General features: G+C 39.7%; 1 protein-coding gene and 2 non-coding genes across 3 annotated transcripts; all 3 read right to left on the reverse strand.

Annotated features, from left to right (window-relative positions):
• Positions 1 to 30,417: 30,417 nt before the first annotated feature.
• Positions 30,418 to 30,524, reverse strand: LOC120269533. The gene has a single exon (XR_005539184.1). It is a non-coding gene; the product is annotated as a small nucleolar RNA R71 (small nucleolar RNA).
• Positions 30,525 to 39,231: 8,707 nt separating this feature from the next.
• On the reverse strand, positions 39,232 to 47,344 carry LOC120268460. The gene is made up of 5 exons (XM_039275862.1): positions 47,070 to 47,344; positions 46,725 to 46,944; positions 46,393 to 46,446; positions 45,295 to 45,357; positions 39,232 to 39,411 (listed from the first exon to the last, which is right to left on the reverse strand). Exons 1-5 carry the CDS (start codon positions 47,342 to 47,344, stop codon positions 39,232 to 39,234), a joined length of 792 nt encoding a protein of 263 aa, XP_039131796.1.
• Positions 47,345 to 50,313: 2,969 nt separating this feature from the next.
• Positions 50,314 to 50,420, reverse strand: LOC120269884. Its single transcript, XR_005539512.1, has one exon. It is a non-coding gene; the product is annotated as a small nucleolar RNA R71 (small nucleolar RNA).
• Between the last annotated feature and the right edge of the window lie 14,874 nt (positions 50,421 to 65,294).

Below are 65,294 nucleotides of genomic sequence, written 5' to 3' on the forward strand. Positions count from 1 at the left end.
AATTGTCATCTCTCCCACCATCCAAAAGAATTTGCACTGAGTAAATTTTTTGGAGGGGTTCCAAACTTTGGTTTGGTTTCATTTTGGATTCCCAACTTTAATTTATTTCAAAATGGATATCAAACTTTAAAATCTATTTTACCAGTTGGGTACCCTGGTATCTCCGGCCACTTTTTAATTACGTGGCTGCCGTGAAAACCTTGTCAGCAACCTGGTGAATGCCACATCAGCTATTAAGGCCACATCAGCAGCCCCCTCACGTGAGCACTAAACCTCTCACCCGTCACCCACGTGTCGAGAAACCCCTGCAACGGTCACCATCAACAATCCATGTTCTCTCTTCTTCTGGGTTCTTCCCCTTTTGAAGAAACACAGTGAAAGGAGAGGTTCTTCAGTTCGGCAAAGCTTTAGGTCTCACCCATTGCCGGCGGCGATGAAGTAGAAGAGGGTGCACACCTTGAAGATGGCTGTCAATTGGGAGAGGCGGCAGGAGGGTGACAAAGCGCCAGATTACTGTGAGTAGACCGAAACCCTAAAACCCCATTGTTCTGGACCTTTTGGAATGGATGTATATATGAAGATATGCAAGTTAATTTCAGTTGTTAGATGGATGTATATGTGACTGATTTTGTTATTTTTCAGATTAGTTGATAGATTTCTCATTTGGTTCCATCCAAGGTTGATTAGATGCATTGTTATCTAGATTTTTGAAAACAAATGAACATTTCAATAGATTTGGTGTTGGTGAAGATGAAATCTTTGACTATAGAATTGGTTTATTGGTGGAAATTTTCAGTAAATGAACCAAAATATATAGTTTTCCCTACTAATTTAGATGAGTTATATATATTGGAAGACTAGCTAACATATACAGCTTCAAGATCTAACATAGATATTGAACAACCTTTTTCCCAAGTGGGTATCACCCAAGGCTTAGAAGAACCCTTTTCAATGGTTAGTGGTTGTTTAAATGTTCTGACATATTTTTTTCTTGGAATGGTTGATTTAAGTTATCACCCTGGTATATCAGGTTATTGAAATCCCTATTGAAGGAGTCGAAGAAGGTGCATTGGTAACAGACTACACAACAACTCAAGGATCACAAGATCCTTTGTCACAGGTGAGTCTATGTTTCTAGCCAAGTTTATTCATAGTTGTATATATTTTTGTTGGCATAAAAAATGTTCTGCTATCTTCTATTTATTTTTATCTTGTTCTATTGTCTACTGCAGGTGGTTATAGACCCACTTTCAACATATACTATGGATCAAACCTTAGGAGGAACTCAATCTAGAATTACAAAATTAACTAGAAGGGGTGGTAAAAAATCAAGCAACATTCAAAAGGAAGATGCATCACATGACATACATCCACAAAGCAAACACAAGAATGCTGCAGAAGGGACAAGAGCAAGGGATCCTGAGAAAAGGAAGAGAGTGTGGCTACCACCAGGAGCTGGAGCTTTTTTTGGTTAAAATGAATCAATTTCAAAATGGAATGGTTATGTAACCTTTTTTTTTTTTGTGAGCATGGGGTACTAGAATACTTACAAGTTTTTGTCAGTTGGGTACCATGCACTAAACATTATATCCCAAGGTGATTATTTGGTGCATTGTTTACCATGCCAATTTTGGCTTTGTAATTTTTTGTTCAGGTCTAGCTTGAAAACATCTTGTACCCACTGTTATAGTCAATGAAAAATCTGCAGTCTTGCTTTTTAAGTTTATGATGGGATATTTAAACACTTTTCTAGGTATACAATTGCCAACTTGCACAATGAAAAACTGCAAAATTTTAGTTTTATAGTGGCCATTTCAGTCAGTGTACACTGATATTTCTCATCTGGTTGGTGCTGTTTTTTTTCTGAAAAAAACTGTTCTGAGCTCAAGTGGACGATTACTGATAAGCAGAGTTGGATAACACACATGGAATCATATAGCTGATAGCATAGTGGTTTGCTTATTGATCATGATTACTATGAGTATATGTTACATTGCTTAAGCCTATTCCAATTTTATCATAATGTGTTTCCACTCTCTGATGAAATAATCAGTTGTGATGGGTTGATCCAAGTTAATTATCTCATCCAAGTACATTGTTTAAGTTTTATGTTTTAAAACAAGAAGGCAATCAACCCAATCAAAGGCCTAAATAGGTTCCATCACATCAATTTCGAATACTAAGATAGGAATTTTTCAAACCGAAGAAGTAACCATGAATTTCATTAGTAATATGTTCAAATGCAAGTTACATTTTTCCCTCCAAAGATATGTAATATACCACTTGGCATTTTAACAAACATCTGATATGCCAGGACCATTTGTAAACTTCTAACAAACTCCCTAACCAAATCTTACTTGTTAATTACAACCATTCAACATAACTAATTAATCATCTCATCACTTCTAATTATTATCTATTACATACACACTAGTTAGTGAAATTTTCAAATTTGGTGGCCTCTGTCCCTTGGCTGGTTCGTGCTCGTGTCAATGACACCCTACGCATCCCTTCAACCCGACAAGAGAGCGCAACATGATAGAGGTTCATGATAAAGGTGCATTGACGAATGCTATCTTCAAGAAGCTGACAGGGACCATCACCAAACCCACGTCAAGATCTGAGATGTTTTTGCTCATGCCTTCTCCCGATCTTTCTCCCTCAGCTTTCCAAAACCATTTTGAAGGGGTGAAAGGTTTAGTGCTCACGTGAGGGGGCTGCTGATGTGGCCTTAATAGCTGATGTGGCATTCATCAGGTTGCTGACAAGGTTTTCACGGCAGCCACGTAATTAAAAAGTGGCCGGAGATACCAGGGTACCCAACTGGTGAAATAGATTTTATAGTTTGGTACTCATTTTGAAATAAATTAAAGTTGGGAATCCAAAATGAAACCAAACCAAAGTTTGGAACCTCTCCAAAAAATGTACCCAATTTGCACTATATATCCTTTAATAGACCCAGTAAACCTTAGGGTTCTTGACAATACTGAAGTGTTCATAGCATTGAGAGCCAACTTGGAAGGTTCTTCTTCTATTGCTTGTGAATTTTCCATTTCCATAACATAATCAGCTGTGTCTTGATCTAAGTCTTCAGAAGGGTCAGCATCCCATTGTAACTGTAATAACTTTCTTGAAGCAAACCTCGTCATGTGCTTCGCCCTCCCCTTATTAGACATAGTGCAATTCAAACCACGAATATGGAGAGGCGTGTGCTCGCCAGACACTCGCACCTAGTCTTTCGTCCTGTCAGCACGTTATCTCGTTTCTCATTGGTTGCAACTTCATTTAAATCCTCATGTCCCGTGTGCAACACGTGAGGTTGGTTAACTTCAACTATTTTTGGTGCATGAAATGCAGAGCTATTAACAGAATTCATCAAAGATTGTCACGATGGTGATGGCGGAGAACAAGACTGCATTGAGAAACCCCATAGCAGAGTTCAATCCCATCCAGTTTTCGATCACCATAAAAATTGTGTCATAGTAGAGATAGATAATAACAAGGAAAATAATTACCACCGGGACCATCACATGCTTAGGCTGTAATTTAATTTGAGAGGCATGTTTTGTGAAAAAGTTCTTTGAGACAAAATGTGTTGCAAGTCTCAATAATACTAATAATAATAATAATACTAATAATAATTTCTTGTAACTAAAAAGGTATGTTATGATTTGGGGATAAATATAATAAAACATGAGATGTAAAACGTATTTAGTTCAAAGTTTAATGGTGGGATTTATTTTGTATCAGTCTTACCCTTATAAATGAGAACAAGATTGTTCGTATTGCAAACGTCGTTACAAAATGTGTCACATATTGCAACACTTTAGGACACATTACAGTGGTGTCTTTTTGAAATTATTTTAATCAATGATACCTTTTTTATATTTTCCCAAGTAAGAAAAATGTAAAACTTTAGAGCACATTGCAACGCTTTGTGTTGTGTAGAAAATTTTTATTTTTAAGAAGTGTCAGCCCTTCTTTTTTCCCTTGTCTCTCTATTTCTCTTCTATTACATAGCTCCAAAAATACCTAAATTCGTAAACCCAAGCCTTCAGTCAACCTTATTTGGCATCTCTTTCTCGAATGGTAATGATTTCTTCTTCTTCTTCTTCTTCTTCTTCTTCTTCTTCTTCTTCTTCTTCTTCTTCTACTTCTTCTTCTTCATCTGTTTAGGGCTCTCTCTAGTTCCTAAACACAAGCCAAGAAATTTTAATTCACTTCTTTTTTTTTATTTGTTTAATGTAACTTTAAATCCCTAAATGAACTTTAATTATCATGGGGATAGAATGGTAAGCTATTTGTTTTCTATAACTCATTTAGGACGAGGTAAGGCTTTAATTATATATTTTTTTCCTTTAATTTTTCTTGATATTCATTGTTTACTTTAGCCAAAGCAAAAGTTTTTTTTTTGTTGAATTGATATATATATATATATATATATTGATGATATAATTATCTCAGGAAATGATCCAGCTCGAATAAATGCCTTGAAAGCCTATTTACATACAGCCTTTTCCATTAAGGACCTTGGTCCTTTAAAGTACTTCCTTGGGCTAGAAGTGGTAAGAGCACCAGGGGCTTTGTATAAAGTCAGTGTAAGTACACACTAGATGTCTTGACTGAAACCAGATTACTTGCCTCATGACCCAGTCTTTTACCAATGGAACAACAACACTGAATTAGATCAGATGATCGAAAGTTGATTAACAGTCCAACCTAGTACCTGGCATTAGTAGGGCAGTTGTTATAGTTGACAATAACAATACCTAAGATTTCTTATTCAGTTCATATTGTCACAATTCATGCAAAATCCACAAGACACATGGAGGCAGCTTTGCGAGTCATTAGATACCTCAAAGGCACTCCTAGGCAGGGAATTATGTTATCTAATTTCATAAAACCTCTGTTAATGGCATACTGTGATGGCAATTGGCCATGATGGCCTACCATTAGATGATTGACAACTGTGTTCTATGTTAAGCACCATCTTCTAAATAAATGCTACAATAGATGTCAATTATGAATAGAAAATAATACGAAAATATGTTCAATTATGCACTTATCAAATTTCCCCAAACTCAAGCTTTTGTTTGTTCTCAAGAAAAAAAGAAACATTATTAACCAAGAGGGATAAGTGCATGATATCAAGTAAATGAAATTGGGAAGTTCCAAAAGTAATCGGAAGAGTTCAATGTACAATTGCCAAAAATTCCTTAGTTCCACAAATAGTTCAACTCTATTCAAAATCATTGCTTATGTGTGTTACAACTTTCTACTTCGCTTCTTTCGACTCACAAGGCCTATGTAGTAAAAATTCTATAATTTCAAGGTTTTTTTTTCTCCATAGTGTTAGCTTTACACAACTTTTAAGGTTTTAATGCTGACAACTCTCCTTGCGTGTTACTTGCAAGTACATAGGTAGGTCGAAGTAATAAATCCCAGGTGAGTGGCGTATTGTATCCACAGGGAGTAGAGAATAAAAATACTAAGATTGCTACTTAACCAAGTGAAGATGGACAATGATTATGTTGATGAAATGTAATGTAAACAGAAATAAAAGAAACAAGAACGAGAGGCACAAATAAGTGAGAGGAAAGGCAATCGATAAAAGTGGGGTACTCGGATAATGCTCCCCCTAGGACCAATGTTTCAAGTGCAATACTAACTATTATGTCTCCTAATTGATGCTTAATGAGTCGTGGACATCCTTGAATACACGGTCCCAAACCTAAGGTCAACCGTGACTAACTCTGCACTATGCCTTGGCGGAGAAATCAAATAATCTCAACACCTCACACCGTGTAAAGTTGCAAGACGCTCTAGGGATTCCATGTGATAAACCCTATTCCTATGTGTAGATCTAACCCTTTGGTCCAGGCGAAAGATCCCTAGTCACAATTAAGCCCCAGGTGCTAAAGTCAATTCAACGCTTCACTCTGTTGCTCACACAACTAAGCCCCAGCGGAGTGCATCCCTTAGCCCTTCACTCTACTATGACCGCAAAGAACTCTTGGAATGTGGAGGTAGGATAAATCACATCGGAAGGGAAAGGGGACGGTCTGCTACCTCTTGACTCACCCTCTTGACCCTCTCCAACCTTACTTTGTCTAACCCTCATCGTGTGTCACACATCCACAAAGGTTACCAAGATGGTCTCTCAACCCTAGTGTCAATCTAAGGGAGAAATCATTCAACAAATATTCAAGATTAGAACTCAATTAGAGACATCAATTATGGAAAGCATAATAAAAGGTCAATGAAACAAAAACATCCTAGGGTTTACAAAATCAAAGTACCCACTAGGGGGTTTAGCTCTCCATCAAAAGTAAAAAAAAGTAATCCATAGGAAAACCCCCTCGGTATTTGTATCGATGGTCTTGTGGAGTAGCCTCTTCTTCTCCAAAGGTCCCCATGTCCGGCCTAGGGCACACGTCGCAGGATTAATACCGATGAAATCTCCCCCAATAACCTTCTTTCAAGAGAAGCGCGGTGTCGAATCCGTAGGACCACTCCAAAGACTTGTCAAAAGCCTCTCTAAACCCTAACCGACGGCCTCGCAAAAGATGGAGAAAAGTTGGAGAGAAGGATGAAAGATGACCCCCAAAATCGGGCTGAATCGCGGCTTAAATAGGGCTGGAATGGGGCATTCACACGGGCCGGTGGATGTTCCACATGCCCCTGTGGAATTTTCACACGCCCGCGTGGATTCTCTGGAATTCTGATTTTCGGCCAATTACGAACAGTAATTGCTACAGTAATTGCTATAGTGATTTTCGGCCAAGGGGATGGCTCACGTGGTTGCTTGTCAGCTTGCTTCTTCGATCGGGGTACCATATCTGAAAAAAAATTGAAAAAAATTCTATCAAAGAAACTCACAAAGTAACACTGCAGAAATCCACACAGTCATGTGGAAAATCCACACGCCTGTGTGGATCAACGGGTTTTGAAAATCGCATAACCACATGTCAAAATTCCAAACAAATACATTTTAAAATCGTCTCTAAACTATTTCTAAGCATGCATAAATCATTTATTTGTAGAAACGAAGCAACATTCACGATTCTAATTGATTAAAATCAAATATGATAAAGAAAATAAGAATTGAGGGTTTACTGACAAGATGAATATGAAAACTTCAAAAACGGCCGGAAAATGGAGTACAACCCTTCTAAATCAGTAGTGCGAGGTCGGGAGAGCGATCAAGAGTGTTCTCTGAGAGATTGAGAATAGAACGATGAAGAAACGTGAAGAGATTTTAAAGAAAACTCGCGTCTCTTGGAATTCTGCACATCCACACGAGGGTGTGGAAATTACCCACACCCATGTGACTCCACAGGAGATACCCACAGGGGCAGACACACGCCTGTGTGTGCTATCTGGAAAAACACTCAATGCTTCTGAACACAACCACACGGCCGTGTGGAAATTCTACATGTCCGTGTGCCTGACCCACAGGGGCTGACGTATGCCCCTGTGGCTCTTTTGTCCAACCCGAGAAAAACTCTAAGTGTTTCACATGCCCGTGTGGAAATTCCCCACGGGCGTGGATATTCACAGGGCCAGTTTTCTGGGGCACCCACCCGCCCCTGTGTATTCTTGGGGTGGAGGAGAGCTCTTCTGCAGAGATCCACACGGGCATGTGGAAATTATCCACACCCGTGTGGTTATCAAAGGGTTATCCACAGGGGCGAGTCCACGCCCCTGTGTCTTCTCAGGAAAAATCTTTAAGTCTCTACAGGAAGACACACGCCGGTGTGGAAATTATCCACGGGCGTGTGATCGTAACGAGGTCTCTCACAGGGGTGAGTCCACACCACTATGTCTTCTTGGGATGAGCTCACAGTAGAGATCCGCGGGCTGTGGAAATTCCTCACGGGTGTGTGTTTTCTCTGGATGACTTAGAAAAATCTACAAGCTCTGCAGAAAATTCCTGAACATGTAAATACACTCAGAGCCTGCCTCTATGATGCAAAATATACTACAGAAACATACACAACATGCTCAAACAACTAGAAACTTTGCCAAACACATTTAAGCACATGACAACACCAAATAAACCACAACAAAAATTCACCAATAGCATCTACACATCAAGACACCAACACTAATAGCCTTATTCATGCAAACACTAGACTAAACACTAGAAAACATTAAAGACTTGGGTTGCCTCCCAAGAAATGCTTGTTTTACGTCACTTAGCTCGACGTACCTTGTCTTACCTCGTGGGGGCTCATAGATGAATGTTTCCCTCTTACCCATGACTTGGAAGCATGATGAACATAGTCTTTTGAAGGTAGAGGGAAAGTTGTCGAGGTTGTTACCACTTGAGAGATCGTTACCTGGTTCCATTCTTGCGCATCCCCAACAGCCTTGGGGCGTTTCTTGTGGCGTCTCCTTGGCCTCTTCATTTTCCGGAGCATCTTCTTCATGATCCCCGGAGTAGATGGTACCTTCTCGTACGGGTCCAGATTCATCATTTTCTGCACATATTCATCGATTAGTTCATCGGTAGTGTCAAGAAAATACAGAGTATCATCAAAGTCAAGAGAATGTCGCATGGCTTCGGCAAGGCTGTATGTAAGCTTGTCATCTCCAACCCTTAGTGTTAACTCCCAGCTGTCCATGTCGATAACTGCCTTGGAAGTGCGCAAGAATGGCCTCCCAAGTATCAAAGGAACATCTACATCTTCATCGACATCCAACACTACAAAGTCTACAGGAAATATGTACTTGTCCACGTTGACAAGCACGTCTTCAATGATGTCCCTCGGATATCTCACCGTACAGTCCACCAATTGGAATGTCATCCGAGTAAGCCTAGGCTCTCCCAAGACTAGCTTATGAAAGAAAGAGTATGGCATGACTTTGATACTAGCCCCTGAATCTGCCAATGCCATCTCCTCACCCAAATTGCCAATGTTGCACGGAATCACAAAGCTTCCGGGGTCTTTCCTCTTGTTCAGTATATTCTTTTGCAACACCGCCAAACAAGAGACATCTAAGATCACCGATGCACTCTCCCCCAACTTCATCTTGTTGGTCAAAAGGTCCTTCAAGAACTTTGCATAGCGAGGCATTTGAGACAACGCCTCCACAAAAGGAATGTTGATATGCAATTGTTTGAATAGACCCAAGAACTTCTTGTATTGCTCATCATTTTGGTCGTTCTTCAATCTTGAAGGATAGGGATTCTTGGCTTGTAAGGTGGGGATGCCACCTCTTTCTCTTTGTTAGTTCTCTCCTCAACCTCCATGACCTCGGGTGCTTAAACATTGGTCTTCTCACTTGGAAGCCTACTCTCGACCTCATGACCACTTCTCAAAGTGATCGCCATCTCATGTTCTCTCAAGTTAGTCTCGGTGTTACTCGGTAGCTTCCTTGTTGTCTCTCTGATATAGACTTTGCAATTTACACCACTTGATTTTCTAAATTGTGTAATGAAGCGGTGTGGTTGCGAAGTGTAGCCTCGACCGATTGAAACTGTGTATCCGATGTTTGCACAAATCTAGTCAAGGTTTTCTCTAAGTCGGTCATTCGGTTTTCCAAGCCTGAAACTCGGTTTTCCATGTTCGGGGCTTGTTGTTGGAAACTCGGTGGTGCTGTGGCCTTTTGTTGCCCTTGGTTGTTCTAGGAAAAATTTGGGTGATTCCTTCAACCCGGATTGTAGGTGTTGCTATAAGGATTGCCTTGGTTTCTCATTCCATTACCCACAAAGTCAACTTGCGTAACGGAGGATGTACCACCAATGGCTATCAGGCAATCAGATGGGGCATGTCCTTCTCCACATCCATCACAACTCATTACGGCCGCCAATCTAGGAGAAGTTAGAGTGTCTAACTTCTTACTCAATACCTCCACTTGGGTCGCCAAATGTGAAAACCCTCAATCTGATAGCATTATCCGTAACTCCATTGATCTTGAGCATGTTGCACACCTCCAAAATGTCCTCTATATGGTTGTTTGGATCCACGTCGGCCAAACCATTAAACTGTGCTGACTGCTATATCATCTGGATGAATGCTGGCTTTAGCTCAAAATTTTGAGCTATAATCGGGGGCCATACAATGCTAGATTGTGTGCCCAAAACTGAGGGTCTGGCATAATCGGAAAGCGTTCTGTGTTTCTCATTCTGTTCTGCCATGTTTTCTGACCCTTCACCTTCAACGTCAGCTAGATTTGATAGTTCTTGCATAGGTTCTTTTCCCTTTCTTCTGAGTGTATGCTTAAGTTCAGGATCTCCTTCAACAATTGTCGAGGGGTTCCCTCGGGTCATAACCTGGAACTGCACCAAAAACAGAAGAAAACAAAATTTGAATGATGATAGAATAAGAAGATATGGAATAGAATGAATGAAGAATAGATAAGATAACAAAGTACAAAGTATCTCTAAACGCCTACTTCCCGGTAACGGCACCAAAAACTTGACAACGCCCTTTGTGTGTTACCCGCAAGTGCACGGGTTTGCCGAAGTAATAAATCCCAGGTGAGTGGGGTATCGTATAGGAGTGGGGCAGAGATAGAGACATCAAAGTCCATCAAAATCTAACGGAACCAAGTAACCTCTTTAGTAGTAAAGGACATAGCACCATACTCAGTCTCAGTAGTGGCAAGAGCAATAGTAGATTGTTTCTTGCTTTTCCAAAAGATAAGAGAATATCCAAGGAAAATGTAGAAACCAATAGTAGATTATCGATCAAAAGCATCACCTTCCCAATAAGCATCACAATAGGCACGCAACACAAGAGAAGACATGATAGAGAAAAGTAGAGATCGAGATATAGTGCCATGAAGATAACTAATAACTCGTAAGAGGGCAGCATAATGAGTAGAGCGAGGAGCGCTCATAAACTGACTAAGAACATGAACATCATATGCAATATCAGGTCGAGTATGGTCAGGTGGATGAGAGCATCAACAAGTGCACGATAGCAAGTGGGATCAAGCAGAAACTCACTATCAGAAGAGGAGAGCCAATGATGCTACTCAATAAGAGTAGAGGTATTACGAAGATTAGTGATATCAGGTCATTGAAAAATATTAGAAATATACTTCTATTGAGACAATAAGTAACCTCAACGAGAATAGGCAACCTCAAGACCTGGAAAATAATAAAGAGGGCCAAGATCTTTCATCTGAAACTTAGTATGTAACTATTGTTTCAAAGAAAAAATAGTATCATCATTATCACCAATATAACCATATCATCAACATAAATAAGAAGAATAGTAAGGCCTCGAGAAGTCTGCCTATTGAAGAATGCATAATCATGAGTGGTCTTGGTGAAACTAAGAGCAAGAACCATATTGCGAAAACGCTCAAACTAGGCATGAGAAGCCTATTTGAGTCCATAGATAGCTTGGTGAAGATGACTTACATGCTGAGAAGGATGAGAGAAACCAAGAAGAGGGGTCATATAAACATCCTCAGAATGATCCCCATGTAAGAAGGCTTGGTCACATCTAACTAATGAAGTGGCCAGTGATGAGCAGAAGCAATAGCGAAAAGAAGATGACCAGTAATCAACTTGGCCACAGGAGCAAATGTGTCCTTATAATCAATGCCATATAAATGTCTCCTCATAATCAATACTACTATCAGCTCAGGTCTTGACTCGATAGACCACCGATAACTGATAGGAGTAACACCAGATGGAAACAGAACAATATCCCATGTATGCATGCGCTGAAGAGCATCAAGTTCCTCTATTATAGCTTGTTGCCATTGGGGATGTTTTACAACCTCATGATAAGACTATGGCTCAAAATGAGAGTAAATAGTAGCAATAAAGGCATAGAAATTAGGAGAGTAGGTAGAGGAGAGAGAAAGTGCATAACGAGCAGGAGGACGGTGAAGACTGTCTGAGTAATGATGGAAGGCAACAGGAATATCTTCAATAGAGGGTGGGTCAGCAGAGAGAGGAGCCGAATCACTAGATTCATCAATGCACCAAAAGGAAGAGGAAGAAGGAACATAGGAAGTCTTTGTGGAGTTGGCAGGAGAAGATATAGAATTTACAGTGGTAGTGGAACTCAAAAAGAACTACGAGAGGGAGAGAGAGAGGATGCACTAGCGGAACATCGAAGAAAGGAAAAGATTTGGGAAGTTGAAGAAAAGTAAGGGATATCTTCAAGAAAAGTCATATGACAGGAAATGCGGAGACAGTGAGAAAGAGGATCATAGTAGCGATAAGCCTTGTGTTCAAAGCTATAGCCGAGAAAAATGCACATGGTAGAATTTGCAGAGAGTTTGTTTCGCTCGACAGTAGGCAAAAGAATGAAGTAGGTATAACCAAAAGTGTGAAGATGGCTATAAGATGGAGAAAGTGAGTAAAGACATTCATAAGGTGTGATGCCAGAGAGGGTGGAGGTATGATTGCGATTGATGAGACAGACGGAAGTAAGAATGGTGTGAACCCAGAAGGATTGAGGGACAAAAGTGGCAAAAACAAGTGCATGTGCAGTGTCTAAGATATGATGATGCTTGGGCTCAATGACACCATTCTGAGTAGGTGTGTAAGGGCAAGATTGTTAAGGAATAGTGCTTTGAATGGAGAGTAATATTCAAAAGGATGTAGAGAGATACTTGAGTGCCCAATTAGAGTGAAACAAGTTAATGCGTTTACCAAACTGAGTGTATACCATTTGCACAAATTGAGAGTAAATGGCAAAAACTTCATAGATTAAATAAAGTCAAGTATAGCGTGAGAAATCATCAATGAAAGATATGTAATAGAAGAAACCACCAAGCGAAATCAAAGTTGTGGTTTGGGAAACAAAACTCCCTATGGCATTGGGTCTGCTCCTTGAATGGCTATTTATGCACCAACCACTCTAGTGTAAGTGGGAAGCATCAGTGTGAGAGAGAGAGAGAGAGAGAGAGAGAGAGAGAGAGAGAGAGAGAGAGAGAGAGAGAGAGAGAGAGAGAGATAGAAGAGTTCAAGACTCTAGGGCATATTAGCTTCTCTATATAACCAAAAATGAAATTTCCAAGTTCCATATTTCGCTCATTTTAGCGATCCTCACCATATCACACATCTCCAACCATGCTACTGTAAGACTTCTTGAATAGCCCCTATTCCTCCAAAAAGCTACAATCGCCAGAAAGCCATAAGGTTTCCGGAATAGCCTAGCATTCCTCCAAAAGGATATAACGGCGAGAAAGCCATAAGGCTTCTAGAATGGCTTGGCATCCCTCGAAAGGCTACTAACACACCCATTTGTGTATGTGTGTGTGTGTGTACCGCAAGTGCACGGGTTTGTCGAAGTAATAATAACCCGGTGAGTGGGTAATCGAATCCATAGAGAAGAGTGATTAAAAACATAAAGATTGCTATTTAACTAGAAAGAAGATGAGTCAAAAGTGTTATGAAAACAAATTAATATAAATAAAAATAAGAAAACAAGAAAGAGGCGCAAATAAAAGGTAGGAGAGGCAATCGACAATAAATAAGGTACCCGGATATTGCTCACCCTAGGACTATTGTTTCCAATGCAAGACCAATCATTATGTTCCCTAACTGCTGTCTAATAAGTCGTGGAGATCCTTAAACACACGGTCCAAAAACTTAAGGTCAACCGTTAGGAACCCTACACTATGCCCCGGTGGAGAAATCTCTCAATCTCGACACCTCACACTGTGCTAGGTTGCTTTAGACTCTAGGGATTCCAAGTGATAAACCCTATTCTTAACATAGATCTAACCCTTTGGTCCAGGCAAAAGATCCCTAGTCACAATGAAGCCCCAGATACTAAGGATTACTTTAACTCTTCACTCTATTGCACGTGCAACTAAGCCCCAGCGGAGTTTGTCTCTTAGTACTTTTTTTTATTGTGACTGTAAAGAACTCTTAGAATGTGGAGGCAGAATAAATCACACCGGAGGGGAAAGGGGACGCTCCTCTACCTCTCGACTCACACTCTCAACCCTTTCCAATCTAACATTGTCTAACCCTCATGGTGTGTCACTAATCCACAAGAATTTCTAAAATGGATTCTCAACCCTAGTGTCACTCTATGGGAAAATCAACTCAACAAGTATTCAAGATTGGAACTCAATTAAAACATTAATTAATGAAAGTATAATAAAAGGTCAAAGAAACTGTAACATCCTGGGGTTTACAAGTCCAAGTACCCATTAGGGGCTTAGCTCTCCATGGAGCACAATACAATCAATAATGAAATCAAAAGTAAAGATTTGCAATCCATGAATAAAACCCCCTTGGTTTTCATGTTGATGGTCATGTGGAGTGGTTGTGTCTTCGCCAAAGGTCCCCTCATCAAGCCTAGGGCACACCTCGCCGGATTGGTGCCGACAAAAGCTCTCCCAATAACTCTCTTCATAAGAAAATGTGGTGTCGAAGGCCGTGAACCTCTCCAAAAGCCTTGCCAAAGCCTCTCAAAACCCTAGCCACAAGCGCCTCTAAAGGTGGAGAAAAGATAGCCAAAAGATGGGGTAAAAGATTCTGAAATCGGGCTAAAATCATGAATTAAATAGGGCTGAAATTGGGCATTCACACGGGCGTGTGAAATTTTCACACGCCCATGTGAATCTGCAGGAAATGGATTTTCGGCGGCTTATGAACAGTAAAAGCTACAGTAATTTAATACATTGATTTGCTACCGTAACTTGCTATAGTACTCCGTCAAAATACTCATGATTCCATACTTTTCATTGAGCCAACATAAACGGGCACACGTCTATGCCGTAGATTGCGTTGCATCTTCAAATAACCACACATTTGACGACAACCTTGCTAGCTTTGCACAAGTCGGAACATATGAGTGTGACTGCCTTTGTGCCCCTCCAATTGTCATATTCACTTGAGCACAATGGAGGTTGGCACACACTCACATACCTTTGAGCACGACTTGTGTCTTCTCGTGTGTTCACTTCAAAATTTCATCAACAAATTACAATCCTAAACTACTTTAGCTTCTATCTTCTAAACTTGTCTCCACAACCCTACATGCGCTAAAGAACACAAATACACATGTATTAGCAATAAAGTCTGAGAAAAGTAATGCTCATCGTCAGAAAAGAATACTTTGTATTACTAATACACAAGCACTTATTAAAATCTCCACACTTAAGCTTTTGCTTGCCCTCAAGAAAAAATAACACATTGAAGCATAGAAGAAGGAAATATTGAAAGTTCTTGGCCTTAGGTTCACCAAAACATGTAAGGGAAGCATTCTACAAGTAAGCGGAATTTCAACACTTAATACGAAAAATCAATGCTCTAGCTAAAAACTCGAATCAAAAAGGACATGAAACTTGAAATCGTGTAAGTGTGTATAGACTCACTCAAGTCAACCCAACATATACTCCTCAAAGTTCTAAGCATAAGGGACTTATTTATATAAAACAAACCAAAGAGACGGTAGTAGCTTCACACATCCTCTAAGGTAGCCCTTTCCGAAGCGGCCGCTAAGGTGGCTTTCACACTTTTGAGGTGGTAACTCTTGCTACCGGGGTAGTAGCTTTCACTCATCCCATGAGATAGCTCTTTCTCTCATTAGGGCATAACTAGTATCCGACTTATGAGAGTAGCTTCATACTTCATAGATGGTAGCTCTTTCCATCCCAAATGCATAACCGAAACAATCATATATTTTTTCTTTTTTTTTTCTTTTCATTCAACCATTTTTTTTCACAAAATTAACACAGGAAACAAAACTAACGATTCCCTTAAACATCAAACTTGAGTTTCCACAAGGTTTTATGAGCGAGTAGTGCAATAAGTGTCGATCAGGCAAAAATTCCTAGAAATTCAAGTAAAAACTAAAGCATGAGAACATTCAATGTTAAAAATTCTTCTAAACTTAAGAATACAACCATTGCAACTAAGGTGAACTGCCATTGGCTATGTGAGCATTTTTAACAAAACTTGTGTAAAGAACATGTATAATGTGAACTCCCCTCACACTTAAGATGTACATTGCCCTCAATGTACGCATGCAAGCACAATAAAAATTATAACATTCAAAATCATATGTGAAGGTGAGCAATTGAAACAATGCTCCCCTGAACTCCTAATGGTATGTTTGATGGAGCTATATTGCTTAAGAGTTGAGTTCCAATGGGTTGTGGAGCACACACGGCCATGTAAAAATCACATTGACTGTGTCTATGACTAGTCATCAAATTATATACTCACAAGACCATTTGCACATATACACAAGGGGGATTCAGTGAAGCTAAAAAATAAAATAAAATAAACTCGAGTATATAAAGATAAAGCAATGAAATACAACTCGAGACAACAAAAATAAAAGATAGACTTAGAAGGAAGATCCTTTCTGAGTAGTTTAAGTCCAAAATAAAATACTGAAATGAAATGCGCAAACACAAAAACAAATAAAGTAAAGACGCCTCAAGCGTCGGTGTTATGCTCGAGCTCATTGCTTCGCTGTCGGTGAAGTAGTCTATCTTTCGGTGGATCAATCGGCATTGCGGGAACTGGTGATGATGGTGCTGGTGAAGCCTGAGGGGTCGGTGGATCTCTTGGCCTCATGATAAATGGTGAAGTTGTATCTCGCTCTAATAACTGCTGTAAAATGTCGAGATGAGACATCACCTCAAAATGGTTCGTGGCCTATATCACGCGAACCTCAGCCAGGTCACTCTCTAACACACCCACAACACTCTTAAACCTCTCAAAATGATCATGGCTCGAGGTGGAGAGAAAATGTGCACCGGAGGTGCCTCTTGTGCTGGGAGAGGTGTCTTTATATCCATCTGCTCCTCCTATGGCTCGGGAACAGGCTAAGACCCCTCTAGAGCATTACTACCTCACTCGGCTATCTCTAGAGCGGGTGTAATCAGTACATAAACTCCCAGCGGATACCTACGTACCATCTCCATCAGTCACATCGTCTCTATACCCAGGAGAGCAAGTACGATCATCTTCTCGGTCCATCTAATAGTGTCTAGTAGACCCATCTTGATGATGAGCCTGGTGATGTAGGGACCGGAGAAGAGGACACTGATCCTGGCATACTGTCCCTGATGTTGTAAATACTCTGCCAAGATGTGTCCAAGGTGGATCAATGTGATCTGTACCATAGAATATAAATATAACAACTCCTGTTGGCTTAGCACACTGGTGCTGTCACCACGACCGTTCGTTGATCTGCTCAGAATGGCTTGAATATATCTATAACTCGGCCAGGAGACACATGTGGACTTAGACACCCCAGGCTCATACTGTGATATTGTCCGAAGGGTCTAAACTAAATGGCATCGATGCTATCGAAACTTGAATAGGAGCGGTTAAATTCAAATGAGGCGAGCACCTCTAATGTCAGCATACGGATGGCAGGATCACGAATAGTCAATAATCTGTACCAACTGCCCACTAATAATAACTCCTCAACCTTATCAGCTATATCCTCTGCTAACTAAATCTCTCAGAGTGCGCTAATGTCAGGAACATGGGATTGGCTGAACTTCAGCTTTGAAAGGCGTCCAAACTGAGCTTGGTGCTTGGGAATAGCAAATTCCATGTGATCCGGCTCAGGGGAATGCTCTCTGGGATGCTTACTAGCTTGCTTCTTTGTCCTGGGGGCCATGTCTACAAGATTTGAAAAGAAAATTGATCAAAAACACTCACAAAATAATGTTGCAGAAATCTACACGGTCGTGTGGAAATTTCACAAGCCCGTGTGGATCACGGGGCGTGAAAACCGCACAGCCACTATGCAAAAATCCACGAAAAGTGCAACAAATTCATTTCTAAACTTACTCCAAGGCATGAACCAACCCATTAACATGTAAATGAAGCACATTTACTAGTTTAATCGCATAAAATCAAGTATGTCAAAAGAAAATAGAGAAAGAGGGCTTACCGACGAAATGAGGATGAAAAACCTTGGATAATGCCGGTAAACAACCCTAGAACACTATAAATGGACGGTGAGGGGTCGGGAGAGTGAAGAGAGGCGTCATTTGAGTGTTTGGGAGTTAAAGAATGAACGAATGCGAGTGTTTTATAAAGAAAACATCGCACCTGTTCACTATCTGTGTATTCACACAGGTGTGTGGAAATTACCCACGCCCGTGTAACTCCCCAGCAGAGCTCACAGGGACAGACACATACCCTGTGTGCTCTCGGGATAGTATCTCTCACTTCTGAATGTATCTACACAGGCGTGTGGAAATTACCCATACCTGTGTGCCCGACCCACAAGGACATCCAAACGTCCCTGTGGTCTCTCTGTCCACACAAGAAATTCTTCTAAGTGTTTCACACGCCCGTGTGGAAATTCCACACGGGCGTGGATCTTCACAGGGCTTTTCATAGGGGCATTCACACGCCACGCGTGTCTTCTCAAAAATGAAGGAGAACTCTCTCAGAAATCCTGCAGGCGTGTGGAAATTACCCATGCCCATGTCTAGTTCCAAGGTCGGGACACGAGGCGGACACATGCCCCTGTGTCTTCTCGGGATAGAGCTCTAAACGAAAACATACGCCCGTGTGGAATTTTTCTGGAAAACTTAGAAAAAATTATAGACTTCGTAGAAAATTTTGGCACATTTACGCGTATTCAAAGCCTGCCTATATTATGCAAAAGTAACCAGAGAAACATGAAAAACACACTCAAAAAACCAAGATACCTCGCCACACACAATTAAGAACACATAAACATCAATAATCCACAAGGAAATCACAACGATAGAATGTAAAAAGATCAAGACACCACCACTTAAGCTCTTATACATGCAAACACTAACCAAAACCTAGAAAAACAGTAAAGACTTGGGTTGCCTCCCAAGAAGAGCTTGTTTAACGTCACCTAGCTTGACGTACCTGACCTTATCTCATGGGGGCTCACGGAGAAAGAATACTTTCTTGTCATCATTACTGACCTCTACACCATGATATGGTTTAAGTCGATGTCTGTTTAACTTGAAAATGCCCTTCTCTGGATGAGTAATTTCAATAGCCCCATGGGATGATACTTCAGCTATGGTGTGTGGTCTAAACCATCGGGACTTAAGCTTCCCCGAGAATAGTCTTAAGTGAGAATTAAACAATAAAACTTTATCGCCAACCTTGAATTCTTTCGGATTTTTGATATGCTTATCATGCCACTTCCAAATTCTTTCCTTGTAAATCCTTGCATTCTCATATTCTTTTATCCTCCATTTATCCAACTTAATGAGCTGGAGCATTCTTTGTTCCCCCAATTTTCTCAAGTCAAAGTTCATGGCCTTGATGGCCCAATAGACTTTATGCTCAAGCTCTATGGCAAATGACATGACTTACCATACACTAAGTTATAGGGAGTAGTCCCTATTGGAGTTTTATATGCAGTTCTATGAGCCCAAAGTGTGTCATCCAAGCGTTCTGACCAATCTCCCTTTCCTTGTTCCACAGACTTTGTTAGGATTTTCTTAAGCTCTCTATTAGTGACCTGCACTTGGCCACTTGTCTGCAGATGGTAAAGGGTAGCAAGGCGATGATGCACTCCATAGCGCTTCAACACTTTGTCAAGTTGAGTGTTATAGAAATGGGTTCCTCGATCACTGATGATAATTCGTAGGGTTCCAGATTAAGTGAACAACCTCTTAAGAAATTTAACCACAGTTCTAGCATCATTAGTAGACAGAGCTTGAGCCTTCACCCATTTAGAGACATAGTCAACTACTACCAGGATGTATTGATTCCCATTAGATTTTGGAAATGGTCCCATGAAATTAATACCCCATACATCAAACACCTCACAAAATTGCATCGGATTCTAAGGCATCTCATCCCTTCGCGATAGGTTTCCTGCCATCTGACAATTATCACATCGAAGAACAAACTGATGTGTATTATGAAATAAAGTCGGCCAATAGAATCTGGCGGCCAAAACTTTTTCAGCAGTTCTACTTGAAGCATAGTGCCCCCCAACTGGCCCGGAGTAACAATGTGCAAGAATGTTCTAACCTTCCTCCCTTGATACACATCTTCGAACCACATGATATGCACAAATACGAAACAAATATGGATCATCCCAAAAGTAATTTTTTAGGTCACTAAAGAACTTATTTTGTTAGAAAGTGAGGCTCTGTTTAAGTACTCTCCCCGATTGAAATTGTTTGCCTTTCCTCTGTCTCAACATTGCTCCAACAGCATATGTGTGATGCAAGTGATTATGGCCTGAACTTGTCGAAAGCAAACACCACTGCTAAAAATTCTTTTTCTATAGTTGTATAGTTTTCTTGAGCACTCGTGAGAGTTTTGCTAGCATAATAAATCGATTGAAATTGTTTGCCTTTCCTCTGTCTCAACATTGCTCCAACAGCATAATCACTTGCATCACACATAAGCTCGAAAGGTTCATTCCAATCTGGTGTGACCAAGATGGGTGCTTGCACTAATTTTTCCTTTAACAAATTGAATGCGATGAAGCACTCATCTCCGAAATCAAAGGGATCATCTTTTTCAAGGAGTTTTGTCAATAGTTGGGTAATTTTTGAAAAGTCCTTGATAAAACTCCTGTAAAAATCCGCGTGCCCCAAGAAACTACGAACTCCTTTCACAGTTGTGGGTGGGGAAAATTTTTCTATAACTTCAATCTTTGCCTTGTCTATCTCCATGTCCACTTGGGAAATCTTATGCCCAAGGACAATACCTTCTAGGACCATAAAGAAGCACTTCTCCCAATTATGAACAAGATTTGTGTCTTCACATCTAACTAACAATCTCTCCAAATTCTTCAGGAAAATGTCGAAGGAGTCCCCAAATACCGAAAAATCATCAATGAATACCTCCATGATGTCCTCTAGGAGATCATCAAAGATGGCAGTCATGCAATGCTGGAATGTTGCTGGTGCGTTACACAACCCAAAAGGCATTACTTTTGTCGGCAAAAGTCCCGTAGGGACAAGTAAACGTTGTCTTCTCTTGATCTTCTAGAGCTATGAAAATTTGGAAATACCCTGACATACCATCAAGGAAACAATAAAACTGATGTTCTGCCAAATGCTCCAACATCTGATCAATAAATGACAATAGAAAATGATCCTTTTGAGTTGCATCATTCAGCCTTCTGTAGACAATGCAGATGCGCCAACCTGTAACCGTTCTGGTTGGAATTAATTCATTCCTCTCATTTCTCACAACTGTTATTCTTCCCTTCTTCGGAACTACTTGAGTTGGGCTTACCCATGCACTGTCAGAGATAGGATAAATGATTCCCGCATCCAAAAGTTTCACCACCTCTGCCTTGACGACTTCCTTCATGTTTGAGTTCAATCTTCTTTGAGGTTGAATCACAGATTTATAATTGTCCTCCACTAAAATTTTATGAGTGCAAAAGGATGGATTTATGCCTTTTATGTCAGAGATCTTCCAAGCAATGGTAGATTTATGCTCCTCTAGAATGCTTACAAGCTTGTCCTACGGCTCTGAGAGAGATTTGAAGCTACAATCACCGGGAGCTTTGATCCTTCCATTAGAAAAGTATATTCCAAATGTCTTTGGAAAATGTTTTTAAGCTCTAACTCTGGTGGTTCCTTAATAGATGGTCGCAATCTGCTTTCCTTCAATCTATCAATTTCCTCAAACTTTGCAGAACCTTGCTCAAGATCATTCTCTTCCCCTGCTCGATTACGCGATCCGACTTCTCTTCCACAATAACCACATCCTCTATCTCACAAACTCCCTGTACCAAGTTTGACACGCCCAATGAGAAAAGTTTACAACTTTGTTCTTGATAGGAAGAGTCGAACTTGGTAAGGACCCTCTCCAAACTTTCTTCCAAATAATAGCTCATAGAGGTCAGTGCCGACTTTTCAAACTGATCCAGCACATTATCTAATTCACAACTCTGATCCTGAATTTCATCAATGTAATCAACAACGGCTCCTTCCAGAGGGTGGTTGATAGTGAATTGCTCTTGTACAAAACAACAGGAAGTGGACTGTATTGCAAACAAATAAACTTTCTGTTTTATATCTTCAACCATTCCTATGATTGTATAAACTAATTCGTGTATGTTGATCATTTTCCTAGAATCAAAGAAAGAAAAGCAAATTAGAACAATGGAAGAATAAGAAAGTGTAAAATAGAATGAATGATGAATAGCTAAAATAGCAAAGAGAAAAGTGTTTTCAAAATGCCTACTCCCTGGCAACGGCGCCAAAAACTTGACACACCCCTTTGTGTGTGTGTACCACAAGTGTACGGGTTTGTCGAAGTAATAATACCCCGGTGAGTGGGTAGTCGAATCCACAGGGAATAGTGATTAGAAACACAAAGATTACTACTTAACTAGAAAGAAGATGAGTCGAAAGTGATGTGAAAACAAATTAATGCAAATAAAAATAAGAAAACAAGAAGGAGGCACAAATAAAAGGTAGGAGAGGCAATCGACAATAAATGGGGTACCCCGGACATTGCTCACCCTAGTTCTATTGTTTCAAATGCAAGACCAATCATTATGTTCCCTAACTAATGTCTAATGTTTGTGGAGATCCTTAAACACACGGTCTCAAAACTTAAGGTCAACCATGACTAACCCTACACTATACCCCGGTGGAGAAATCTCTCATTATCGACATCTCACACTATGCTAGGTTGCTTTAGGCTCTTGGGATTCCAAGTGATAAACCCTATTCCGTAATATAGATCTAACCCTTTGATACAGGCGAAAGACCCCTAGTCACAATTAAGCCCCAGATATTAAGGATTACTTCAATGCTTCACTCTATTGCTCGTGCAACTAAGCCCCATCGCAGTTCGTCTCTTGGCACTTCACTCTATTATAACCACAAAGAACTCTTGGAACGTGGATGTAGGATAAATTACACCAGAGGGGAAAGGGGATGCTCCGCTACCTCTCGACTCACCCTCTCAACCCTCTTCAATCTAGCATTGTCTAACCCTCATGGTGTGTCACTCATCCACAAGGATTACAAAAATGGATTCTCAATCCTAGTGCCACTCTAAGGGAAAATCAACTCAACAAGCATTCAAGATTGGAACTCAATTAAAACATCAATTAATGAAGTATAATAAAAGGTCAAAGAAACAATGACATCCTAGGGTTTACAAGTCTAGGTACCCACTAGGGGTTTAGCTCTCCATGGAGCACAATATAATCAATAATGAAATCAAAAGTAAAGATATTCAATCCATGAATAAAACCCCCTTGGTCTTCATGTCGATGGTCTTGTGGAGTGGTTGCGTTTCCTCCAAAGGTCCCCTCATCAAGCCAAGGGCACAACTCGCCGGATTGGTGCCGACGAAAGCTCCCCCAATAACTCTCTTTTGAAGGAAATGTGGTGTCGAAGGCTGTGAACCTCTCCAAAAGCCTTGCCAAAGCCTCTCCAAACCCTACCCACTAGCGCCTTTAAAGGTGGAGAAAATATAGCCAAAAGATGGGGAAAAAATTTTGAAATTTAGCTAAAATCGTGACTTAAATAGGTCTGGAATCAAGCATCCACATGGGCGTGTGGAATTTCGACACGCCCCTGTGAATCCGCAGGAAATGGATTTTAGGCGGCCTGTGAATAGTAATTTGCTATATTAATTTACTACAGTACTCTACCAAAATACTCACTATTCCACACTTTTCATCGAGGCAATATAAATGATCACATGTCTATGTCGTAGATCGCGTTGCATCTTCAAATAATCACACATTTGAAGACAATCTTGCTAGCTTTGCACAAGTCAGAACACATGAGTGTGACTACCTTTGTGCTTCTCCGATTGGATATTCACTTGAGCACAATGGAGATTAGCACACACTCACATGCCTTTGAGCATGACTTGTGTCTTCTCATGTGTTTACTTCAAGATTTCATCAACAAATTGCAACCACAAACTACTTTGGTTTCTATCTTCTATACTTGTCTCTACAACCCTACATGCACAAAAAAACATAAATAAAAATGTATTAGCGATAAAATCTGAGAAAAGTAATGCTCATCGTAAGAAAAGAATACTTCGTATTACTAATACACAAGCACTTATTTGCTACAATGGCCAGAAAGCTATAAGGTTTCTTAATGGCCTGGCATCGCTCGAAAGGGCTACAACGGTCAACTAACAAATATAGAAATTACATCTAGACCTGTCGATGAGGTTACTGATGTTCCTATAGAGATGGGGTGTGACCAGAGGTAAGCACTCCGGAGAGTGCAGTCCTGTCCTAGTGAGATATGTTTGCTATTATCCTAGATTGACGATGTCCACAAGAATAAATCTCCATTGAAGAGGAAGGAGGACGGAATTTCACAAAGTTGAGCATCAATTATGTCCATTGCATATTGAGGGTAACATGAATTGTAATAATGTGTTGCGACATGTGTGGCACAACCTTAACAAAATAAAAACTATTCTCATTTTTTTCACACATCCATTTATTTCTTAGTCTGAGCCAGTATGGGCAAGAAGTATTTTCAGATCTAAACAACAACCAAACACAACACTAAATGACATTATGTGTTATGTTCTACTTGTAAAAAAATAGAGATCCACTTCACCCGGCTTATAGCAATTTCCCATATAGATGGTTAAGGAGGCTGTTCACCTTGGGGATGTGCTCTTGACATTAACTAGTAAGCGCTTATGGTTTTGTTGCCCCACAATTGATAATCTTCTTTAGGAAAATGTTCTTATAAACAACTATACAGGTCTCCATGCACATGGGTTGAAAAAAAAACATAATGTTAACCTAACCGTATAAATTTTAGTAATTTGGTAAGTGGAATTCAACTTCCATTTGGTTAATATTATTCTTTCAAGTCACATTCCTATCATCACATGTACGGTGTTTTAAAAAACATATCTACATCATAGTGTCCTTGAAAGTAAAGGGATGTGCACTCATGCAGATGGCGAAGGATTCCCCTTGACGAGTTGCTCTCAATTTTTATTAAAAAAATTGGGATGTGCTCACATGTAGATGGTCAAGTGTTACTATAAAATCCATGAGTTAATCCCTCTGTTGTAGTCACTGCACCCTTTTGGTCCCTCTATTACAAACGTTACTAATTTAATGCTTCTATTTTTTTCAATTAGGCAAGTCAAGTTGCCCTACCAAGTGGCCATCAGTTTCTCCATTATATCCTGTTGACATGGCTTAATATATTAAAAAAATTAATAAATTACAAAAAAATAAATTGTAATATTTTATTAAAATCATACAAAAAAAAATTTAAATATAAAAATGAGAAATTGTTTAAATGATCCCCCTACCTTTTCCACCTGAGCAAAAGATCCCTTGAGTTTTACATATCCCTATAAAATCTCTGCTTTTTGAAAAGTGGAATTTTGAGTCCAACGGCTTGTTCACGGGGTTAAATTTGATGGGAATTAACAACAATACCCTTATAAGAATTCAAACAACATTAAAAATTAATGAAATAATAGATGATGTCAAATCAGTTCGTCATTCGAGAATAGAAAGAGATATCGCTCCTCTTCTCTTTAACTGAGTTCCTTCTTGCTAGCCAGAGATGGTTTGCACGCCGGTGTGGTCAATCTCGTGAGAAGATATAAGGCGAAAAGAAGAGAAGATGAGTGACGTTGGTGTTGTTTGTTCTGTGGGTGCTCGAAGATTTTAAGCGTGGAAGAAGGGGCCGGAGCAGAAGTAAGGGCCAGAGCGAAGAAAGGAAAGGCAAGGAAGAAGCAATTCACAGGTATGAAGGCCTTGTGACATCTAGGGCCGGTCGACACCCACTTTTTCCCCAAAGCATGTCCAATCTGTGCAAAATGGTGTTGTTGTGCCCTAATTCCAGTAAAAGTTAAGAAAAGATAATAATGTACTTTTCATGTTCATGTAGTTTGTGTTCAAATTCTGCAAGAATTAGTCAAAATGACAATGTTGTTGTTATTTTCTTTTTTAGTCATGAGGAGTCAAAATGGCAATGTTGTACACATCTAAGATCATTGTGCAAAGTTCAATTGTTTCATTGTTTAATATATTTTAGTATAACACCAAGGCTCAAAGGAATTCATATTGTGCTTGAAGTGATATTCGAAATTTTCCCTAGAAAACATATACTTGAAATGATGTAATTCATAATCCTGTTCAGTTTCACATGAGTATATGTAGTTATAACATATGAAGCAAATATTATTGTGTTGTTGTATGGTATCAACAAAATTTGAAGGCTTACTTAGTATATTAGTATATGTACAAGAGTTTTTGTTTACTTTTAGTATTTTATTGGAACCTTTTGTAGAATTGTTCATCTCCTGACTATAAGGAAATCCTTTGTTTGTGCAGTTAAGAGGACTATGGCAAGAGATTCTGGAAATTTGTTGAATGGCCGATGTTACTTAGCACCACTCATGTCAACCCTCACAGAACTAAGGGAGAAGATGCCCCACAAACATTGGGATATCCTTCAAATGACTCCATTTAGTCATTTTATGGACTTGGAGCCTATAACACAAGAGCGAATTATATTGGACGGGTTAATGCAAGTATTCGATGAAAGAACGAAAATGTTCAAGCTAGGAGAAAGTCATTGCAATTCAGGCCAGAGGATGTAGCATTGATATTGTGCCTACGTTGTGATGGTGAGGCCATAGAGTTCAAACGTAAAAAGGAGCGATGCACACTTGAGGAGCAGTTCTTCACAAAAGGAGTAGACAGAAACAAGGACTGTCTAATATGTACTTTAGGGGGAGTTTGGTTAGATGTAGTTGAAAATGCAGTGGATTTGTATTTACAAATCCTTGTATTTTAAAATTTAGAAGAGTCAAATCCAGTGTTTGGTTTGATGCATTTGTAATGATGAATCACAAAATTTTGTATTTGACCGATGTAGCAGATGGTCTTGTCTTCTTGGAAATTGAAACTTAGTCATGGGTACGACTAAGGTGCTTTGGCACTTGGCCGTGCGAGCTTCACAACCCGTTGGAACACTACTCCCAATGAATTAGCTTCATCAAACGCAACACTAGGAGTCAGGGGAGTATTATTTTGATTGCTTCTCCCACATCTATTTTTGGAATGATATATTTTGAGTGAGCTTGCATGTGTACATTGAGGACAATGTACAACTTAAGTGTGGGGGGGAGTTTCATAATGCGCACATCTTTTCTATTGTTCTTGATTGATATATGCTCACATAGCCAATGGCGGTTCACCGTAGTTGCAATGATTGTATTCTTAAGTCTAGGAGAATTGTTAACATTGAATGTTTTCATACTCTAGTTCTTGCTTGAATTTTTAGGAATTTTTGCCCGATTTACACTTAGTGCACTACTCACTCTTTCAACTCTATTGGAAACTCATGTTCGATGTTAAAGGGACTAGTTAGGTTTATTTTTCTTGTGCTAAACTCAAAAAAAAAAAATTTGAAAATGAAAAGAAGGAACAAAATAGTTTTATTGTTTATTTGTGTTTCTTGGGTGGAAAGAGCTACCACCTATGAAGTATGAAGCTACTCTCACAAGTCGGATACGAGTTATGCCCTAATGAGAGAAAGAGCTATCTCATAGGATGAGTGAAAGCTACCACTCGGGTAGAAAGAGCTACCACCTCGAAAGTGTGAAAGCCACCTTAGCGGCCTCTTTGGAAAGGGCTACCTTAGAGGATGTGTGAAGATACTACCATCTTTTAAATTTTTGTCACTTTTGTAGATAAATAAGTCCCTTGTACTTAGAACTTTGAGGAGTATACCTTGGGTTGTTTTGAGTGAGTTCACACACATACACGAAATTCGGGTTTGTTGTCCTTTTTGATTCAAGTTTTTAGCTAGAGCATTGATTTTTCGTATTTAGTGTTGAAATTTTCCTTACTTGTAGAATAATTTCTTTGTATACCTTGGTGAACCTAAGGCCAAGCACTTTCAATATTATCTTCATCAATGCACAGAATGTTTTAATGTTTGCTTGAGGACAAGCAAAAGCTTAAGTGTGGGGGAGTTTGATAAGTGCTTGTGCGATATGAATGCGAAGCGTTCATTCCTTATGTTGAGCATTACTTTTCTCAGGTTTTTACATTAATATGTGTTTTTTATGTTACTTTTTATACGGGTAGGGTTGTGAGGCCGAGTATGAAGGAAATAGGCCAATGTGGATCATAATGCACCTATTTTGGAGGAGATCTTGCTACGGTTCAAAGCGCGAAGACATAGGTCGGTGTGAGATGCTAGAGTGTGTGCCAACCTCCTCGTATTTGAGTGAGCACATTCATTTGGAGGGGCACAAAAGGCGGTCACACTCGAACATTCGATTTATGCATATAAGAACAAGAGATCCACCAGCGTGCACATCATTGAAGAGGCAAGTGATTCACGATGTAAACGTGTGCCCGTTTGTGTTACCCCAATGGAAGTATGGAATTCGAGAGTATTTCCGGCATAATCATGTAGCGAGTTACTACTGACAAAAACATTGTAGCAAATCATGGCAGCCCCGGCGAAATCGGAGAAGCGAGAATCCACACGGGCATGTGGAAATTATCCACGCCCGTGTGGAAATTCCACAGGGGCGTGTGACATCATACACGCCCGTGCAGTCGCCCGATTCCAGCCCTATTTAAAGCCGATTTCAGCCCCGATTTTGGTATTCTTTTCTCCATCTTTTCCCCAACTTGTGAGAGGACTTCGGCTAGGGTTTCGAGGGGTATTGGCCAAGGTTTTGGAGAAGTTCTACGGCTCCGACATCGTGATTCCATTAGGAAGAAGGTTGGTAGGGGAGCTTCGATCGAGGCGTATCCTATACCGGACGAAGGAATCTTTGGACGATGAGTAGAGGACTCTCCACAAGACCATCGACACGACCATCGAGGGGGTTTCTTTATGGATTCATTGCTTTTACATTCGATTTCTTTGATTGTATTAAGCTCCATGGAGAGCTAAACCCCTAGTGGGTACTTGGATGATTGTGAACCCTAGGATGTATTCGTTTCATTGAACTTCTTTATTATGCTTTCAATAAATTGATGTTTATTGTGAGTTCCAACCTTGAATGCTTGATTGTATGAACATTTTCCCTAGAGTGACACTAGGGTTGAGAGTTCTTGTTGGTAACCTTGTGAGTGAGTGACACACCACGAGCGTTAGACAAAGCTAGGTTGGAGAGGGTTGAGAGGGTGAGTCGAGAGGTACAGGAGCGTCCCCTTTCTCCTCCGGCGTGATAGATTCTACCTCCGTTCCTTGAGTTCTTTGCGACCATAATAGAGTGAGTGGTCTAAGGGATGAACCTCCGCTGGGGCCTAGTTGCGCGTGCAATGGAGTGAAGCGTTGAGAGGATCTTAGTATCTACGGCTTAATTGTGGCTAGGGACCTTCCGCCTGGACCAAACGGTTAGATCTATATTTAGGAAGAGATTTATCACTTGGAATCTCTAGAGTTCATTGCAACTCTATGCGAGTGCGAGGTGTTGAGATTGTTCGATTTCTCCTCCGGGACATGTATAGAGTTAGGCATAGTTGACCTTAGATTTGGGACTATGTATGTAAGGATTTCCACGACTCACCATTGCATTGATTAGGAAGTATAATAGAGGGTTCTTGCACTTGAAGCGATTATCCTAGGTGAAGCATTATCCGAGTACCCCATCTTTATCGATTGCCTTATCCTCTTCTTACTTTTGCTCTTTCACTTGTTGATTTTATTGTTGAGAATTGAATCAATTTCACACCTATAACAATTGATCTTCCACATAGCTAAGAATCAAATTAAGTAATTTCACTCCCTACTCCCTGTGGATTCGACCCCACTCACCCGGGATTATTACTTCGACAAGCCCGTGCACTTGCGGGATATAAGCAAGGGGAACTTGTCAAGTTTTTGGCGCCGTTGCCGGGGAGTAGGCGTTTAGAGATACTTTGCACTTTGTTTTCTTAGATATTTACCCTTCATTCTATTTCATATCTTCTTATTCTATCATCATTCTGATTTTCTTTTTCTTTACTTTTGGTATAGCTCCAGGTTATGACCTGAGGGAATCCATCAATATTGATTGAATGAGACCTTGAGCTTGAACGTACACTTCGAAGGAAAGGGAAAGAACCTGTACAAGAACAGCCTAATCCAACTGATTTGGAAGTAGAAGGATCTGACAACATGGCAGAATAAAATGAGCAACAACGGACACTATCCGATTATGCCAGACCTTCAGTGTTGGGGGCACAATCGAGTATTGTGCATCCCCCAATTACAACTCAGAATTTTGAGCTAAAGCCGGCATTCATCCATATGCTGCAGCAGTCCGCACAATTCAACGGTTTGGCCGATGAGGATCCAAATAGTCACATAGAGAGCTTCCTGGAGGTGTGTGACATGCTTAAGATAAATGGTGTGACGGATGATGCCATCAAATTGAGAGCCTTCCCATTTTCCTTAAAGGGGAAAGCAAAGCAGTGGCTACACTCATTACCTAGGGCATCAATCACTACATGGGAGGAGATGGTAGAAGCTTTTCTAGCCCGTTATTTCCCTCCCGGAAAATCAACAAAGCTTAGGAATGAGATCTCATCCTTTATGCAGTTGGAATTGGAGTCTCTATTTGAGACATGGGAAAGGTTCAAGGAACTCCTGCGCAAGTGTCCGCAACACGGATTCCCGTAGTGGATGATTGTTCAAACCTTCTACAATGGTTTGAATCCGAGTACAAGGCAACTCTTGGATGTGGCGGCAGGAGGTACCTTAGGTAGCAAGACCCCCGACGAGGCTCGTCAATTGAATGAGGAAATGGGGTTAAATAGCTACCAGTGGAACACTAGAGAGAAGAAAAAGGTGGTCGGTCTCCATGAAATTGATGCGGTAAGTTCATTGGCAGCCCAAGTGGAGAGTTTGAGTAAGAAGCTAGATCTTATAGCTTCGAATAGAGTTGCGGCCGTGACAAATTGTGCCTGTTGTGGTGGAGGACATGCTCCTTCCAATTGCCCAACGGTCATAGGTGATGTTTCTTCAGTTGAGAATGTTGACATTGTAGGTAATGGAATGAGACCTCAAGGGAATCCATACAGCAACACCTACAATTCAGGTTGGAAGAATCATCCCAACTTTTCATGGAGCAATCAAGGACCACAGAAGACCATGGGGCCATCGGGGTTCCAACAACAACAACAACAAGCCCCTCAAGTGGAAAACAGAATTTCAGGCTTGGAAACCCAAATGACGGATTTGGAGAAGCACTTGGCTAGATTTGTTCAATCGGCAAATACAAGGTTTGAATCAATCGAGGCTACACTTCGCAATCAGACCGCCTCCTTGCACAACCTTGAAAATCAAGTGGGGCAAATTGCGAAATCTCTTTCCGAAAGGCCACATGGAAGTTTACCAAGCAACATGGAAACCAACCCGAGAGAACATGTGAAGGCGATCGCTTTGAGAAGCGGTCTTGAGGTGGAAGGGAGGCTTCCAAGTGAGAAGCCGAAAGAACATGCACCCGAGGTCGTCGAGGTTGAGAAAGGAGCAAATAAAGAGAAAGAGGTGGCACCCCCACCTTTCAAGCCAAGAATCCCTTATCCCTCTAGATTGAAGAACGACCAAGGGGATGACCAGTATAAGAAGTTCCTGAGTTTGTTCAAGCAACTCCACATCAACATTTATTTTGTTGAGGCTTTGGCTCAAATGCCTAAGTATGCAAAGTTCCTGAAAGACCTATTGACCAACAAGAGAAAATTGGAGGAGAGTGCTTCAGCAGTACTTGATGCTTCATGCTCGGCTGTGTTACAAAAGAACATGCCGAATAAGAAGAAAGACCCGGGAAGCTTCATTATTCCGTGTAACATCGGCAACTTAGGTGAGGAAATGGCATTGGCAGATTCAGGGGCAAGTATCAACGTCATGCCATATACTTTCTTCCAAAAGCTAGGCTTGGGTGAGCCTAGGCCTACTCAGATGACTTTACAATTGGCGGACCGAACGGTACGACATCCGAGAGGCATCATTGAAGACGTACTTGTCAAGGTGGACAAGTATATTTTTCCTGTTGACTTTGTAGTGCTAGATGTTGATGAGGATGCGGATGTACCATTGATACTTGGGAGACCATTCTTGCGGACTTCCAAAGCATTAATTGACATGGACGGCGGAGAGCTCACATTGAGAGTCGGAGATGATAAACTCACTTACCGCCTTGCTGAAGCCATGCGGCATTCTCTCGATTTTGATGACACTTTGTATTTTCTAGACACTACTGATGAAATTGTTGCCACAAACAAACCAAATAAAGCAAGAAGAAATGGAGAAAATAAACTAAGTTATCTAAGTTCTTACTGACAAAAACTTGAGAAAACTAGAGTGAAGCTCTGATGAAATCATTAGATCGACTTCTAAAAGGGGTTAGGAGATGATCTAGAACAAGAGAGGATGAAATTTGGCCAAGGTTTGATGTTGAATAAAAGGAAGAACTCGGTTGGAGAAGAAGAATAGTGAAGAGATAGAGAAAAGGTGGCAAGAAAAAACATAAGAGACCTGACTTCATATAGCCTCAGTGAGGGCCTCATTAAGGCCATATGAAGTAGCTCATTTTCTTAGTTTAGGGCAGACGGCCTCAATGAGGCCGTCATTAAGGCCGCATGCCCTAAGTGTTTCTCTTTGGATGGTGCAGACGGCCTCAATGAAGGCCTCATTGAGGCCGTATGCCCCATGAATTCAATTTCAAGGTTTTAAACACTTCTCAAAGTGCATGTGAATGGCCATAAGGTGTTCTAAAACATCTCCAACATGAAATAATGGCTTGAAAGTTTGATCTAATGCATGAAATGACAACCAAAACACATGTTTCTCATTAAGAAAAAACGAGTAAACACAACTTAGACGATAATAATGATACACAAAGCAATGTGAGCATGGACTTATTCAAATTCAAAACTCTAAGAAAATACGAAAAGAACATTAAAATGAACACAAAGAACATGAAAACATGAACATAAACCACCAAATGCTTGGGTTGCCTCCCAAAAAGCATTTGTTTAACGTCACGAGCCTGACGTACCTTGTCGATTACCTTACGTGGGTTCGAATAGTGAGAAATTACCCCCAGTCACCTATGAATTGTTGTTGTTTCTTTCCGGTAAATTCAATGACATCAATGAATGAACTTCAGATTTTTCATGAGTAAAGAGAGGTGAAAATTGTACCTTCTTTCCTTGAGGTGTTGGATGAGGAGGAGTGATACCTTTCTTCTTTCTTCCACGGACCTCCCTCCAAATTTTTTTCAACATTGAATCCTTTTTCTCTTTTTCTTTGGCATTGTGACTTTGGTTGCTTCAAATTGTGACTTGGAAGAGGAGCGTGAGGTTCTTCTTGATCTTCATTTTCTTGCTCTCCCAAGTACTCATCGAATGGGTTTAGGGTCCTTCGTTGAGCTTTGATTTAGTGTTCGAGTCGAGTTTTCGTGAGTTGGTGATCAATTTCGATTTTGGAAGTTTAGCGAATATCAGGTAAGTATCCCACATATAAATCTTATTATATGTGTATCCTCTAGTTTTTGAATATCTGGAATTTTTGAGAAAAGTACTGTTTTTTATTTATTTGTATTTTTGGAATTATCTTAAAATTAATTTAGATTCCATGTTGATGATATATTATTTTGATTTAAATTTATCTAAAGCTTTAATATTTAGTTAAAAATACTGATCATTTAATTCCTGAATTTTAATTCATTTGTTTAAATTCAGATTGTTTAATTTTGAATTTCAGATATTTTATTTAAAATCTGAATTTTTAATTCATTTCACCAAATTCAGGTTTTCTAATTTTTGAATTTCAAATATTTATTTAGTTTATGATTAATTCATTTATTTAAATTCAAATTGTTTATTTTCTGAATTTCAGGTATTTTATTTAATTTCTGATTAGCAAATATTATTATTTTTATTATTTGTTCATGTTTGGATTACATTAACTGGTTTATTTTCATTTGATAAAATGGGATCACGTTACTGTAAATGTCTTGTAATTTGCCCGATTAGTTTATTGTTTTGACAATAGGAAGTATTTTGACATAGAAACTAGTCTTCAATTAACTATCCAATAACCCTGTCAGTGGGGGTTAAACAGTGACTATGTCGACATGTATTTTGATTTAGAAACTATAGTTTCCCACTGCTTGTCATCGGTGAAGAATAGCAGCATTTGATAATTTTGGCTCTGGTCACCGAGAGTAAAAATATGACTTCTGATAAATTTTGTCTCGGGTCACCGAGGGTAAATATATGAATTTTGTGATTTTGTTTTGGCAATAGTTGTTTGGGGGACCTATATGCTCAATTTTTGACAACTGTGTTTACTTGCAATAAATTTGTTTTGTTGAGTTTGCATTCTGATAAATTATGATTTTGAAGTGATCCCTATATTTTTAGTGGGCTTACTGGGCGGTCAAGCTCATAAATATTGTTGATATTTTTTTCAGATCAGGAGTAGGGGTGTGTGGCAGATAGCTTAGCAGAGATTGTTAGGCCATCGTCAATTTAATTAGCATGTAATAAGTCTCGTTTGTTGTGGCCATAGGTTTTATTTGAATAAGCTTGTATTGACTGTGCAAAACACTTAGTGTGTTTCTTTCAGTGTTAAACTCTATTCATATTCTTGATTTGATGCATACTGATGCTTGTTCTATGCAGGACAAAACACTTGGGGGTGGACATTATTTTGCGACCTTCATTGATGATCATTCAAGGAAGGTCTGGGCAACTGTTTTGAAGACCAAAGATCAAGTGCTTGATGTCTTCAAGGATCTCCATGTCAAGGTTGAAAGGGAGACAGGAAAACAGTTGAAGGTAGTGAGAACAGATAATGGTGGTGAATACAGAGGGTCATTTGAGGAGTACTGTAGATGTCATGGCATCAGGCTTGAGAAGACTCCAGCCAAGACATCTCAGCTTAATGGCGTGGCTGAGAGAATGAACAAAACAATTGAAGAGAGGATCAGATGCATGCTCTCTGATGCAAAGCTTCCTAAGTCCTTTTGGGGGGAAGCTATGAGGACTGCAGTGGATATGATAAATCTTTCTCCAGCAACAGCTCTAGATGGTGATGTGCCGAACAGAGTGTGGACTGGGAAGGATATCTCCTATACTCATTTGATAGTATTTGGCTACAAGGCATTTGTTGACATTCCTAAAGATGAAAGGTCCAAGCTTGATGACAAAGCAAAACAGTGCATTTTCTTGGGTTATGGTCATGAGGAGTTTGGCTACAGATTGTGGGATCCAGTTAACAGGAAGGTTGTCAGGAGCCGAGATGTTGTGTTTCTAGCAGACCAAATGACTGATCTTGATGAGCAGGGTGAGACCTATAATTCCTCAGTTAAGATTACTGTTAGTGTTGATCCAGTTCCTTCACCTATATAGAGTTCAGCTCAAGGGGGAGATGTACAAGAAAATGGAAATGAGATTGTTAGAAATGAAGTTCCTCCAGTTGAAGATGTGGAGCCAGTTCAAGAAATTGAAGAAGCATCTCCAGCACCACCAATTAAAACCCAAGTGAGAAGATCTACTAGAGACCGTCATCCATCTAACAGATACAGTACAAATGAATATGTTATGCTCAGTGATGGGGGAGAGCCAAAAACATATGAGGAAGCTATGCAACATGAGAAGAAGCAGGAGTGGTTTGGAGCCATGCAGGAGGAGATGAGTTCCTTGTGTGAGAACCACACCTATGATTTGGTGAAGCTTCCTAAGGGCAAGAAAACACTTAAGAACAAGTGGGTGTACAAGTTGAAGATTGAAAGTAATAGCTCACAACCAAAGTACAAGGCAAGGCTGGTTGTGAAGGGGTTCAGTCAAAAGAAAGGTATTGACTTTGAAGAAATATTTTCTCCAGTTGTGAAGATGTCATCCATCAGAGTTGTGCTTGGTTTAGCTGCTAGTCTAAACCTAGAGGTGGAATAACTTGATGTGAAAACCGCATTCCTTGATGGTAATTTAGAGGAGGAAATATATATGGAGCAACCAGAAGGGTTCAAAGTCAAGGAAAAAGATAATCTAGTGTACAGGTTGAAAAAGAGTTTGTATGGACTCAAACAAGCGCAAAGGCAGTGGTACAAGAAGTTTGATTCCTTTATGGTGACTCAAGAATATACTAGAACATCTGCTAATCATTGTGTGTTTGTGAAGAAACACTCAAATGATGACTGCAATATTCTTCTACTCTATGTTGATGACATGCTTATTGTTGGTCGTGATGCAAGCAAGATTGAAGACCTGAAGAGATAGTTAAGCAAGTCCTTTGCTATGAAGGACTTAGATATAGCTAAACAAATTCTTGGTATGAAAATCTCCCGTGACAGGATGAATGGGATGTTGTGGTTGTCTTAAGAAAAATACATTGACAAGGTTCTTGAGAGGTTCAACATGAAGGATTCCGAGGCTATTTGTTCTCCACTTGCAGGTCATTTTAAACTTAGCTCAAGTCAATGTCCTTCAAGTGAGAAAGAGAAGGAGGAGATGAGCCGAGTTCCTTATGCATCCGTTGTTGGCAGTTTGATGTATGCCATGGTGTGTACGAGGCCAGATATTGCTCATGTTATTCCCGTTGTGAGCATATTTCTCTCAAATCCGGGAAAGGAACACTGGCCTGCAGTGAAGTGGATATTGAGGTATCTAAGAGGTACTTCCTGGGTATGTTTGTGTTTTGGTAAAGGTGAACATTTTTTGTATTGGTACACAAATTCAGATATGACAAGAGATGTGGACTCCAGAAAATCAGTTTTAGGGTTCATGATGATTTTTGCTGGGGGAACTGTTTCTTGGCAGTCAAAGCTGCAGAAGTGTGTTGCATTATCCACCACAGAAACTGAGTATATTGCAATTACTGAGGGTTGCAAGGATGCTTTGTGGATGAAGAAGTTTCTTGAAGAATTGGGTATGCAACAAGAGAAGTGTATTGTCTATTGTGACAATCAGAGCGCCATCCATCTTTCCAAGAATTCAACATTCCATTCGAAGTCCAAGCATATCGATGTTAGATATCATTGGATTCAAGATGTTCTTGAAGCGAAAGAGTTGTACTTGGAGAAGATACACACTAGTGAGAATGGGGCTGATATGTTCACCAAGGCATTGTCCAAGGAGAAGCTTGAAGCATGTCGGGAAAGAGCAGGACTGGTAGAACCCACCAAATGGTGCTAAGGGGGAGATTTGTTGGGTCCAACCCATTTGTTGGGTTGGCCCATGGTTTAAAAAAAATGAAGCTATGTTGACTTATGGAGGAGGGCTTGAAGGGAATTTCACAGTGGTAAAAGCTCTCATCTTTGATGAGAATGAGGGGGTGACGATTCACAGTTTTTTTGTGGGAAAAGAAGAGAAAAGGTGAAAGGGCATCATCTAAGGAAGAGAATGTGGAGCTAGGGTTCCTGGAGAAAGCAAGATTAGAAGGCTTCATCACCGGATCTCTCCTAATCCTTTGGTTTGATCCCTTAACTCTCATTCCTTAAGGTCCTTTTGTGAACCATCCTAGTGTATGGATGATGTATGAGTGTTGAATCTCTTTTCTTGTGAAATTCATGTTCTTTGCATGTATTCTTCTAGTGAGCTAGAGAGAACTTGGTGTTATCCCATAAGTCAACATAGTGGAAACATGTTTAAGAGACTCTAAAGAGTCCCGTGGTTTTTCCTTGATTTGTAGGGTTTCCACGCTAAAAATCGTTTCTTGTGTTGTTGTATGTTTGTTCATCTCATTCTAACATGAATGGGGGGTTTGATAGCATTTTATGAGTTGTTTTGAACCCTTGAAGCCTTGTAGAATCCTTGGGAGGAGCATTGAAGCCTCAAGGAAGCTATTGAAGGTGTTTTGCAGCTTATGCGGGCTGCATACGGGCTGCACAAAATCGCCAGTGAGTTTCACAGGGTGTTCCCGAGCGCATGAACCCTGTATATGAACAATGTTTTTGCTACAGTACCGGTGCTACATTACTCGTGCTATAGTAACCTCGTAGACAGAATGGCTCACGGGCAAGCTTGCGCCCGCATAGGTTCGCTAGTGAGGTTCACGAGCAAGTGTGCGCCCGTATACCGGCCGCATATGAACAGTAACAGTGCTACATTACATTAGTACAGTAAATTCTGTGTTTTTTACTATTGCATTTCAGGCAAAACCCCAACATTTATCACTAACTTTACTACTAAGCGCAGCTGTATTTCCCATATCTTAACTAACACAAGACGTTTTAGTGGAGAAAGGTAATGACTTTTTGCTACTTCTCTTTTTGTGTGTTTATCCAGTGATTATGTAATCTATATGATTAAAGTAATCATCTCCTATTTTTTAATATATTAAAAATTTCTTTCATGTGTAGCTCAACGAGAAAAGCTATTGGAGAAGTAGCTCCATGGTCAAGTTGAACAACTTACAGTGAAGCAAGTCGGTGATACTTCCCCAATTTCTTTTAGAACTCCCAAAAGTTTTAACCTTATCTCTACATTCTATATATGAATCTCATTTTATAGGCACAAGCAAAGGTTTGATGAAGGAAATACAGAGAAAAGAAAAAGATTTAGAGATATTAAATGGTTTGCAAATGAGAGTAGAAAGTGAAACCATCGATACTAATACCACAAGGAACCGATTTAACAGAGGTTCTTTTGGAACATTTACAGATAATAGTTTTTAACTCCTTCGAAGACCTCTCCATACAGGTAGCATAACTGAAAACTAGCAAAAACTAATGGTTTTGAGGTATGCTCTGGTTTTTTATATTCTCATGTGATTGTCTTAATAAAAATTTCATTTTTCAGATACACCTTTTATATGATATCTCTTGTAATTCATTTATATTGATATTACTCAAACTATTATGTGTTGTTAAAATTTCATTGGGTTTTATTTAGATGTTGTGGACTAAACGCAAATTAGTTCTCTTTTAAGATGGCCTATTAAATAGTGTGTAAATGTTGGATTAGAGCCATAACTGAAATCAAAGTTGTGGTATGGGAAACAAAACTCCCTGTGCCATCACTTTCGGCAAGGATCGGTGGTCATTACGTTAGAGTAACTATAGTAACCGATTACACAATTAAAGCTTCTTTAGGTGTGCATCTGTGAAGTGCTAGATTTTCTCCTTGAATGGCTATTTATGCATCAACCACTTGAGTGTCAGTTAGAAGTGTTGGTGAGAGGGAGAGGAAAAGTGTTTAAGACCCTAGGACACATTGGCTTCTCTGTAAAACCAAAAACAAAATGGCTAAGTTTTGTATTTCTCTCATCCTCGTGATCCTCGCCGCATTGCTCATCCTTGACCATGCTACCGTAAGACTTCCCGAATGGCCCGACATTCCCCCCAAAGGCTACAATGGCAACGTGGCCAAAAGACTTCTAGAATGGCCTAACATTCCTCCAAAAGGCGACAACGGCCAAAAAGCTATAAGGTTTCCATAATGGCCTGACATCCCTCCAAAGGGCTATAATGACTAGAAAGCCATAAGGCTTCCAGAATGGCCTGGCATCCCTCCAAAGCGCTACAATGGCTAAAAGCCATAAGGCTTCCAGAATGGCCTGACATCCATCCAAAGGGCTACAACGGTCAACTAACAATTGCAGAAATTGCACCTAGCACCTTCGATGAGGTTGATGATGTTCCTTATATCGATGGGGCATAGCCGGAGGCAAGCGCTCCACCGAGTGCAGTCCCATCCCAGTGAGATGTGGCTACTATTAGTCTAGATCAATGCCCAAGAGAATAAAGCTCCCTTGAAGCGGAAGGAGGATGGGATTTCACAAAGATGAGCATCAATTATGTCCATTGCATAATGAGGATGACGTGACTAGTAATTACGCTTTATTTCTTAGTTTGAGCAAGTACGGGTGGGAAGTATTTCAAAATATACACAACAACCAAAAACAACATTAAATGACATCATATGTTATGTTTTACTGGTAAAAAATTGGAATCCACTTCCCCGGGCTTATAGCGATTTCTCATAAAGATGGTTAGGGAAGTTGTTCACCGGGGAGGCGCTCTGAACATTTACTAATAACCACTTATGGTTTTCTTGCCTCACAATTGATAATCATGTTTGGGAAAATGTGGTTATAAACAACAATGCATGAAAAATGCAGGTCGCCATGCGCACCGGTTGAAAAAAGCAAAATGGTAACCTAACCGTATCAATTTTAGTAATTTGGTAAGTGGAATTATAGTTCAATTATGTTAATATTATTCTTGCAAGCCACATTTCTATCATCACACATCACAGTGTCCTTGAAAGAAGAGGGATGTACTCTCATTTAGATGGTCAAGGATTCCCAGTGACAAGTTGCTCCCAAATTTTAATAAAAAGTTGGGATGTGCTCACATGTAGATGGTCAAGTGTTACTACAAAGAAACCAAAGATTTTGTGAGTCTTGAGAGATAATTTTTTATTCTTACTAAATATTTTTGAAACATTTTGTAATGATCAATTTTAATTTTTCTTTGCTTATTGGATTTAGTTTTATGGTGTTTCTAACTATTAGTTGTTTAACATCTGTTTGATTTTTTTATTATTAGAAACTAAGTTGCCACCAAATTTTTGTCCTTTCAAAAAGGATGGCGGAAAGGGTGTTAAAATTTTGGTAAAATCCTTGAGTTAATTAGTCTCTCTACTATAGGCACTCTGCCCTTTCGGTCCGTCTATTACAAATATTAATAATTTCATCCCTCTATTTTTTCAATTAGGCAAATCAAGTTCCTTTGCCAAATGGTCGTTAGCTTCTCTGTTATATCCTATGACGTGGCTTTAAATATTAACAAAAATTAATAAACTATTATAAAAATTATTAAAAATTATTAGCAAATACTAAAAATGATTAAAAATTATAAAAAAAATTGAAATTATTAAATTTACACAAAAGTTTAAATATTAAAAATATTAAAAATTATAAAAATTATCAAATATTGTAAAAATTATTAAAAAAAATAAGGGCATAAATGATGCCATGTGTTATAATGTCATTTCAAGTATGAAACTTCCCAAACTCGAAATCCTAAATTAACTCCCCAGCCTATCTTTTTTAACTTTAATCATGATCTTTTTTACTTGATCTAGTTAAAAATATAATTAGTATTTTTTAAAATATTTCAAAATATTTTTATGATCCTAATACGTTTTTATAAAATAATTAATACTTTTTTATACATTTTTATCAAAAAATAAAAAAAATTATAGAAAGTATTAAAAATTATAAATAAAATATAAACAAAAATAAAAATTGTGTATGTTATATGTTAAGACAAAGGAAACCCAATCATGAGTTTCATGATGTTTAGAAGAAAAATAAAAACAATTTGCTTTTAGGTTTATTGTGGTGCTATTAACATAGCTTACATGCGACATGAACCAACGAGCTCTTAGCTTATTGCTACCGGGACCCTTGTGTAAGATTCTCTTTTTGAGGAGACAGACGATGGAAACCTACATAAGGTGAGGGCACAATATTGTTGAGCTAGCAGATGTGCTCCCCATTAGTGCACGTCCATAACTATTATTCTTAAATGGGGGTGCTTGTTGCCCAGTAAAAATCCATGCAACATGAACAGCTTTGAGGACCAACTCTAGTGTTGGCCTTCTGCAAGTCTTTAAGAAAAAAAAGGGATGATAACTAAATAAATAAATAAAAGCAATTTATCTCATTTCTTCACCATAAACATGTTCATCTATCATTTAAAAATGACATATATATATATATATATATATATAACAAAAAAATATATAAACTAATGTTTTTAGACCTGGACGTGAACTACCTCCTACCTACTTTTTGATTGGTAATTTGGAGGTCTCGGAAAAACTTTAATTTTCTCTTTATGTCCCTTCTAAATTTTTTACCTACTTAAAAATTTTTTTCTTTTCTCTTTTTTTTTTTTCATTTTTATATTTATTTCTACCAGCAACCTTATTGGAATAACCAAAATTTTGTGGCAACCTAGCTTCTAATAAAAAAAAAAACCAAATAAAAGTTGAACAACTAATAGTTAGAAATACCAAAAAAACTAAATCCAACACACAAAGAAAAATTGATAATTTCAGAATGTTTCAAGAATATTTAGTAAAACCAAAAAATTATCTCTCAAGACTCAAAAAATCCTCAATTTCTTTTCATTAACACTTGACCAAAAGTTAAAATTGCAAGCAACTTGTCACAGGGAATCCTTGACCATCTACATGAGAGCACATCCCTTTTCTTTCAAGGACACTGTGATCTCAGCATGTTTTTGAAAACACCGTGATGTGTGATGATAGGAACATGACTTGCAAGAATAATATTAACGAAATGGAAGTAGAATTGCACTGTCCAAATTGCTAAAATTGATACGGTTTAGATCTAGGTATGAAACTCCCCAAACTCAAAACCCTAAATTAACTTCCCAACTTAATTTCTCCAACCTCAATCCCGATCTTTTCTATTGACGTGCAGGATAGGGTTATAAAAAAATAATTATGGTATTTTATTTTAATATTTTCTTTAGGTATGAAATTCCCCAAATTCGAAACCCTGAATTAACTCCCAAACCTATTTTCTCCAAGCTCAATCCCGATCTTTTCTAACGACATGCAGGATCGGGTTCTAAAAAATAATTATAATTTTTTAATTTTTCAATATTTTCTTTAAGTATGAAACTCCCCAAACTCGAAACCTTAAATTAACTCCTCAACCTATTTTCTCCAAGCTCAATCCTGATCTTTTCTAACGACGTGCAGGATCAAGTCATAAAAAAATAATTATAGTTTTCTTAAATTTTTTTTAATATTTTATTTATAATTTTTAATACTTTTATCAATTTTATTTTTTTATAAAAATAAATTACAAAAAGTGTTAAAAGGTATTATTTTTTTTTATAATTATTTCATAAAAATGTGTTAAACATTATAAAAAAGTATTAAAATTATTTAAAAACTAAAATTTATAAAAACATATTTAATAATATTAAAAGTATTAATTATTATTTCAAACTTGATCAAGTAAATAAGATTAGGATTAAAGTTGGAGAAGATAGGCAAGTGAGTTAATTTAGGTTTTTGATTAGGGAAGTTTCATACCTTGAAAATTACCTTACCACACGTGGTATCATACGTGGCAGCCCTTCGTTTTTTTATTAATTTACAATTTTTAATAATTTATAATATTTTGTATAATTTTTAATAAATTATTGTAATTTTAATTTTTTTATAATTTATTAATTTTTGTTAATATATAAACCTACATCAGCAAGATATAGCAGAGAAGCTAATGACCATTTAGTAGAGCACCTTAACTTGCCTAAATGAAAAAAAATAGAGGGATGAAATTAGTAGCGTTTGTAATTAAGGGACCAAAAGGACGGAGTGACTACAACAGAGGAACTAACTCAAGGATTTTATCAAAATTTTAGCACCATTTCCACCACTCTTTGTGAAACGATAAAAATTTAGTGACAAACTTGGTTGTAATAAAAACAAAAACCAAATAAAAGTTGAACAACTAAAAGTTAGAAACACCAAAAAAACTAAATCCAATAAGCAAAGAAAAATTGGTCATTACAAAATGTTTAAAGAATATTTAGCAAAAATAAAAAATTATCTCCCAAGACTCACAAAATCCATAGTTTCTTTTTTGTAACACTTAACCATCTACATGTGAGCACATTCCAACTTTTTAGTAAAAATTGGGAGCAACTCGTCATGGGGAATCCTTGACCATTTACATGAGAGCACATCTCTCTTCTTTCAAAGACACTGTGATGTCAGCATGTTTTTGAAAACACCGTGACGTGTGATAATAGGAACATGTCTTACAAGAATAATATTAACGAAATGAAAGTAGAATTCGACTTACCAAATTACAAAAAATTTATACGCGGGTTATGTTAACATTATGGGTTTTTCAAGCGGTGTGCATGGCACCCTGTATAGTTGTTTATAACCACATTTTCCCAAACATGATTATCAATTTTGGGACAACAAAACCATAAGTGGTTTTTAGTTAATGTTAAGAGTGCCTCCCCCGGTGACCAACCTCCTTAACCATCTATATGCAAAACCATTTAGTGTTGTAACCTTTCGAAAGGATGCCAAGACATTTTGGAAGCATTGTGGTTTTTTGGAAGTTGTAGCCTTTTAGAGGAATGCCCCACCATTCGGGAAGTCTTATGGTAGCATGGTTGATGATGAGTAATGTGGCAAGAATCACGAGGATGAGCGAAATATGGAACTTGGCCATTTCATTTTCAGTTATATAGAGAAGAAAATGTGTCCTTGGGTCTTGAACAGTTCTGTCACACCCCTACTCACAGTCAGGCCTGAGACAACCGCCGCATTAATTTAAGTGGAGTAATCAGCACCTTCCTTGAATTAGCGTAAGGCTAACAGAAAACCTAACCTGAGCAAAATTCACCAAACAAACAAAAATAAAACCTAGGAAGAACACCATAGATATAGATATATTTATATAACCAAGGTGTGAGTACAAGAGGTGATATAGATAGCTCAAATATGCAACCCAACTGATCCAACCTATACAAGGATTGATAACACACAACATGCTCTAAAAGATGTGTACATACCTACAACCAAAGACAATGCCCACAAGCTGCTACCCAGCAGAGGGAAAGGCCCCATGTACTACTCAACCTGAGGAGGGAAACAGATGAGTGATGAGTAATGTTATTGCTCAGTGAATGAATAAGCCACATAGTTCAAATAAGATCAAAATGAAACCAATAAGTATGGTAGCAAGAATAACCAATAAATTAATAGCTTATAATTAAGTATAATCACTAATGAATTCAAAAATAGCTTAAGAAAAAATAGTTATTTTGAAAATGCATAATTCACCAACAAGTCATTCTTTGAAAACTCATCGGGTTGACCTCAAAGAATGTTCTCCCTAATTGTGGCCATGACTATGGCTTTGAACTTGCCAAGGTTATTTTTAAATATAACATAATCAACTAGATATGCCAACTCGGCATTGGCCCCTGAGAACCTCGTGTGATGACCTCGAGTGTCTCAATGAGCAATTGTCCCATTTAGGCTCTCTACGCGCCTTCTGATATGGGTAATATAATGGTCAACCACGATGCCTCTATAGGCCATCTATGGGGACCTCCACTGTAATGAATCTCACAAAGCTTGTCACCATCAAATTATATGAAAGCATTTGCACAACAAATTACATGAAAGCATTTGCAAAATAATTGCATATTAGAGCATAAGACTTTCCCTTCACAAGAAGTGTCAATCATATAACCTTTCCTTTCACAAAGAGAATAAGAATCAAAGAAGAATAAGGATTAAAACACATCAAATAAATTTCAAGATTGGAATTGCATTCCAAAGCCATACACAAGTGTAAATGCTCCAATTAGTTATCATTAAAATCTCACTTGATTATGAGTTTTAACAACACAAAATTACTCACAATGAAGACCCAAAAGTAGTCAAGCTCCCTTGAAGGCCTTGACTTTGCTTGGGGGCTCTCCTCCTACAAATACGAAAGCATTCCATATACAGAAACATAAGAGAAAAGTACAAAAATGGAAATCAATCGTAACAAATGAAATAAATCACATTCGATGTCGACAACGAAGAATTTGGGTCTGCCCTTAAGATGGTGGAATGAAAACTTGATAAGGATTAAATCCATAACTTCAAAGATTTTGAAACAACATGTGCCAACACGTGATTGCCATAGTACCGGGAAACAAACTCTCTGATCTACAGTAATTCCAGTGTGAGCTATAGTATAAAGAGTTGATACTCAACAAATCTCCCTAGGATACATCCCTCATCCCCTAGGATTTTCAAGAAACACAATAAAGTGATGTATAAAAAACTTCTAAAGCATTCAAAGACCATGGTTTCAATCCAAAATTCCATCTAAAACAAGATATTCAAAACTCTCAAAAGAGAATCAAGAACAAGAGAAAATATGGAATTTAATACTTCTCTACTCAAAACAAGGATCCAATAACCTCCATACAAAGGGTAACACTTAGAAAGCTTAAACAATCACAACAAAATTTCAAAGAGCATAAATAAAACAATGAAAACACCAACTTGCAAAGCTACTCACTCTAATCAACTTCAATGAAGAAGAATTGACTCTTTAATTCCAAAACAAGCTTGAGAATTTAAGGGAACCTCAAGGAAGAGATGATGAATGGTCAAAGTAGCGAAGTTCTCTTAAAATCTCAACCGTTGGAGAAGTTAAAGTTAAAAAATAATAAGGTTTGAGGCAAAATGACCCTTTTACCCTCACTACTTCAACTAAATCGCTAAAATGCCATTACACAAAACAAAAGGACAAGAATGCCCTTTAATTCAAAGAAAAGACAAAGCAAAAGAAACAAATAATTAATATCCCTAAAGAGGCAAAGAAAAGGCATAAAAAAATAGAGAACAAGATACTATTTCCTTAAAATTCACCAGCGTCACTGAACAATAGAGGACATTATTTACGTAAAGATGCTTCTAGCTCCCACGTCATCTCCTCAACATTACCACTTTTCCAAAGAACCTTAGCTATAGGTATAACATTCTTGTGAAGCACCTTATCTTGTTGATCAAGAACCTGAACTAGTTGAAGTTCAAATTTTAGATCTTATCAAAATTGCTGTAGTGGTGTCTTAAGTATATGCGAAGGATCAGGCATATACTTTTCAACATAGAAACCTGAAAAACATCATGAATTCTCTCTAACCTTAGAGACAACTCCAAACAATAAGCAATTGGTCCAATTTGCTCAATCATAGGGAATGGTCCAATATAGCAAGGACTCTACTTCCTTCGATTCTGAAAAAGAATAACTCCCTTCTAATGAGGGATCTTTAGAAACACTCTGTCACTCACATCAAACTCTAAAGCTCTTTGACTATTATTAGCATAGCTCTTTTCACTATCTTGAGCTGCTTTTAACCTTCCTTTGATCAACTTCACCTTGGTAGTGGTCATCTTAATCAACCCAATACTTTGCAGCTTAGTTTCCCCAATATCATTCGAACAAACTGGTGTTCGATACCTCCTTCCATACAATGCTTCATATGAAGTTTTACTAATGCTCGCTTGGTAACTGTTGTTTTAGGAAAACTTCACAAATGGTAAATGTCAGTCCCAACTACCTTGGAAATCACAAATATATGCCCTAATATATCCTTAAGTATCTATATTATCTGCTCATATTGGCTATATGTCTACGAGTGATAAGCTGTACTAAACTTCAAAGTTGCCCCAAAAGGTTCTTGTAATTTAGGCCAAAATCTAGATGTGAATCTAGGATCTCGATTAGAAATAATGGATATTGGCAGGCCAAGAAGTCTAACAATTTCCTTAACGTAGAGTTGTGTCAACTTCTCTAATGAATCTCTTACATGAGCAGCTAGAAAATGTGCTGACTTCGTCTGTCTATCCACCACCTTCCATATCATATCATGACCATGCGATGAGCGAGGTAAACCAACTATGAAATCCATGTTGATATGCTCCCATTTCCACTTTGGAATAGACAAAGACTGTAACAATCCTCCTAATCACTGATGTTCTACTTTCACTTGTTGACACACTAAGCACCTAGCAACAAAATAGGCTATCTCACGCTTTCTCCTGGGCTAGCAGTAGTTCTCTCTGAGGGATCTATACATCTTGGTACTCCCTGAATAAATTGTAAATACTGAGGAATAAGTTTCTTTTAGAATCTTCTTTCAAAGTGTAGGATCTCTATGAACCCAAAGACAGCCTTGAAACTCCAAAGTACCATCAACTTAAGTTCTGAATTTACTGTCTTCTCTTTTCTCTAGCTATGCATTTCCCATTTAGCTCATCATCCATTTTCTGTGCCTAGATCTACTCTATTAATAGAGATCTTGCACTCAAACATGATAATAGAGCCTCTCCAGATTCTATCTCAAACTTCACACCCAACCCTTGGAATTTCAATAAGTGAGGTAGGTAGACAAAGCGCACAAAAGCCAAAGCGATAAGTGCTTGTGTATTAGTAATACGAAGTATTTTTTTCTTACATTGAGCATCACTTTTATCAGATTTTATCGCTTATGCATGTGTATTTATGTTATTTTGTGCATTTAGGGTTGTGGAAACAATTTTAGAAGAAAGGAAGCAAAAATCGATCATGGATGCATTTGTTGATGAAGTTCTTAGATTGAACAAATGTGAAGACATAAGTCATGGTCAAAGACATGTGGATGTGTACCAACCTCCATTGTACTCAAGCGAATACACAAAGTGGAGGGGCATAAAAGCAGTCACACTCATGCGTTCTTACTTGTGTAATACAAGTAAGAGTGTCATCAATGTGGTTTCAATGAAGACGCGACGCTATCCACTGCATGAATGTGTGCCCATTCATGTGGCCTCGATGAAAAGAGTGGAATTGGGAGCATTTTGGCGAAGTACTGTATTAGTTTACTATAGTAAAATGACTATTCATAGCTTGCAGGAAACAAGTTCTAGAAATCCACACAGCCGTGTGAAAATTTCACACGTCCATGCGGATGCTTGATTCCAGACCCTTTAAATACTGTGACTTGAGTATTCTAGAGAGATCTTTTTTCCATCTTTTGCCCACCTTTGGTGGCACTCATGGCTACGGTTTGGAGAGGCTTTACTTAGATTTTTGGAGTGGTTCTATGGCCTTCAACATTGCATTCCTTTGGAGAAGAGTTATATGGGGTGCTTTCGTTAGTACCGATTTGGCGAGGTATGTCCTAGGCTTGACAAGGGGACCATTGGAGAACACGGCGCAGCTTTACAAGACCATTGATACGGACTACAAGGGGGTTTTATTTATGGATTGCATGCTTTTACATTTGATTTCATTGTTGATTGTATATTGCTTCATGGAAAGCTAAAACCCTAGTGAGTGCTTGGACTTGTAAACCCTAGGATGATTTTGCTTCATTGACTCTTGTTTTGCTTCTTTAATTGATGTTTTAATTGAGTCTCAACCTTGAATGTTTGTTGTATTGATTTTCCTTTAGAGTGACACTAGGGTTGAGAATCTATCTTGGTAATCCTTGTCGATGAGTGACACGCCATGAGGGTTAGATAAAGCCAGATTGGAGAGGGTCGAGAGAATGAGTCGAGAGGTAGCAGAACGTCCCCTTTCCTTTCTGATGTGCTTTATCCTACCTCCGTGTTCCAAGAGTTCTGCAGTTATGATAGAGTGAAGTGTTAAGAGACAAACTCCAGTGGAGCTTAGTTGCACAAGGAACAGAGTGAAGTGTTGAAGTAATCCTTAGTGCTGGGGCTTAATTGTGACTAGGGGTCTTTTGCCTAGACCAAAGGATTAGATCTATACTAGGGAATAGGGTTTATCAATTGAAGTCCCTAGAGCTTCATGCAACCCCACACAGTGTGAGGCATCGAGAGTATTCTTTTCCACCGGGACATAGTGTAAGGGTTAGTCACTGTTGAACTTAGGTTTGGGACCTTGTGACTTAGGATTTCTATGACTTATTAAACTTCAATTAGGAAGCATAATTAGTAGTCTTGCACTTGAAATAATAGTCCTATGGTAAGGAATGTGTGGGTACCCCATTCTCTTATCAATTACCTCTCCTTATACCTATTGCGCTTCTCCTTCTTTTCTTTATTTTTATTTGCATTGATTTTGTTCACTCATCACAGCTTGGTTTTCACTCGAGCTAAATAGCATTGCTTCTTGCTTCTAAGCACTATTCCCTATGGATATGACTACCCACTCACCGGGGTACTTTGGAAGCATTTTGCGAATAAAAATGGGTGTGTTAAAGTTTTTGGTGCCTTTGCTGGTGAATAGACGTTTTGAAATTGTTTTGCACTTTACTATTTTAGCTATTCATCACTTGTTCTATTTCACACTTTCTTATTCTTCCATCATTCTAATTTGTTTTCTTTCTTTAGTTGCAGCTCCAGGTTATTACCAGAGAAAACCCTTCAACTTTTGTTGAAGGAGATCTAGAAATTGGAAGAAGAAATCATAGACGGAGAAAAGAACCTGTATAAGAATAGACAAATCAAGCTGAGATAGAAGATGAAGGGTGTGATAATATGGCAGAACAGTATGAGTAGCAGAGGACACTCTCAGATTATGCCAGACCCGCAGTTCTTGGCAAGAGGTGTAATATTGTGTCGCCACCAATCATAGCTCGTAGTTTTTGATCTCAAGCTAGGTTTCATCCAGATGTTCACAATCGAATGACATGCTTTTAATGGTTTGGTCGATGAGGATCCAAACAATCACATAGAGAACTTCTTGGAAGTGTGCGACATGCTCAAGTTTAATGGTGTTACAGATGATGCTATCAAGTTGAGGGCCTTCCCGTTTTCCTTGAATGGGAGAGCAAAGCAATGGTTACATTCATTACCTAGAGCATCGATCACTACATGGGAGGAGATGGTAGAAGCTTTTCTTGCCATATATTTCCCTCTTGGAAAATTTGTGAAGCTCAAGAATAAAATATCTTCTTTTATGCAAATAAAATTGGAGTCTCTTTTTGAGACATGGGATAGGTTCAAGGATCATCTGTGGAAATATCTTTAGTATGGCTTCCCTAAGTGGATGATCATTCAAACTTTCTATAATGGTTTGAACCTAAGCATAAAGCAGTTACTTGATGCTGCAGCAGGAGGTACCTTAGGAAGCAAGACCCCTTAAGAAGCCTAACATCTTATTGAAGAAATGGCTATGAACGGTTATTAGTGGAATACACAGGACAGAAATAAGGTAGCCAGACTTCATGTGATTGATGCAGTCACATCATTGGCGGCCCAGGTTGAGTCATTGAGCAAGAAGTTAGACACTCTAACTTCTCCTAGAGGGGTAGCAGTGATGAGTTGCACTAGGTGTGGGGGAGGACATGCTCCATCTGATTGCTCGATTTCTCTGGTGGTACCACTTTTGTGGAACTGGTTGATTTTGTAGGTAATGCAATGAGAGTCCAAGGAAATTCATATAGCAACACTTACAACTTAGGGTGGAAGAACCACCCAAACCTTTCTTGGAGTAATTAAGGCAATAGAAGACTATGGCACTACCGGGTTTCCAACAACAACAACAAGCCTTGAACATGGAGAATAGAATTTCAGGGTTGGAAAACTGGATGACCGACTTAGAAAAAGCTTTGACCAAATTCATTCAATTATTAGATACAAGATTTCAATTGGTTGAAGCCACACTTCGCAACCACACAGCATCATTGCACAACTTAGAGAATCAAGTGGGCCAAATTACGAAGTCACTCTCGGAAAGACCTCATGGGAGTTTGCCTAGCAACATGGAGACCAATCCAAGAGAGAATGTGAAAGTGATCAGTTTGAGAAGTGGTCATGAAGTTAAGAGTAGGGTCCTTAATAAGAAGACAATACTTGAGTTACCTAAGGTCATGGAGGTTGAGAAGAGAGCTAAAAACAAGGAGGTGACACCCCCACCTTACAAGCCAAGAATTCCCTACCCTTCAAGTTTGAAGAACGACCAAAATGATGAGTAATACAAGAAGTTTTTGGGTCTATTCAAACAGTTGCACATCAAAATCCCATTTATGCAAGCATTGTCTCAAATGCCTCGCTATGCAAAGTTCCTCAAGGATCTCTTGACCAATAAAAGGAAGTTGGAGAAGAGTGTATTTTTGATTCTTAATGATTCATATTCTGCGATGTTGCAAAAGAATACGCTAACAAGAAGAATGACCCCAAAAGCTTTATCTTCCCATGCAACATTGGCAATTTGGGTGAAGAGAATACATTGGTGGACTTAAGGGGTAGCATCAACGTCATGCCTTACACATTCTTTCAGAAGCTAGGCTTGGGAGAGCCCAGGCCCACTCAGATAACACTTCAATTGGCCGATCGAATAGTTAGACATCCGAGGGGCATCATTAAAGACGTACTTATGAAAGTTGGCAAGTATATATTTCCTGTAGACTTTGTGGTGTTGGATGTTGAGAAGATGCCAAGGTTCCATTAATACTTGGGAAACCATTTTTACATACTTCCAAGGCCGGTAATTTCCACACGGGCGTGTGCCTTCCTGCAGAGTTGGGCAGATTTTCCTGAGAATACACAGGGGCGTGGACTCACCCCTGTGGATGACCTTGTGAACCACGCACGGGCGTGGGAAATTTCCGCACGCCCGTGCGAAACTCTGCAGGTTGTTCCCTCCATCCCGAGAAAACACATGGGCGTGCGGCCGCCCCTGTGAGTTAAGGCCTGTGAATGCCCACGCTTGTGGGAAATTTCCGCACGGGCGTGTGGGCAACTTGATATTTTTCTCAGATGACCAGGGAAGCCATAGGGGCGTGCGTCTGCCCCTGTGGGTCTGGCGCACGGGCGTGGGTATTTTCCGCACGCCTGTGTGAGATCAGTCAGAGTCAAGGGAGCGTTTTCCCGAGAAGGCACAGGGACGTGTGTACACCCCTGTGGCACTCTCGAAGTGAGGCGCACAGGTGTAGGTAATTTCCACACGCCCGTGGGGATACACAGAATTCCAAGATACGTGATTTTCTCCTTAAAAACCTTGTGATCCGTCTCATTCTTCATCTCCAGTCGCCGAAAAATTGTTCCCGATTATCTTTCGACCCTTCGTTGCTATATGGAAGAATTTTCTTCGCTAATCTTACCGAATTTCAGACGTTATCATATTCATCTCTTCGGTAATCCTTTTATCCTCTTTTCTTCGCCAATTATGGTTTATCACGGGTTGAATGCTTTTAAATGAGAGTTTTCATGCATGATGGATGTGTAGTAAGCAGTTAGAAGTGATTTTACAATTGAATTGTTAAGATTTGTTGTGCACCCGTGCGGGAGTTTCACGCTCTGCAGAGCCACACGGGCGTGGGTAATATCCACAGGCCCGTGTGGAATTCTGCAGTATATTGCTTCTGAGATTTTTTACTGTTTTCGTCTTTTGCACTCCAGCTATGGCACCTCGAGCGAAGAAGAACCAAGTTAAGCGCCTCAGACTTACTTCACCCGAGCTGATACATATGGAATTCTCGAACCCCGAGCATCAGGTTCGCTTCGAGAGACTTTCAGCACTCGGGTTTGGTCAGACTTGCTTTGCGGATTTACAAGTGCTTCAACAGATTCAGCAGGGTGATGAGGTGATTAATGAGATTGATGAGATGTCTGGCGGTGGGAAGGCTGGAGCGACCTCACGACAATTAGTGAACGACTTACCGCACACTTACGCTTAGAGGTTTTAGCGTCCTTTGAGTTTTCGATTGCTACATGGGAGGGTTGACACTACATGAGGCGATCAGCTTTCGAGCATTCGGACATCCATTCTCTATGAGCGTCACCGAGTTTTTCGATTAGGATGGGCCTGTACTGATGTCGCTTATACAGGTACCGTGGAGTATGGCCGATTACCAGTAGATTTTTCCAGATGTCGATCACCCCATATCATGCATACGAGATTTTTGTGTGGGACGTGGGGAGTACGAACCAGGATTATTGAAGGCTTCTAGCTTGTTCCGATTCAGTTACAGATACGTACACGCAATCATCAGCAGGTCCGTGACAGGTCGAGCAGATAACACAGCCGTTTTGACCAGACTGGATCTGCTTTTCTTATACTCCATGGCTCGCAATGTACCACTTCACTTAGGGTGCATTCTAGCAGATGTTTTGCAGTACCAGGGTCGTTCGACGAGAGTGGGTCTACTATTTGCGGGCCCTTATATCACCAAACTCATTCTAGGAATAGGTTTGGACGACGCTCTACGTGGTGCTGAGAGGACAGTTGTGCCCATCGCTCTTACGTTCGATACGATCAGGATCATGGGGTTGGTACGAAGGTTTGGGAAAGGGGTTTATGTTCTCACTCCAGCTACCGCTGAGACCACCAGAAGCGAAGGAGATACTACGGGGGGTGTCCAGCAGACTCCTCCATCTTCTGTAGCATCGGGTATTCGAGCCTATGATCGTATCGAGAGGTCGGAGACCGATGTTAGAGAGATTCGGACTCGAGATAGAGGAGCTCCGGGCTTTGCGATCGGCTCGATGACACGGATCTTATGGCCCGATTCGATTTCCTTTGAGATCTCCTGAGACCCGGATCCTCAGTACCTCCAGCCCCTCCATCCTCAACCCCACCACCAGAGGACCCACTATATGCTTCCACTTCAGCAGAAGCAGCGGAGACCGAGAGCGACTTCGACACTTGACCTTTCTTTTACTTTCATGCATTTTACTTTATCTTATTTTCTTGTTTTTAGACTTGCTCACTCAGAAAGGATTTTCCTTCTGAGTTTATGTTATTTTGCATTATCGAGTTGTATTCATTGCTTCATCTTTTATACACTCGAGTTATTTTTGTTTTTCTTGAGCTTCACTGAATCCCCTCGTGTGTGCGTGCAGATGGTCTTGTCTTCTTGGAAATTGAGACTTAGTCATGGGTACGGCTAAGGTGCTTTGGTACTTGGCCGTGCGAGCTTCACAACCCGTTGGAACACTACTCCCAATGAATTAGCTTCATCAAACGCAACACTAGGAGTCAGGGGAGTATTGTTTTGATTGCTTCTCCCACATCTATTTTTGGAATGATACATTTTGAGTGAGCTTGCATGTGTACATTGAGGACAATGTACAACTTAAGTGTGGGGGAGTTTCATAATGCGCACATCTTTTTCTATTGTTCTTGATTGATATATGCTCACATAGCCAATGGCGGTTCACCGTAGTTGCAATGATTGTATTCTTAAGTCTAGGAGAATTGTTAACATTGAATGTTTTCATACTCTAGTTCTTGCTTGAATTTTTTTAGGAATTTTTTTGCCCGATTTACACTTAGTGCACTACTCACTCTTTTCAACTCTATTGGAAACTCATGTTCGATGTTAAAGGGACTAGTTAGGTTTTATTTTTCTTGTGCTAAACTCAAAAATATATATATATATATATATATTTTGAAAATGAAAAAGAAGGAACAAAAATAGTTTTTATTGTTTATTTGTGTTTGTTGGGTGGAAAGAGCTACCACCTATGAAGTATGAAGCTACTCTCACAAGTCGGATACTAGTTATGCCCTAATGAGAGAAAGAGCTATCTCATAGGATGAGTGAAAGCTACCACTCGGGTAGAAAGAGCTACCACCTCGAAAGTGTGAAAGCCACCTTAGCGGCCGCTTTGGAAAGGGCTACCTTAGAGGATGTGTGAAGCTACTACCATCTTTTTAAATTTTTTTGTCACTTTTTGTAGATAAATAAGTCCCTTGTACTTAGAACTTTGAGTAGTATACCTTGGGTTGTTTTGAGTGAGTTCACACACATACACGAAATTCGGGTTTGTTGTCCTTTTTTTGATTCAAGTTTTTTTAGCTAGAGCATTGATTTTTTTCGTATTTAGTGTTGAAATTTTTCCTTACTTGTAGAATACTTTCTTTGTATACCTTGGTGAACCTAAGGCCAAGCACTTTCAATATTTTCTTCATCAATGCACAGAATGTTTTAATGTTTGCTTGAGGATAAGCAAAAGCTTAAGTGTGGGGGAGTATGATAAGTGCTTGTGCGATATGAATGCGAAGCGTTCATTCCTTATGTTGAGCATTACTTTTCTCAGGTTTTTACACTAATATGTGTTTTTATGTTACTTTTTATGCAGGGTAGGGTTGTGAGGCCGAGTATGAAGGAAATAGGCCAATGTGGATCATAATGCACCTATTTTTGGAGGAGATCTTGCTAAGGTTCAAACGCGAAGACATAGGTCGGTGTGAGATGCTAGAGTGTGTGCCAACCTCCTCGTATTCGAGTGAGCACATTCATTTGGAGGGGCACAAAAGGCAGTCACACTCGAACATTCTGATTTATGCATATAAGAACAAGAGATCCACCAACGTGCACATCATTGAAGAGGCAAGTGATTCACGACGTAAAGGTGTGCCCGTTTGCGTTACCCCAATGAAAGTATGGAATTCGGGGAGTATTTCCGGCATAATCTGTAGCGAGTTACTAGCAAAAAACATTGTAGCAAATCGTAGCAGCCCGACCGAGAAATCGGAGAAAGCAGAGAATCCACACGGGCGTGTGGAAATTATCCACGCCCGTGTGGAAATTCCACGAGGGCATGTGACATCATACACGCCCGTGCGATCGCCCGATTCGAGCCCCTATTTAAAAGCCGATTTCAGCCCCGATTTTTGGTATTCTTTTCTCCATCTTTTTCCCCAACTTGTGAGAGGACTTGGCTAGGGTTTCGAGGGGTATTGGCCAAGGTTTTTGGAGAAGTTCTACGGCTCCGACATCGTGATTCCATTAGGAAGAAGGTTGGTAGGGGAGCTTCGATCGAGGCGTATCCTATACTGGACGAAGGAATCTTTGGACGATGAGTAGAGGACTCTCCACAAGACCATCGACACGACCATCGAGGGGTTTCTTTATGGATTCATTGCTTTTTACATTCGATTTCTTTGATTGTATTAAGCTCCATGGAGAGCTAAACCCCTAGTGGGTACTTGGATGATTGTGAACCCTAGGATGTATTCGTTTCATTGAACTTCTTTATTATGCTTTCAATAAATTGATGTTTATTGTGAGTTCCAACCTTGAATGCTTGATTGTATGAACATTTCCCCGTAGAGTGACACTAGGGTTGAGAGTTCTTGTTGGTAACCTTGTGAGTGAGTGACACACCACGAGCGTTAGACAAAAAGCTAGGTTGGAGAGGGTTGAGAGGGTGAGTCGAGGAGGTGCAGGGAGCGTCCCCTTTCCCCTCCGGCGTGATAGATTCTACCTCCGTTCCTTGGGTTCTTTGCGGCCATAATAGAGTGAGTGGTCTAAGGGATGAACCTCCGCTGGGGGCCTAGTTGCGCGTGCAATGGAGTGAAGCGTTGAGAGGATCTTAGTATCTAGGGCTTAATTGTGGCTAGGGACCTTCCACTTTGGACCAAAGGGTTAGGTCTATATTTAGGGAAGAGATTTATCACTTGGAATCCCTAGAGTTCATTGCAACTCTATGCGAGTGCGAGGTGTTGAGATTGTTCAATTTTTCCTCCGGGACATGTATAGAGTTAGGCATAGTTGACCTTAGATTTGGGACTATGTATGTAAGGATTTCCACGACTCACCATTGCATTGATTAGGAAGCATAATAGAGGGTTCTTGCACTTGAAGCGATTATCCTAGGTGAAGCATTATCCGAGTACCCCATCTTTATCGATTGCCTTACCCTCTTCTTACTTTTGCTCTTTCACTTGTTGATTTTATTGTTGAGAATTGAATCAATTTCACACCTATCACAATTGATCTTCCACATAGCTAAGAATCAAATTAAGTAATTTCACTCCCTACTCCCTGTGGATTCGACCCCGCTCACCCGGGATTATTACTTCGACAAGCCCGTGCACTTGCGGGATATAAGCAAGGGGAACTTGTCAACTTCATCAACAAATGCATCCACGATCTACTTTTGCTTCCTTTCTTCCAAAATTGTCTCTACAACCCTAAATGCACCAAAGAACACAAATACACATCCATAAGTGATAAAAACTGATAAAAGTGATGCTCAATGTAAGAAAAGAATACTTCGTATTACTAATACACAAGCACTTATCAAACTCTTCCACACTTAAGCTTTTGCTTGTCCTCAAGCAAAAATAAAACATTAAAGCATATAAGAAGGAAAGTTGAAAGTGCTTGGCCTTAGGCTCACCAAAAGCATGTAAAAGTCCCATTCTACAAGTAAGGAAAAATTCAAACACCGAGTAAGAGTAATCATTACTCTATCTAAAAACTCAAATGAAAAGACAACAAACCCAATAATGTGTAAGTGTGTGTAAACTCACTCACTTCAACCCAACATGTACTCCTCAAAGTTCTTATTAAAAACGGACTTATTTATATACACAAAGAAAAGTTAGCAGCTTCACACATCCTCTAAGGTAGCCATTTCCTAAGCGGCCGCTAAGGTGGTTTTCACACTTTCGAAGTGGTAGCTCTTTCTACCGGGGTAGTAGCTTTCACTCATCCCATGAGATAGCTCTTTCTCTCATTAGGGCACAACTAGTATCTGACTTATGATAGTAGCTTCATACTTCATAGGTGGTAGCTCTTTCCACCCCTAATGCACAAAAAAAGACATTATTTTTTTATTTTTTTAAAGAAATTTCAACGAAATTAAAACAAGAACAAGCTAAAATATTCCCATAAACTATAAAGTTGAGTTTCCATAAGGTTTCATGAGTGAGTAGTGCAACAAGTGTTAATCGGGCAAAAATTCCTAAAAATTCAAATGGCTAGAGCATGATAGTACTCAATGCTCAAAATTCTCCTAAACTTAAAAATACAACCATTGCAACTAAGGTGAACCGCCATTGGCTACATGACCATGAACAATAAAAGCATAATTACAGAACTTGTGCAATGTGAACTCCCCCCATACTTAAGATATACATTTCCCTCAATGTACACATGCAAGCACAATAAAGAAGTATAACAATCAAAACATATGTGTGGAGATGGGCAATTGAAACAAAACTCCCCTGAAGGCCTAATTGTACATTTGATGGAGCTAATTTCATTGAGAGTTGAGTTCCAATGAGTTATAGAGCACACACAGTTATGTGAATACCATGTTGACCATGCCCATGACTATGTCTCAAATCCTAGACTCACAAAACTATCTGACGCATATATAAGGGGGTTTATTGAAGCTCAAAAAAAACAAAATAAAATCGAGTCTATAAAGATATAGAAATGAAATACAACTTGAGACAATTGAAAATAAAAGATAAACTCAGAAGGACTGAGTAGTACAAGTCCAAATAAAATACAGAAAAAGAAAAACATAAAGACCAATAAAGATAAAGATGCCTCAAGCATCGGTGTCATGTGGTGCTATCTCTACTGGTGCTGCTGGTGATGCTGCTAGTGCTGGTGGTGGTGGTGATGGAGGTGCTAGTGATGCCGGTGCAATGCGGGGTCTTATCACAAAGGGAGAAGTCGCATCTCACTCTAGTAGCTGCTGTAGAATGTCAAGACACGCCATCACCTCTGTGTGGTTCATAGCCTGTTTCACACGAACCTCAGCTAAATCAGCCTGGAGCACTCCTACATCACTTTCGAGCCTCTCAAAATGATCATGGGCTTAAGAAGGAGAGAATATACACACTGGAGGTGGCTCCTGTGCTGTGGGAGGTGCCTCGATCTCCATCTGCTCCGGTTGCCGCTCGAGAGCAAGCTGTGAACCCTCTGATGCATCACCATCTCCCTCGGCTGCCTCTTGTGGGGCCATGATTATCACGTAGATGCCATCTCTATATCTGTAGATCATCCTTATCAGCCGCATGGTCTCCAAGATGAGGTAAGATGATACAATCATCTTCTAGGCCCCTCTGATCGCGTCTATTAGGCTTATCCCCATGATGAGTCGAGTAATGTACGGGCCTGAAAAGAGCAATCCAACTCTGGCATACTGCCCCTGATGATGCACGTACTCGCTGTGATGTGTCCCAGGTGGAGTTGCTCGCTTTGTACCATTGAAAAAAAATAAAGCAGCTCCTGGTGACTCAACACCCTTGTACTATCACCATGGCAGTTCACTGATCAGCTAAGAACGATGTCGATATAGAGACAAGCAGGCCGAGAGAGGCATATCGCCTTGGAAACTCCGGCTCATACTGTCCCTGGCCACACAGTGCTCTGTATGTGCGCTGAGGTGTCAAGCTTCTAGAGTAATCTATTGGCAGTTGCTTATACTCCTCTGTATCAATGAACACTATCGAAGGCTTTGAACTTAATGGCATCGATGCTGTCGAAGCTAGAGTACGAGCGATCGAACTCAAATGAGGTGAGCATCTCTAGTGTCAACATGTAGATAGCGGGTTCGCGGATCGACAATAGATACCTCCAGCTACCCATGGACAATAACTCGCAGACCTCGTCAGCCATCTCATCCCCCAACTAAATCTCTCTAAGTGAGCTCACATCTGGGAAACGAGATTGGCCGACCTTGATCTTCGACAATCTCTCAAACCAAGCCTGATGCTTGGGTATCGCAAACTCCATGTGCTCCGGTGAGGGCTGTCGGGGATGCTTGCTGGCTTTTTTCTTAGACCTGGGAGCCATACCTGCAGGAATCAAAAAAGAAAATGATCAAATCAACCTTAAAAAGAGCTTCTATAGGAATCCACACGGTCAAGTTTTCAAAATCCTCCAAATACATCATAAATTAATTCTAAAATCACTCTAAACTCATTCATCAACCATTTAAGCATGAAATACATGCAAAATCAACACAATAAGTGAAAGAAATGAAGATTGGGTGAATAAAAGAGAAAAAGAAGCTTACCAATGAAATGAGAATGAAAATCTTCCAATGCGGCCGGAAAACAACCCAAGAACTCTATAAATAGACGGTGAAGGGTCGGGAAGGTAAAAAGAGGTGACTTTTGAGCATCTGGAAGTTATAGAGTGAAGGGGCGCTAGTGGGTTTTAAAGAAAAATCATGCCTCTTGGCATTCTGTGCATCCACACATGCGTGTGGAAATTACCCACGGCCGTGTGACTCCTATAGTGTTGTTCACAGGGGCAAATAAAAGCAGCTGTGTGCTCTCGGGATAGCCATAACTCTCTCTAAACACATCCATAAGGGCGTGTGAAATTTCCACATGCCCGTGTTCCTGACCCACAGGGGCACCCACACGCCCCTGTGGCTTCACTGTCCTCCTGAGTAAATGGCAAGTGTTCCACACGCCCCTAGAGAAATTTCACATGGGCATGTGGATGTTTACAGGGGTACTCACAGGGGCACTCACACGCCCCTGTGTGCTTTCAGGATGGAGAAGAAGTTTCTACAGAATTTCACACAGGCGTGTGGAAATTACCCACGCCTGTGTGACATTCACAAGGTCATTCACAAGGTCATCAACAGGGACATACACATGTCCCTGTGTTATCTCAGGATGGAGTCTGAATACTCTGCAGAGATCCACAAGCCCATGTGGAAATTATCCACGGGCGTGTGACCGTCACAAGGTTGTCCACAAGGGCACTCACACACCCCTGTGTCATCTCTGGATGAGCTCTGAATGGAAACACACACTCGTGTTGAAATTCTACATGGTCGTGTGTCTTCTCTGGATGACTCAGAAAAAATTACAGGCTCTGCAGAAATTTTTGCACACTTATACACATACAGAGATTGCATAAACAATGAAAAACTGACTAGAGACTCATTAAAAATAGCTCAACCGACCCAAAACTTTGCCAATCACATGTAAACACACTATAACACCAACGATCTATGAGAAAAACATAGCAACAACATGTAAAAAAATCAAGACACTAACACTTAAGCTCTTATTCATGAAAACTAGAACTAAGACATAGAAAAACAGTAAAAACTTAGATTGCCTCCCAAGAAGCACTTGTTTAACGTCACTAAGCTTGACGTACCTGACCTTACGTCACGAGGGCTCATAATTGAAGGTTTCCCTCTTACCTACAAATTAAAAACATGATGGACAAAATTATTTCAAGGTAAAGGGAGAGTTATCAAGCTTGTCACCACACAAGCTTGATAACTCTCCCTCTACCACAAGGGTCCATCACCCTTACTCCATGCATGCACATCCCCATTAGCCTTGCGGTGCTTCTTATGATGTCTCCTCGCTTTTTTCATCTTTCAGATCATTCTTTTCATCATCCCCGGAGTCGGTTGCAACTTGTACTCTAGACCAAAAGATAAGACTTCTTCATTCTCGACTTCTTGATGTAGCAGCTCCTCAAATGTGTCCGGACACATCATTTTCTGCACATATTCATCAACTAACTCATCAGTGGTGTCAAGGAAATACAAAGTATCATCAAAGTCAAGAGAATGTTGCATGGCTTCGGCGAGGCGGTATGCCAACTTATCATGACCAACTCGTAATGTCAACTCCCCACCATCTATGTCACTTGAAGACAAGGTGCCATTCGATTCCAAGCCTTTGGAAGGTTTCATAAAATGAATCACATGGAATTTGCAAAATACTTGGGGGTTTATGATGACGAATTCATTAGCATATCGCTGCTTAATCGACTCCACATTGATTATCTACCATGCATAAGTGCGGGCCAGTATTGGACTTCCTTAGAACCTAGTGACACCAAAAATACTCGGAAAGCTACTCGTATGGTGAACCCTATGCATAGATATGTTCATGCTCTCATTACACATTCTATTGGGGGTCGGAAGGATAGTACTGGAGTGGTTACACAATCCGACTTGTTCGCCATGTATGGCATTCTTGAGCAGCACCCCATTCATCTTGGGCACCTTGTAGCCGAAGCATTCATTCATTAGGGTCAGTGAGTTTTTTTGGGAGCCATCTTTGTAGGACCCTACATCACTAGATTGATTTACGGTATGAACTTGTTGGACTGCACTCAAGGTATGACTATAGTCGGGGATGTGGCACCTCTTGGAGCGCCTATCTTGTGAGCAATTGGGTTATTAGAGAAAATAGTGGCACGTACAGACTTGCTCAACACTTGACCACGGGAGAATCCTGTCAGCGCGAACCAGATGAGTTATAGTCTGAGTCCGATGGTTCACCTACTCATGCTACTCCTGGCACTTTCTTTTCATCAGACTTCGACTCTTGGTTTAAGGTTATGGAGGATGACATTCATGCTATACGTCATGAGTAGCGGAGATGCGAGGACCGATTTACCAAATTTTAGAGGGTCAGCTCTAGCTCACAGAACACTTCAATCAGTTCATCATCTCCTCCCATGGATCATCCTCACAGGCCATTACCGCTTCCTGCTCCATCGCCCCGCCATCTTCAGCAATGTTTGACGATCTATTTCATTTCTAAGCATGGACACTTGTTTTATTTCTGTAGTTTATTTGTGTTACTTTACTTTCTGCATGTGTGTTTGTTTGATTTTAATAAGTTAGGAAGGGGATGCCCTATCAACCTTGTGTAAGACCTTCTTTACTTTATCTATTTTGTGTGTTTGACTACTCCCTAGTATTTAATTCTTACAATTTAAATTTTTGTTTGGAATGATGATGTTCCTTTATGCCTTGCAGGGAATTAAGGGAGCTTGGTGAGCCTTTTCCACATTTCATGAAAGCTGGACCCGACATGAATAGCTCGCAATATCTTCTATTCGGGTCGCACCTTGCCCTTTGCACAAGATGAACAGGGGAAGTTCGTTTTCACCCTTCTCTATTGTTTTTATGGCACATATTGTCTTGTTCTTTATGATTAGTGTACATTGGGGACAATGTACAACTCTAGGTGTGGGGATGGGTGTATTCCATGTATTAGGGTTATAAAATGCATGCTAGTGTTACCCATGATGGCTTATTCATTCTTGTGAGATTCTTCTAGCATGGATTAATGATTGATGTAAGTTACATATTTGTTGTTGGATTCTATTGAATCATGTTTCACCTCTAGTACTGTATTGTGCACTGAATTTTTTATCGATGCCCTAAGAATAGCCAACATGGCTACTTTAACTCACTTGTATGCCTAACACACAACTTTGAGTATTTGGACTTAGAATAATAAGTTCTATCTTTCAATGAACTCTTAAGAACATCTAAGTCTTGTTGAGCTAGCCCTAGTTTTGTGGCATGCAGAGTAGTCTGAAGATGCGATCTAGGGTGAATGCAAAAAGAGTCTATGTAAGCATTCCTCTGCTAATGAAGCATGAATGCGCCTATGTAGAATGTAATCGAGTAGTTGGGTGGCTCTTGTGCCTAACCAAAGATGTGCACCCTCCAGAAAAGATGTGTAGTCTACGTTAGTCGGACTCGATAAATAAATAAAAATGAAATGAAAATAAAAACCCTAGTGATCTTGTTGACTACCTACTAGAGGTTTTGAGAAGGAAAAAGGAGTTAGTTCAAGTTTAAGAGTTAGAAGGATCTTACTTGTTCATTGAAGTAGCACTTAGCATTTTAAGATTTAGTACTCTTTGTTTGTGGAGTACTTAGCATCTAGAGTTGTACTGATTGAAGTCAGTAGGCTAGACCAGATCAAGGCAGATGAGATAGAAGGTTCACACACATGATACAGACATATAAGAGGTGAGACAGGATATTTCTGTTGTGCTTACTATTTGTAACTCAACATCTGTGTGTCATGATCCATTGCTTGTACAGTCTTGTATTTATGTAAGCCAAAGGTAATACATTTAGACACTTATCAGAGTAAATTTTTCAGGAGGCTACTAAACTTTGTTTTTTATTCAATTCGGTATCCAAACTTTAATTTGAATCAAAAAGGTTACCTAGCTTTTAATTCTCTTCACCGCAGAGTCATCCCTAACAAAACCCCTAATAAATCCGATTGTTCGACGTCGATGTGGCGGGCCGAGCTTACATACAGCCTAGTTTAATCCTCACTCGCTCCACATTACACATAAAAAGAGTTCCGGATCAACGATCGAGATCCTCTTATGTGAAACCCTAAATCTCAATGATCGGACGGTCGAGCTTCACCCTGCTAGATCCAACCAAAGCCACTCCCGCCTCCTCTTCAACTTCTTTGACCTCACCATCGACTTCCCGGCCTGTAGCTTCCTCACCGCACTTCTCTTCACGTCCTGCCCCGATGGCTCCCCTCCAATCTCCACTAGCAAAGGTATGGGCATCATGAACTCCATCAATGATATCTCTCGAGAAGCTCGGATAAGAGGCATCTCGCTTGGCTCATGCGACTAAAAGACCTCCGCTCGCCTTGTTCTTCCCCGGAGAGCTCGCCAAGAATACCATGTCTCGAGGGCACCAAGGTTGTCACCAAGTTTACCAGCCTAGATCTAGGGTTTCTTTCTTGATTTCATGTTCTTGATTCTCTAATATGTAATTTATAGAGTTTGCTAGGTTTTCTTCGATAGTTTTTAGGGATGGATTGTTGAATGAATGAATGAAAAGTTGAAATTCTAAACCTATAAATTGTGATGTTTGGCATTATTTTCTTTTTATCTGATTGAACTTATTCTCTGAACTTTGGGAATTTTTTTTCTGTTTTCAAAGTAATTTCAACATTCTTGTTCTTGATTTTTAGGATCATTCTTTGATGATTTTTACCAGTCTGAACATCTAGTTTTCATTGTTATGCTTGCAATTGATTTTCAAGATCATTCTTTGATGAGCGCTTGGCGCTGACCTACGCCGGAAGAGAGACGACCGTCAATTCCACCGGCCGATTACGCAATGGAGTAGATGGAGCATGGTGAAGTTCTTGACCGTCCGATCACTCCGGATCTGTAGATTATGTGGAATGTTAATGATGATGATGTGGAACGTTGATGAGGATTAAAATAGCTGAATGAGCAGCCACATCAGCATCGAACGATCGGATTTGTTAGGGTGACCTGCCGGTGAAAGAGAATTAAAGCTAGGTAACCTTTTTGATTCAAATTAAAATTCGGATATTGAATTGAATAAAAAAAGCAAAGTTTGGTAGCCTCCCTAAAAATTTACTCA

Source organism: Dioscorea cayenensis, chromosome 9 (assembly GCF_009730915.1).
Source record: "Dioscorea cayenensis subsp. rotundata cultivar TDr96_F1 chromosome 9, TDr96_F1_v2_PseudoChromosome.rev07_lg8_w22 25.fasta, whole genome shotgun sequence".
NCBI classification, from domain to species: domain Eukaryota; kingdom Viridiplantae; phylum Streptophyta; class Magnoliopsida; order Dioscoreales; family Dioscoreaceae; genus Dioscorea; species Dioscorea cayenensis.

Excerpts from the sequence above, each read along its gene's own strand:
- LOC120268460 (XM_039275862.1), bottom strand. The coding sequence starts at position 47,344 with ATGGATTTCATAGTTGGTTTACCTCGCTCATCGCATGGTCATGATATG. Across the intron at positions 46,447-46,724 it reads AAAGAGCTTTAGAGTTTGAT|GTTCTTGATCAACAAGATAA; the intron begins GTGAGTGACAGA and ends CAACTAGTTCAG. Across the intron at positions 39,412-45,294 it reads ACTACTTTTGGGTCTTCATT|GCCATTCTGGAAGCCTTATG; the intron begins GTGAGTAATTTT and ends GATGGATGTCAG.